Source organism: Sceloporus undulatus, chromosome 1, assembly GCF_019175285.1.
Source record: "Sceloporus undulatus isolate JIND9_A2432 ecotype Alabama chromosome 1, SceUnd_v1.1, whole genome shotgun sequence".
NCBI classification, from domain to species: Eukaryota; Metazoa; Chordata; class Lepidosauria; order Squamata; family Phrynosomatidae; genus Sceloporus; species Sceloporus undulatus.
Genome location: NC_056522.1, coordinates 61,785,624 through 61,853,908, shown reverse-complemented (window position 1 = coordinate 61,853,908; position 68,285 = coordinate 61,785,624). Strand labels below are relative to the sequence as shown.

General features: G+C 41.9%; 3 protein-coding genes across 7 annotated transcripts in view; 1 reads left to right on the top strand and 2 right to left on the bottom strand.

The window, feature by feature from the left end:
• Positions 1–13,379: 13,379 nt before the first annotated feature.
• Positions 13,380–41,391, bottom strand: MEMO1 (mediator of cell motility 1). Its single transcript, XM_042452390.1, has 9 exons — positions 41,013–41,391; positions 32,718–32,799; positions 31,567–31,635; positions 30,226–30,338; positions 22,839–22,950; positions 21,085–21,227; positions 16,698–16,774; positions 15,107–15,211; positions 13,380–14,022 (listed from the first exon to the last, which is right to left on the bottom strand). The coding sequence occupies exons 1-9, from the start codon at positions 41,071–41,073 to the stop codon at positions 13,891–13,893; spliced, it is 894 nt and encodes a 297-aa protein (XP_042308324.1). The 5' UTR covers positions 41,074–41,391; the 3' UTR covers positions 13,380–13,890.
• A 7,862-nt stretch (positions 41,392–49,253) lies between these two features.
• Positions 49,254–59,529, bottom strand: DPY30 (dpy-30 histone methyltransferase complex regulatory subunit). Of its 2 annotated transcripts, none has more exons than XM_042452427.1 (5): positions 59,383–59,529; positions 58,141–58,203; positions 58,003–58,050; positions 54,766–54,908; positions 49,254–49,544 (listed from the first exon to the last, which is right to left on the bottom strand). In XM_042452427.1, the coding sequence occupies exons 2-5, from the start codon at positions 58,174–58,176 to the stop codon at positions 49,472–49,474; spliced, it is 300 nt and encodes a 99-aa protein (XP_042308361.1). In that variant the 5' UTR covers positions 58,177–58,203; positions 59,383–59,529; the 3' UTR covers positions 49,254–49,471. The 2 variants fall into 2 exon arrangements, with proteins under 2 accessions (XP_042308361.1, XP_042308367.1); XM_042452433.1 differs by lacking the exon at positions 59,383–59,529 and adding an exon at positions 59,246–59,366.
• A 367-nt stretch (positions 59,530–59,896) lies between these two features.
• SPAST (spastin) overlaps positions 59,897–68,285 on the top strand; it is a 48,868-nt gene continuing 40,479 nt past the window's right edge. The window contains exons 1-3 of one of the 4 annotated variants that reach the window (XM_042452378.1): positions 59,897–60,505; positions 65,339–65,422; positions 68,098–68,181. In XM_042452378.1, the coding sequence (XP_042308312.1) occupies positions 60,055–60,505; positions 65,339–65,422; positions 68,098–68,181 (619 nt within the window). In that variant the 5' untranslated portion in view covers positions 59,897–60,054. Of the gene's footprint in view, positions 60,506–65,335; positions 65,423–68,097; positions 68,182–68,285 lie in introns of all 4 variants that reach the window. The other 3 variants (XM_042452372.1, XM_042452361.1, XM_042452352.1) reach the window with 3 other exon arrangements.

Genomic DNA, 68,285 nt, shown 5'->3' with positions numbered 1-68,285 from the left:
TTATTTATTTATATCCCACCTCTCCTATGAGATTGAGGTGGCATTACAACAATAAAAAGCCATGCAATACATTAAAATAAATCTCACTACCCCCCCACCCCCCGGTTAAAATAGAGCCACACAAAAAAATTCAACATTATAATAAAATACAATTCAAATCACTTAAAACAATCAGAGATAAGAAACAGTGGACACTAGAGTAGTCCATATCAGTGGGAGCAAATGTGTCAAATTACTCAGGAAAGGCCTGTCAGAAAACATCTGTCTTGAGGGTCTTTTTAAAGCCGTCAAGATTGGTGAGATGTCAGATCTCCTCCAACAGGCCGTTCCATAATTTGGGAGTGGCAGATGAAAAAGCCCTCTGGGTAACCATGGCCAACCTAGTCTTTACTGGTCACAGTAAGTTTTTCCCAGAGGACCTAAGTGTGCAGGGTGGATTGTATGGAAGAAGGGGATCCCTCAAGTAATCTCATGATAAATTCACTTTAGGATTGCCATACATTGGAAACTACTTGAAGGCATATATTCATAACAAGTGAGGGCTTCAGGGAAAAGGATATTGCCTCTCCCATTTCTTTATGGAGCCATTCCATTGTGGGGAGAGGATGTTGACTGTATATCAATCCTACATAGAGCAGCAGAACATCCTCAAAACTGGAATTAGAAAGTTTTCATCCAGATGTGTGTTGTGGTCATCCTAAAATGAGAAGAAATTTCAGACCTCATTGTGTGTGGGTTGAATTAACATGAAAAGTTAAAATAAAAATTAGATAATCTTGTTGCATGGAAGGTGGTAATATTTTGTAAAAGAAAATGGTTTTAGACTTCTAAAACGGTTAAAAAGAGAAATGACCTTGGTGAGAGAGAGAGAGAGAGAGAGAGAGAGAGAGAGAGACCAACACCATGTGAATGTGGCAGGCGACCAAAATGATGATGAACACTTTAGAAACCAAGTTCTGTGAGGAATGGCTTAGACAGGGTGACCTGATGTCATAACGGCAAAGGAAGCCAAGGCACTGTAAAGGTGGGATATTCGATAAAAACGTAGGACATTACAAAATAGAAACTAAAAGCACTAATATAAATATAAATTCATGCTTCTTAGACATGCCCAAAATGGAGTACATTTTGGAATTCCTTCTGGACAGAAGGTTGACATGTAGGACATGTCCTGGAAAAGGAGAATGTCTGGTTACCCTGTTGCTTAGAGAACAAGGGATGTCTAACTTAGAAAAAAGAAGACTGAGGGGTGACTGGTATCCATCTTTATATATTGAAAGAGATGCTGTATAAAAGGTGGCGTAAGCTTGTTTTCTGCTGCTCTAGAAACCAGGACATGAACTGATGGATTGAAATTGTAAGAAAAAAGATTCCACCTAAATATCAAGAAAAACTTCTTGATAGTAAGAACTGTTCGTAGAATAGACTGCCATGGAGGATGGTGGACGCTCTTACATTGGGGGCCTTTTAAACAGAGGTTTGATAACTATCTTTCAGGAATGCTTTAGAGAATATGTTCCTTCATGGCTGGGGGTTGGTCTTGATGACCACTGAGATTCCTTCCAGCTATGTTTGTGTGACTAGTCTAGAATAGGGATGGAAATCATGCTGCCCTCCAGATGACGTCAGTCTCCAACTCCCAGCAGCTTTTGTCAGCATAAGCAGTGATGGACAATGTTGGGCTTTGCAGTCCAACAATATGTGGAGGTAGTAAGACTCCTACCTCTGGTCTAGGACATGGTCAACCTTTCTCTTGTTGCATGGAAGAAGAAAGGAAGCATGTTTCCTTCTGGAGGCAAAACTTGGAGTTGCTGAAAATTCCTCAAATGTCACTTGGAGATAAATATGCTCGTAACGGCTAATTACAATGATAAATCTAGAAAGATTTCCCTCTTCTTAAAGTTCAGTGGACCATTTTCCTTCCTTTGAGTTGTCTAGTTGTATTTGGCACAATTTTTATTTATTTAAAGGAGTTTTTTAAACTTGCCTGTCAGGGCACATTGCCCTCACAAGGCAACTTTCAAGATAAACATATGAAATAAACATAATCGGAAGCTCCCCCAAGGTCTTCTCAGAGGTTGGCTGGTGGAAATTGTGGATCTTCTGTTGATCATCATCATGATAATGACTGGGAAGTTTGTAGTGAGTGTTGATAGCAGTAGTAGTAATCTTTCTTCTACTTATCTTGGATGAACCAGATACTGCAGTCAAAGTTGGCAGCTCTAAAGATCTCTTTAGTGGTGCAACCCTCGTGGTTCTGCAGAGTTTTGGGATTTTTTGCCAAAGGAAACTTGGGGCAGCAGTGGAAAAAATAAATACAGTGGGCCCTCCCCATTCACTGGGGTTGGAACACAAGATCTCCATGAAACGGGAAAAACTCCAAACAAACCAACAAAATTTTTTTTTACATGAGAGACCACTTCTCGAGGCATTTGTAAGTCTTCCAGTGCAACTTTAAAATCAACATCTCCTAGAAACTGACCATAGCATTGCACTGGAGGACCTACAAATGCCTAGAGATTTTCTCTCTAGGAATTTCTAGGCCTTCCAGAGTGATTTCTGCAGATGTTGCCCATAGAGTTGAGCTGAAGGTCCAAGAGATTCCTAGAGAGAACATATTAATCAAATCCATGAATAATCACAATTGCAAAAGTCAAAGCCACAAATGCAGAGGGCTGACTGTAATTCCTCCACTCCTGCTCCCACTGCAGTCCCTCAGAGGATGGCTGGTGTTCTTTCACGGCTGATGGAATGATTGTTGGAGGTAGTGACAGATGGAGGGTGGAGGAGCCTAATTATAGTGGTTTCTCAGCCAAATAATGGTAGCCCTGCTTCTCTTCACTGCTGCAGGTTAATATAATGCCTTTACATTGCTTCAAGGAGGCTTTCCCCCTCCCCATGGGGAACAGACAACTTCTGCACTATGACAATACTTCCATATCTCATGTATCTTTGAAGTTTATCGCATGTCCCTGAAACTCACCCATTATGTCCTAAAACGGGCGCGCACAGAATGGGATGGGGCTAGGGACCGCATTTTACTGCACAAGGGAACGTCGCTGCTGCTGCTGGGCATTCCAATCGCGTCCTCCCTCCATTCCAGAGGGCGTGATTTCTCAGAATGCTTTAGAACAGTTCTCAGACACCATGCCCTCTGGAATGGAGGGAGGATGTGATTGGAATGCTCAGCAGCAGCAACGGCGTTCCCTTGTGCAGTAAAATGCGGTCCCTTGCCCCATCCTGTTCCGTACGCGCCCCTGTGCGCATCCATTTTAGAACGCAATGGGCTTGTTTTAGGGCCCATGCGATAAACTTCCTTGTTTAGCAAGGTCTTTGCTGATAAAGTTATGCTGGATGTTTTCTGGTATTAATACCCTTACTATAATGCAGACAACTTTAGGAACTGGGTCTGCATATTTGAAGATGCATCTTCACTTGAGAAGTAATGCAATCACTAACTGCCATGGCTCCATCCTACAGAATCCTGGGATTTGTAATTTTGTAAGTCACCAGCACTCTTTGGCAGAGAAGGCCAAAGACCTTGTAAAACTACAAATCCAGGATTCCAGAGGACAGAACTACAGCACTTCAAGTTGTGTTAGTCTGTATTATTTCTGCAGTTTTGGCTGCACCTCTAACCTTATATTGTCCATTTGGAACAACTGGTGAACAGAGCATGGCGAATAGCAGTAAAGTCTGTGGGGATATCTTTGCCAGGGAGAGAATAAGTGGTTATGTTTGATCAACAACTGGGTCTCTTGAGTAGTTTGAACTACTCACCTTTGTATTGTCAGAACATGGAAAAGTTAGTCAATAGCAATGTTGTCTGGGAAATTTATTATTATTATTATTATTATTAACCTTTATTTATGAAGCGCTGTAAATTTACACAGCTCTGTACATGCAATCTTTTTAGTTAGACGGTTTCCTGCCCTCGGGCTTACAATCTAAAAAGACATGACACAGAAGGAGAAGAGAGTGGTGGAGGGAAAGGGTAAGAGGTCCAGCAGTTCCTCTCTACCTCCAAGGCCTGGACCAAGGCAGATGGACTGGAGGGAGGGCTTGGCTTCATAATGGATGATTAATCATTTTCCAGGGAAAATACATACTCTCAAGTAGGATAATGCATATACAGTACATAGCAATACAGGAAATGGTTTGATAAACAGGCACCAAAAGAACATCAAATAGTAAGCGACAATTATGCAATGCCTGGGAAGGCTTCTCTGAACAGGATGGTTTTCAACTCCGTTTTGAAGCTGGTTAAAGAAGTGATGGCTCTTGCTTGTGAGGGAAGAAGGTTCCAGGAGTGAGGGGCAGCAAGTGAAAAGGGGCGAATCCGAGATGGGGCGGAGGAAATCCTGGGCTGGGACAGCCGACCTTGACTACCAGAACGGAGGGCCCTAGTGGGAAGGTGAGGAGAAAGAAGGTCTGATAAGTAAGAAGGGGCCAGTCCATGGAGGGCTTTAAATGTCGACAGCAGGAGCTTATACTGAATACGGAAAGGGAGGGGGAGCCAGTGAAGGGATGCCAACACAGGAGAGATGTGGTCAGAGCGGTGGGCGGAAGTGATAATGCATGCAGCTGAATGCTGGACAGAGATTAAAGGACGGAGGTGAGAAAGAGGAAGCCCAGCCAGGAGGACATTACAGTAATCAAGTCGTGAGATCACTAGGGCATGGACCAGGATCTTGGCAGTAGAGGCGGAGAGATATGGTCGGATTTTGGCAATATTGTACAAAAAGAATCTACAAGACTTGGCTGTGGTCTGGATCTGAGGGATACACGACAGAGAAGAGTCAAAGATAAAACCAAGACTGCGGGCTTGCTGGACTGGTTGAATGGAAATGTTGTCCACAGAGACAGAAAAGGAGAGTTGAAGGGTTTTAATTTTAATTTAATTTTAAATTAGGAGTTTTAATTTTTTAAAAAAGTTTCAAGCTCTACATATCAGACACTTTTGAGATCAGTAAACATAATACAATATTTATAGGACCATAACCTGACCATATTCATGTCATTATATTTCCAGTGTCTATGTATGGCTGTGAAAGCTGGACAGTGTAGGAAGCTGATAGGAAGAAAACCAACTCATTTGAAATGTGAAAATAGAGAAGGGTTCTACAGATACCATGGACCACCAAAAAGATAGATACGTGCATATTAAAACAGACCAGGCCTGAAGTCTCCCTAGAAGTGAAGATGGCAAAACTGAAAGTGTTGTACTTTGGACATATCACAAAAAGGCAGGACTCATTAGAAAAGATAATAATGTTTGGCAAGGTAGAAGGTAGTAGAAAAAGAGAAAGTCTGCATTGCTTGTGGATGCACTCCAGTTAAGGAAGCCATGGCCTTGAGTTTGCAAGACCTGAGCAGGAGTGTTGACTTAGAGGACTCTCATTCATTGGGTCTTCTTAAGCTGAAGTCAGTTTGATGCCAATTAATAACAATAAACTTGACCTTCTATTTGTACACATATTCTTTTGGGGCTTCAGGATGTTTGTTTTGTTTTTTACCTGAAACTACTATATTTTTTATCTAATAACATGTTGTTTAAAAAGCCCCAGGAGAAAGTGTTGACTTTGAGAGGTCTGTAGGCCTTGCTAACATTTTAAAAGACTGAGAATATGGATGCACTGATGGCCCAAGACAAGTAACTGCCTCACCCTCAGTTTTTAGCCTCTAGATTGGAATGGTAATCACCTGCTCTCAAGTTTATTGTGAGATAAGTATTGTAAAGCAGTTTATTACATAAAATGTCCTGGAAATGAATCATGACAATAATTTATGTCCATTTGAAGAAAGGATGATATAACCAGTAAGAAGGACTTGTGCCAGAGTATCTTTCCTGGATTTCCACTATAGCATTTATAGCTTGGAAAGATTAATGCGAAAATACAAAATCAGTTACAGCGGTGCAGGCACATGTTACTTTTGCTGGATAAAGAATTTGACATTAGATAGTAAATCAATTAATAATCAGCAACTCTTGTTTTAAAACAGCTAGAGGCATACATACAGTGGTACCTCGGGATACGAAATGATCGGGTTACGAAATTTCCGGGATACGAAAAAGTTGGATTGGCAAAAACTGTTTCGGGTTACGAAATATTTTTCGGGTTACGAAATTCATTTCGGCACGAAATTCAAATGCTGCAAAGTGCAGCTATAGGCTTTCCAGTGCTAACGGAAAGCCTTTTCGGGTTACGAAATTTTCGGGTTACGAAAGGAATGGCGGAATGAATTAATTTCGTAACCCGAGGCACCACTGTAATCTTCAGACCTGTCAGTTACTCCCAACTAGAGTAGACACATGGAATCAATTGCTTAATGGTGAGTCAACGCAGAGATAAATCCAATTGATTCAGTGGCTGTACTTTACTCTGAGCTAACAATTAGGCTAGTGCATATTTAATCATTAATTGTGGTATAGCAGACTTTTTCTGGGCAACACCAACAAAATTAAAAGTACCGTATATATTCGACTGTAAGTTGACCTCATGTATAAGTGGAAGGCAGGTTTTGGGGCCAAAATCATAGATTTTGATATGAACCATGGATAAGTTGAGGGTGAAAATTAGGGGCATGTAAGAAAGGATGTAAAGGATGGAACAAAGGAAAACAATGTCAAAGAACTTACAAAATTTTAGCGGTTATAACTGTTTGTGGTTGTACTAAAGGCTGGCTGGATGAGAGAGAGTAGAGGGTGGTCGGTACTTCCAGGACAGATTATATTTTTGCCTTTCACCAGGGGACGGTTCCTTTTTTGATAAGAGTTACAGTACTTATATCGACCCGTAGATAAGTCGACTCAGGTTTTTGGGGTCAGTTTTTGACTAAAATTTCTAACTAATACATTAGTATATACAGTAGTTTAAATTATGATGATTACAATAAAACAGTATTGCAAAGAAAACATAGTTAGGGAGTCAAAATGACTACAAAAACACTAAGAGCAGAAGGATGCATCTTCACAAGATTAAGCAAATTAATAACGCAAAGCAAAAGGAATAAAATTTTCCTGAGCTAACATAGTACTAAACCACTAGATAAGAGCAATCCTGCTGAGTGAGACTAAAAGGCCTATCTAATTCCCACAGTGGCTAGCGACATGTTTCCAGGAATCCCATAAGGGAAACATCTTTCTCTAGTTTGTGCTGCACAATGACTGGTATTCAAATCAGGGGAAGCCAATATATTTGGAGCATAGCATTCTCCAAATCCACCACACTCCTATACCTGCAGCAATATATCAGTTATGCTGGTATCACAGTTCCTGCCATCAGTGGTCCAGTGAATACCACTTTCTTTTTTAATAATAATAATAATAGATTATTGTTATTATTATTGTTATTAGTAGTAGCAGCAGTAATTGCTTACCCTTCTCATGGAGTGAGGAAGGGAACAACAACAATGGATCCCCATTGATACCAGGAGTTGCTTACTCATAAGTGGGGTTTAGGGGACTTTCACTGTACCTATGTAGCCCCTAAGCTAGGGGCTGTGTAGGGATCATGAATACCTCATAGTTGTGAATGTGTAACTGTAGGTTATGGATCTGCAGTTGTCCAACAGCATTCTGACCATATTTTCTGTCTTTCATCTTCCATCAATTACTGGATTTTTAAATGGTTTTAATGTTAGATTGTTCAATTTCATTTAAATAATGCCTTTTTATATGCTTTTATTGTTTTGGATGTATAGTTGGCCCTTCTTATACACGGATTTCTTATACACGGATTCAAGCATCCACGGTTTGAAAATGTTCAAAAAAAGTATAAATTTCAAATATCAAACCTTGATTTTCCAATTTTTATAAGGGACACCATTTTGCTATGTCATTATATTTAATGGGACTTGAGTATGTATGTATATGTACATATGTGTGTATATGTGTGTATAGAAAGAGAGTATTTTCAAGCCATGGATGCTTGAATCCTTGGATACAGAGGACTGTCTGTAGTATAAAAAGGCTGTCTGCTTGCTGTGTGTGTGCTCCCACAGAACAGTATGCCAACTGTGTTTGGAAAAAAAAGGCCCAAATTTAGAATGATCAATAATGTGGCTTATCATGGTAGAAACCTGAAGAAGAAAGGCACCTATTGACACTAGGAAACTCTAATAGGCCAATCTGCTCCAATACACCAATCTGCAATAACACACATAGTCATGTGGATGAGGGGGGATATACTTATCCTGCTATTAGGGGATGAAACTATTCGAATCTGGGGAAAATACAAATCACAGACACTCAACAAAAGTCACTCTTTCAGGGGAATAAGTGTATAACCCCACGCTTTTGCAAGCTAAATCTGAAGCTACAATTCATTTGTTATGCCTTCAGTATCATTTCAAGCTCAAAGAATCCAACAGCTCCCTCTGTTGTGTGCAGACTGGTAAAGACATAATTAAAAAAAACAAAAGGAGTATCTTGAAAGTCAAAATCTACTCGATGGCAGTTGGCAACAAAGACCTATCTTGAAGATGGACAATAGAAGCTTCATGTGCTAAACTCCAGAAAATGTTATGCCATAATACGTTTTTCAGTGATCGTAGCTAGGGTTGATGGGTGATCCTTACACATTATTTCACATGGCAACCCTAGTAATAACTGGAGGGAGTGAGGATTGGGGATTGAGAAGGGGCTAATTTTGAATTTTTATTGTATTCTGTATTTTTATTGCTGTAACTCACCTGGGTTCCTTGTGATTGGGCAGGCTATAAATAAATAATTTGTTGTTGTTGTTGTTGTTATTAACCCAAGTCACAGAAGAGGGTGGAAATAGTGAAACCACATGAATTTGATTAAAATGCTTAAGTCCAGCAGGTAAATCCCAGTGGACAGAATGATGATGGTGAAAAAAGACATTTGTTTGCTTGGGAGAATGTCAAATTCAGGAGCTGAACAACTGATTGGGTTAAAAGGGGGGATCTAGGGTTACTGAAGGAACTGGAGATAACCAACAGGAGATGGGTAAGCAGAAATTCAAGGGAAGGATGTGAGGTAAGTAGATCCAAAGGGAAAACAAATCCCCCAGAGAAAAAGATGATCTAGTGAAAGCCCAATATAGGGCCCGAAGAAAGGCAGGGAACATGTTTTTAGTGAAGAAGGAAATAAACTTTGGAATAATTTGAAGTGCAAACTAAGGGCCAGGAGGGATGCTGTATGACAAGTGCATACTACAAGATCATGAAGAAATAAAAAATGTTGGATGCAATACACATGAGTTATATGAAAGGAAGATCTGCATAATTTCAACTTAGACAATGAGGAAATTAAAATAGTTAAGGGTTTCTTGTATCTTGGATCAAACATTGATCAGAATGAAAACTGCAGCCAAGAACTCAGAATAAGACTAGGAATGGAAAAGGAAGCTATAAAAGAACTACACAAAGACCCTCAAGTGTAATGACATATAACTGAACACTAAAGTTAGAATTGTCCAAGTCACTGTATTCCCCATTGCCACGTATGGATGTGAGAGCTGAGAATCATAAAATCATAGAGTTGGAAGAGACCGCATGGGCCATCCAGTCCAACCCCATTCTGCCATGCAGGAAATCCAAATCAAAGCATTCCCGACAGATGGACATCTAGCCTCTGTTTAAAGACCTCCAATGAAGGATACTCTACTACACTCTGAAAGAGTGTGTTCCACTGTCCAACTGCCTTTACTGTCAGGAAGTTCCTCCTAATGTTGAGGTGGAATCTCTTTTCCTGGAGCTTGCATCCATTGTTCCGGGTCCTGTTCTCTGGAGCAGCAGAAAACAAGCTTTCTCCCTCCTGAATATGACATCCCTTCAAATATTTAAACAAGGCTATCATATCACCTCTTAACCTTTTCTTATCCAAGCTAAATATGGAGTGGAGAAAGCATATAGAAAAATCAATTCTTTTGAGATATGGTGCTGGAGATCCGTGCTGGGATACAGTGGATAGCCAAAAAGACTAACAAATAGGTCCTTGAAAAGATCAAGCCTGAACTCTCCCTAGCAGCTGAGATGATCAAGATGTCATACTTTGGCCACATCACGAGAAAGCACAACTCATTTGGAAAGGCAATCATGTTAGGGAAGGTAGTAGAAGTGGAAAACTGCATGCCAGATGGATAGATTCATGCTAGGGAAGGTAGGAGAGGAAGGTGGATATATTCAACTGGGGAGTCATGGGCCTTAATTTATAGTAGAGCAGGACAGAGGGTCCTGGAGATGTCTCATTCACAGGGTCACCATGAGTTTGGATTAACTTGCAGTTAACATGATTTAAAATAAATACCTGAAAAACTCTAGTTCTGCCCAACTTAAACTTGCTCAGCAATCCTTTACATTGCATGACGCCATGTGATGAGAAAATACTTACACCAAGACAGGTTTTTAATGTTTTGAATCATAGTGAAAACCTCTGAGCATAGAACACTACCTGGCTGTTCTGCATGCTGGCATTAATGCTGAGGCTCATTCCATTCCTGATCTGCCAGAGGATATGATCTGCCAACATCTAGAGTGCCTGGTATACTACAGTATTCTGATTATTTCTGCTAGTTTGAAACCTGCTGCAGTACACTTTTAAGAGTATCTTTCTAGATTATTATGATACAGGTCCAATTGCTAAAAACAATGAAGTGTGATGTGACTTTAAAGACACTTTATAGACTGCAGATCCAGCTGAAGTCCTCAAAAGCGTATACTAAATAAAATCCACATCTTTAAATTGCCACAAGTTTTTCTTCTGGCTTGCTGTGGCAAACCAACTGCCTGAAAAGTGCTAGTACATTTATAAAAGAACCTTGCCTGCTAACTTTTTAAAATTTCTAGTCACTGAGGCATTGCTGCTGCTGCTTGAAAGGATGTGATCTTTATTTCCTTGTGCTTCAAATGTTGGCAGATTTGACAGCAAAGTAAAAGCATTTTATGCCAATGTCCAGTTGGCTTATGTATAGTGTCAGCTGCTATCTAATCAGCTCTTGGTAAAACTTCTTTTTCAAGAGCACTTATGTCATCCAGTAACAAACGCTGTGACAGGCAGGAATAAATAATCTGCAATGAAAGGGATATAGTTTTGTTTTTTAAAGAATCATAGAATCGTAGAGTTGGAAAAGACCACTAGGGCCATCCAGTCCAACCCCATTCTGCCATGCAGGAAATCCAAATCAAAGCATCCCTGACAGATGGCCATCCAGCCTCTGTTTAAAGAAATACAGAAGCTACAAAATTTAAACATTTTCTAGACCCCCATCAATGTACAGTACTTTGTTAAATTTAAAGTTCTATGATAAAACTATGCAAAGGTGTGTATTTAGACAGTGCCTTCTCAAACAAAAAAATTAAATGAAACATTTTAGAAACTGGTTCCATTATGCTTTAACCCTTGTTACCAAACTTACTCAACTTATATACTGCATCTTTCCAGTAGCCATATTTACACTGTTCAATAAAAAAATATTATTGAAAAATAAGCTGTATAAAGGTTCTCTGAACTTTCCACAGGAATCTATTTCTGCTAATGCAGATTGATTTATTCAGATTGCAAAAATTGTTTTACAGACAATTCTTCAAGAAGCCAGTATTAATACCAGAATAGTACTCCTGTAGAGTCTGAGAAACACACAATACAGTCTTTCTTATACACGGATTTTTTATCCACGGATTCAAGCATACACGGTTTGAAAATGTTCAAAAAAGTATAAATTTCAAATATCAAACCTTGATTTTCCATTTTTTATAAGGGACACCATTTTGCTATGTCATTATATTTAATGGGACTTGATCATAGAAGAATTTTGTTATACATGGGGGATCTTGGAACTAAACCCCAGCATATAACAAGGGCCCACTGTATAAGATTTAACAACAGGCTTAAGAGGAGAAATATGCACAAATGCAGTTAGATGTACTTTCAGTCAGGCTGAACCAGTAACAACTTAAGGCTAAACATCTAAGAGAGAAAAGAAATAAACGTGAAATTGACTATGTGGAAAAATCGCATTCTTTGAATTGTGGAAGCTCTTCCATAAGTTTCAAACACAGAATGAAATGAAGTTGTATATTTCATTATCAACCAGTTCTATTCTGTTTGCAGTTCCATGAAGTGCTAGCTTTAAACTACAGTACTGGATCAAAGAAAGATGTTCACATTATTGTTGTTGTGTGCCTTCAGGTCATTTCTGATTTATGGTGACCCTAAGGCAAACCTATCACAGGGTTTTCTTGGCAAGATTTGTTTAGAGTGGGCTGACATACCAAAATATATTTTTACAGGATTTTTTTTAAAATCAGACTGCTTGCGGAACAATATGTACTATCAGCACTACATTTATTAGAGGAGAATGGATATGTCACAGATGGAATTAAGAGCCTGTGTAAACGAAAATTGGATTATTTTTAGCTGTTATCTGAAAGGAGACAAAGCTAGATTGAGTAAAGTTGTTTCCATTAACAGTGAAACCAAACAGCAGCCAAGGCAAGTTAGATCAGGTCAAAGAAACTGGAATAGTATCTGGCCTTGGAGCTGAGGTATACCATACAATATTCACACGGTTTTGTTACTCTGAAAATAAAGAGCCATTATTTGAGCAAGATGCCTCCCATTATTTTGGTCAATACTTCCAAGGCTACTTGAATCACCAATTCAGACACCACAGAAAGCCACGTAAACAGGCAAAATATAACCAGGTACAAGCCAAGCGTGTTCTCAAGAGTGGTGTCCCCTGTAGGCCAGATGACACTGGGGATATGGCCATGCCCCTATCCCATGACAACCTTGGGATCTTAGCTGATGTGTTGAGCTGAATTTTTCCAACTGGTTCTTCAAGAAGGAACAAGGCTCTATTGCCCTGGCATTGTGGGGAAGTGACCCATTCCCAGATACTGCTTCCAGAAGCGTCTAGGTGCACTAAGTTCCCCACATCCCTTCTCCACTTGGAATGATGGACAAATGAAGCACTCTCAGATTCAGGAAGTGCTTACCATGTGAGAGAGGAAATCCCTGTGATTAGTGACTTGAGATCTAGGGAATCTTTTTCCTGGCTGGAAAGGGACAAGGTTTTGATGGATGCAGAACAAGAATCCAGATCTTTGATAAGTCAGATTGGATTAGAGCACCAGAAGTTTCCTTCCTTTGCATTCAAGAAAACAGGATTCATAATGGTTTATAAAGTAGAGATGGGGTTGGCCATCCTGTTTCAGAGTCAGCATCAAACACATCTAGCCAGAAAAGTGAACAGTGAGGGAAAGCATGAATTCCAGTCTAGTATTTGGAAGGATAAATTATTCACTTCTGCTTCAAAGAAATCACACATGGAAACTTCTTAAGAGAAATGAAGAGCTAAAAAAATGCATATAAAAAATTGCAAGCCAGCAAAAAAATCACCACAGAGCAATTTGGTTTGTGCAGCCCTTTATTAGCAACTAAAATAGAAGATATTTGTTGTACAACACGGGTAGTAATTGACTATACTGGGAGTTTTATTATATTCTAATACAGGATCTTTTATAAATGCATCTTTATTAAAAAGCTTCCACCCTTTTCTGTTTACAACTTGCAAAACTATTCTGAAAGCAGAGTACATGTGTGCTCAGGTCTGCAGAGTGCAAATCTGGGATGTGGTAAATGCTTTACATGTTGTATCTGCAAGGACCATCTGCCACCATACCTTTATAGCCATTGGATTTTAGAAGTCACATTTTGACACCAGCCTTCCTTCCCTTGTCCTAAACAAGAAAGCATTTTAAAATGAGTTGTAACTAAGGAAGGACTACACCTACTAGAAAAAAGAAGAGTTCTATTAGTTTGAGGTTTCAGTATACCCAAAGACCAGGAACTGCATCTTTGTAAGGGCAAAGCTGGGACCCCATTGAGTGTGCAGGTGTCATCCCTGAGCAGTCAGAGGTTCAGTGGACCATCAGTGCTCCTGCTGCGTAACTCACTGAGCTGTCTTGCCAGTTTCGACATTGGCTTGACTGAGCATAATTCAAAAATGAGAAACTCATATTCATTCCATTCTTCTGGAGCTCTGTGATAGCCTAGAGAGGTAAAAACAAGATTCACATTTTTATAAAGGGACTTTTAACAGCACTCTTGAGTTCTTTCATACATCCATAATGAGTACTGTCGAAGAGGCCATTAAAGCAATTCCTACCAGTTCCTAAAATGTGTCATCTCTTATAGAAAATATTTGCTTCCCTTTCACATTGTGAAAGATGATACATGCAAAGAAAAAATTAAGCCAAAAAGAAGGTCTTTTTGGAGCAGAGGAGGATATCTCTGGAGAATCAGAGGGTCATTTTTAACCCCCCCCCCCCACTCCTTGGTCTATGCCTGCTCTTTCTAGCAAAAGTGAAAGTGATCAGAAGACTACCTTTGGAGCAAGGGGAAGAAGATGTTGCTTTTTAAAGGGGAAGTGGGCTTGCTCTATAGGAGAAGTGTCCACTTGTGACTTCTAGAGGTGCAATTCTCTATTATTATTTTAAGGGTGTAAATAAATGACTATACAGATGGCCTGAAGATTCCCACTCATGTTACTGACAAGAGATGGTCAAAGGCAACTTCTGTAAAACTGTTACTTCTCACACAACTCATCAGAACTAATAGGAATAGCAATAGCAAGTACATTTCTATAATGCTTAACAGTAAACTAACACTCTCTAAGCAGTTTACAATGTGTAAATCAATTGCCCCCAACAAGCTGGGTACTCATACTGACCTAGAAAAGGCTGGAAGGCTGTATGTAAACCAAAAGCCCTAATCCAGCATTAAGTTTCAACCCCAAACTGTGCCCAAACCATCCAAATGAGGAAGAAGAAAAATGGGTGACAACAGAGCTTGGAAAGTTACTTTTATTAAGAGATACAATGCTGTGCCGAAACTAACCACAACTGAGCAATGGCAAGAAGATGGTCAGGCACTTTACCATGGCTCAGTTATAGATGACTTCTGCATGTCTTTATAGTCTTTCTTGTTAAATGTAACTTTCCAAGCTCCTTCAGGCTATGCCAAGCATATTTCTGTAGGCCTAAGTAATAAGAGACTTCAGCTTGTATATTACATCATGGTGTTCTGTATTTTCACAACTGCTGCATTTAAGCTTCATTTAACAACTATACTTACATTTAATAAAACCCCAATTGGATGTCTTCCACATATTGTATTATGGTATTTCTTCAAGTAATTGCTAAAGGACACAGGGTCAAGCTGTTCTATAATGCTCATACCCTAAAGAGAACATCAAGAAATGGTTAATTATTAGGGCTGCATTTATCAACCAGCATTTATATCATGTCAAGCATGATTTCTCATTAAGCATTTTTTTAAAAAGTCTTGAAAATGGAGGACGCTAACTTAGCTTTGATTTTCACAAGTCAATTTGACCTGAAAAATATTTCTTGTCTCTATAATGCTATGACTGTATTTAACCCATATCCATTTCTGTACTCTTGATAATCACAGTTCCCTCTCTGTGGACTCAAATACAGTATACCCAAGACATGAAAGTAAAATGCCTCTCAATTCCTGATGGTGTCATCAACATAGCTACTGCAATAGTTTGGAAAATGTGAAATAATTTGTGGAATCCACATTGCTTCTACCTCATCAGAGATTAGCATGACACAAATCATCTACTTTTGCAAAGTCCTCTGGCACACTGGGGACTTGAGTACACTTAATAGCTGCTGCGTATACTTAATGGCTGCAATTGAGATCAGGACAAGTATAGCATCTAAAAATGTAACAGTATCAGTACCATATTACAGCGGAGGATACCGTTTTAGTTAAGACCCTAAAAAAAGCTGAATCCTCAAAGCTTCAAGTTCCTTTTAAAGCCCCCCAAAATAATCACAAGGCGTTTCTGGAATCTCCGAAAAGCTCTGCAGCAGCATTTTTGCTCTCTAGTAGGAAGCTGAGCTGGCACTTTCAGCAAGTAAGGTTTATTTGTTCTTTAAATTGAGTAAGCTAAATGATCTCTAGCCTACATAGATGTAAATGAAATACATAAGATAAACCCATGTTGTCCTGAAAGAAGCTTGGATTCTATTAATAATTTAGTCATAAATCAGAAAAGGTGAGGAGAAGGAGAACAGAAGTGCATTGATGTAGCTGCCTCATGACCTTATGGCATCTACATAGCAGAACACATTTATCCTCACTAGAGAGCAATAAAGCTTACAACTATTACATGAAAGTGAAATTATTCTAACAGAAAAGCATTTATTTATTTTAAAAATTATTAATTTACAATGTGCCTCTGCTCCAATATTTTCTTAATGGGAGTTTTCCATCCCTTCCCCCACTTGCCTTTAGCCTCTAGATGGATTTCTAGATGTTTGAAACAAAGCCTTTTCTGCGGGAAGTATTTGAAATCACCTTTCCCCCATCCTACTCAACCCAAACTTTTAAAAAAATCCACTGTACAGCACTTTTCACCTGAACAGAACAGCTACTTTCTTGCCCCTTTAAACAACAAGTTGTCCTATCAACTGGATGGCACCAATTTGTGCTCACTGCAATTACCTATTCTTTGAAATCTCATGAATTAATTTACAACTTACATTAACTCCCTATGGTAAGCCTGGTAACATTATGTTTAGAGCTAACTGTATATTGCAGTACATGGGAAGGCACTTAACAGAGAATGTTACAATGCAGTAAAAGTGTTGGTGAAAGGCTAATTAATACTCAGATGCTATGAAATAATACTTACCATTTTATCTAAGTGTTCAATAGACCTATAGATCTCTCCTTGAGACTCATCGTAGTAACTGTATCTGAACCTCTGGCCTTTAATAGAAAAAAAAAAACACCAGCAAATTAAAGAGTGAATAACTAAGTATCAAATACACTGTTATGAAACAATCAAGTAAAAAAGTATTTTTCCTGGTACAATTGAAAGGTCTGGTCATAATATATAAAGGCCTATACAAGATTGGTCCAGACTACCTGTAGGATCATATTTCATTGAAACTTGGACAGGCTTTGAAATCTTCGGGGGAAGATCATGTGATGCTAAATGATTATGAACATCTAAAAGGTTTGTGCTCTTATTATGTGGTAAGCATGGAGCCTGTACAGACAGGTCAAAATAAAGCTGCTTCAGGTCACTTTGGAGGTATGCTGTTTAAATGACACACCCATCTTAAGAAGCCAGAAGCTGTGCTCCAGTCCTTAGGATTGGAGTGTGGTTTGGCATGGCTTCTGGCATCTTAGGACACATACATCATTTAAACCAGGGGTAGGCAACCTTTTTGAGCCGGGGGCCGGGTTGCTGACCCTCAGACAACTGGGGGGCTGAAGCCGGGGGTGGAGCTTCCACCCTCCGGGGGCAAGGCCGTGTGCCGGGGGCGGAGCTTCCACCCCCGGGGGCCAGGCCTCCCCCTCTTTGCTGGCCCCTGATGGGGCCCCAAGCCCTGTCAGAGGCCGGCAAAAAAGCCGGCGGGGGCCGCCAGCGCTGGAGGCCTCCTCCTCTTTGCCGGCCCTTTTGCCATCGCTGGGGCCCTCCAAGAGGGCTCCGGCGACGGGCCTCCCAGAGGGTCGCTGCCGCTGCCGGAGGCCTCTTGGAGGGCCCCAGCGACGGCAAGAGGCCTCCTGGAGGGCCACAGCGGCGGCAACGGGCCTCTTGGAGGGCCCCAGCGAAGGCAACGGGCCTCCCAGAGGCCTGCCGCCGCCGTTGGAGCCCTGTTCAAGGGCTCCAGTGCCTGCAACGGGCCTCGGCGAAGTCTCACGTGACATTTCTTGTGGTCGCGCGAGACTTCGCCTCTAGGCCGCCGCCATTTTGTTTTACAAAATGGCGGGGAAGGTCGCGCGAGACTTCGCCGCCCCCGGGGGTTGCCGACCCCTGATTTAAACAGTATACAGTGGTGCCTCGGGTTACGAAATTAATTCGTAACGCGGCCGCTTTCGTAACCCGAAAAGCCTTCGTAAGCCGAATTGCCATAGGCGCTAATGGGGAAAAGCCGCGATTCCATGCGAAAAAGCCGAAAAAAGCACCAAAAGTTTTTTCGTAACCCGAAAAAACATTCGTAACCCGAAACAATAATTCCCTATGGGATTTTTTCGTATCCCGAAAATTTCGTAACCTGGGTATTTCGTATCCCGAGGTACCACTGTACCTCCAAAGTGACCCAAAGCAGCTTTATTTTGGCCTGTCTGTACAGGCTCATGGTTAGGAAATGTATGAAGACTGTGAAAAAAAGTTGGATGAAATGAACTACCGTACACTAATGTGTACGTCTAGAAATTTTAGTCCAAAAACTGACCCAAAAAACCTTAGTTGCCTTAATCACAGGTCAATGTAACTCAAATAATTCTTATTTTTTTTAAAAAAGGAACTCTTTCCTGGTGAAAAGCAAGAGTGTAATCTGTCATGGAATCACTGAGCCCCCACTCTCTCATCCATCTAGCCTTTAATGTGAACACAAACAGTTATGCCTGCTGTAATTTTGTAAGTTCTTTGCCATTGTTTTCCTTTGCTTCCTCCTTTAGATCCTTTGTTACATGTCCCTAAGGTTTACCCTCGACTTGTTCATATCAAAATCCATAATTTTGGCCCCCAAACCTGCACTAGATTTATATGTGAGGTGAACGTATAGTAGAGTATATATGGTAACTAAAAGAGCAACACTAGGAGGTTAATTATTGGTGAGAGTGAGGAAAATGCCAGATAAAGTTAGGATTTGGATGAATATAGAAGAAGGGAAGGTATGAGTTCTAAAGAGGGAGAGAGAAGATGAGAAAGATATCTCTGTCATGTTTTAAACCACTTTGTGAGCAGTGCATTATACAATAAAACTGTAATTACACATGTTTATATGGTGGAAAATAGAGTGAAATAAGTTGTATTTAATAAAATTATATTAATTGCTAATATAACCATGCTGACAACCTGGTCACTCTATCTATGTTATGAACCTAAATGCTAATAAGAACAGCTTTACACAAAACCCTAGTGGTAGTGGATCCAGTGGGGTTCACTGGTGGCAACCTCAACCTAGGAAAACTGTAGGTAGATGGAAGATGGGATTGCTACAGGTGCTAGTATGCATTGTGATCACCATGGTGGGATCGTAACAATGGATGTCTCAGTACAACCACCTTTTAACCTATGTTTGGTGGGAATGCAAAACATGTTATTCTTGTTAGTTATTGTTGTTGTTTGTCTTCAAATTGTTTCCGACTTATGGTGACCCTAAGACAAATCTATCATAGGGTTTTCTTGTCAAGATTTGTTCAGAGGAGGTTTGCCATTGCCTTTCCCTGTGGCTGGGAGCGCGTGACTTGCCCAGATCACCCAGTGGGTTTCATCGGCAAGTGGGAAATTGAACCCTGGTCTCTAGAGTCTCATGTTGGTTACTCCCCTTCCCCCAGTTTTCAAAATCCCTAGCAAGGAAGCCTAAACTGCACCTGACCCAAATTATCCTTCTGCCAGCAAATAAAAACTTTTTATTCAACCACGTTTTGGCAGCTATTGAGGATGGGGCTTGTTATCCAGCTGGCTGTTGTATCTTTCTTAAGGACGTAAGGACGTAATTTTAAATTAAATTAAACTGGACCTTAAATTCAGTTTGAAAAAGTTTATCTTGCTTTGATTTAACTGTATTGTTGTATTTAATACTGAAACAGATATGGCTCCCCATTAGACTGAGGGATTGTGGGTTCTTTGCCATTGTTAGCTAGCCTTTATGTTTGGAGCTTCCTCTCATCACCTTCTGATTACCTGTGCTCCAAACTTGTGAAGATGAACGTATTCTATATAGCCTATTTAATATTTAGGGATTAGGTTCTCTCCCCCCTCTCATACAAGCATTTGAAAGACATTTATACCCATGAACAGTATCAGCAGCATATAAGTTAGGTGTAAGTTGTTATTTTCGAACAGTGATCAAAAGTTCTCTGATCTCTTATCATTGAAATACCCACCGCAGAACTCAAGTGCACTTTGCTGTCATCCAAGCTGTTGCATGAAACTAACCTGTGCTTTGCAGCCTGGAAAGTTGTTGCAAAGTACTTGCTCCTGAGTAGACATGCATATACTTGAATTATGTTTGGTAGGAAAAGGTCAAAATTGGCAAGAATGATATTTGGCCCTGCACCGAACCTTTAGCTCCAGCCACTGCTGGGTCAGAACACATGAGACTCTTTCCAAATTGGAATTTGGCCTCTAGGCTTCCTAGAAGCTCCAACTCTACACTACAAACGTTATTTTTTTTAAAGGAACTGTTTATTTTAAATTTGCAAAAGAGATATTATTTATTTCTCTTATCTGCAGAAGTACTATGTACAAGGTAGAAAGACAGTGATTTTTTTCCAAACTGTTTGTAGCCCCTGACATTTAAAAAAAATGTTCCCACCCTGCTTTACCCCATGGCAGCATTGATAAGAGGAGCCTATAGTAAGAATCTGGGAAAGAATCCAGAAAAAAAACTAGTTCACAGGTGCATGACCTTTTGCTGACTTTGCAATTCTAATCTGAGTAGAGAATGACAAATATGGACAAGAATTCTCCAATATAGATCTGTGATGCAAAATTTGGAAAAAAAAACCTTTATGAATCTTTAACACTCTTAATAGCAATAGCCAGTACATTTCTATACTGTCTATCAGTGCACTTAAGCACTCCCTAAGCAGTTTACAATGTGTAAGCTAACTGCCCCTAAAAAGCTGGGTACTTATTTTAGCAGCCTATGGAAGGCTCGAAGACTGAATGGACCTTGGAGCCCTGCCTGGGGTCGAATTCATAATCTTGTGGCTGTGAATGGCTGCAGTACCGGCATTTAACTACTGCGCCATCAAGGTTCCTCTTAAATAATTGGTTGTATAGAAAAAATATATCATCATACTGACAGCACATTCCCTTTGGACAACAACTTTAGTTCTTAAGACCCAATGGGCTAATTTACTCTCTTAAATGTTGCAATCTTATCTTTGTCACTACTGACACACTACACAAATGTATGAAACTATCTAACTTGGCTTCAATTTTTCTGAACAGGTTTGTCAAACATACAGTATTCTAATATTAAGTGATATTTCTGTGAATATGTGCAGACATATATATAATTGGGGGTCACAACTATTAACATGATTTAACTTACCCCAATGGCAGAAGTCAGATGAAACCACAAAGAGATTACAAGGATCTGCTAAATATTTGCTGAAGAGTTTTCCAAATTCCTGTTCTTTTGTCTCACTCAGTGCTCCAACCAATACAGGAACAATGGTAAACTCATCCTTATGGCTTAGGAAGGGGAAAAAAGAAGCTGCTATTTATAAAGATCCAGGACATATTTAGTGCCCTGCTAAATGTTATCCTTGCCCTTCTATTTGCGTTCTTCCCATATGCCAAATTTCACTCCTGTAGACCTCCCATCAGTTGGCAATTCAGAATTTCTACCTTTTTACAAACAAAACAAAATTCAAGTGATATTTTATAAAACAGTAGTTTGATTGGTCATTATGCTCCCCACCAAACATTTTTTTAAAGTTTGTGGTAGTATGAATGTTAGCTTTAAAAAACCAAAACTTATGAAATACATGACCAAGCCAGGTTATTTTCTGAATACAACACACTTATACTATCAATTATGTCTCAGTGAAAGGAAATACTTTAATTAATAACTTCATTATTCTATATTAGGAAAACAGTGTGTGTTATTATCTAAGAGCTTAATAAGAATACTTGTTTGTTGTTACCCACCTCAATCCAATACAGGGAGAGGTGGGATACAAATAATAATAATAATCATTATTATTATTATTATTACTTCAATTACTGAGGCAGTACAAGACTACAAGGCAATACACTGCAGGCAGAAACACAGTCAAAACGTTTAGTATCAGGACTAGAATGATCTGTATTTAATAGATTACTTTTCCCAAAAGCCCTTTTGTACCAAGCAGAATACTTTTATTTAAAGCCCTCCCCCCGCCCCTGGTCTCATTCACACACACTGTAACCGCTACTTGGGAAGATAAAAGGTTTAGCAAGATTTGTGTTCCTTACAATAAAATAAGATTTGTGAAATAGAACAAGGTGCCATCTTGATTTCTGTCTACTGCTCAAACCGTTGAAGGATATGGAATTCCCATGAGGAAAATGATGGGTGGCATGATAGGGTGTGATCTAAAGAGCTCTGCTGTTTTTATCTTCTATTGAGATTTATGTGGAGAGTTTTTAATCTGATTTATTTTGCCTATCCTTTTCAAATCCTGCTTCATTTGTTTTGTTTTAAAATATATCCAGTTGGTGGAATTTTTACTGAGTTTGTTTATACATACCTATCCCTCTAAATTGTACAGCGAAGGAGAAAGAGCTACAGGTAGACTAATCAGCTGAAAGAAAGTCAAGTAGACTATGGCCGCATACAGACAGGCCAAAATAAAGCTGCTTCAGATCTGCTTCAGGTCACTTTGGAGGTATGCTATTTAAATGATGCATGCGTCCTAAGAGTCTGGAAGCTGCACCAAAGCCACAATCCAATCCTAAGGACTGGAGTGCAGCTTTGGCGCAGCTTCTGGACTCATAGGATGCATGCATCATTTAAACAGCATACCTGCAAAGTGACCTAAAGCAGCTTTATTTTGGCCTGTCTGTATGGGGCCTATAAAGCTCCATATTCTACCAGAAATTCTGCACTTCTCATTTCTATTTTTTAACCTCTACCTCTCCTTAAGTCACAGCCTTAACTCCTTTTATTGAGGTTTTTATGCATTCAAATCTCAAAGATACTGATCCAACATATTCTGAATGAGAGGGGGACATACATACAGAATCCAGTGCTCAAAATTATACAGATATTATAATCAAGAGATCCAAATTCTACAAAAGATGCAGCTTTCTAATAAATACCTTTCCATGGCTTTAGCAGTATAAGGCAAATGCATTTCGATACTGTGTTCATCTTCATCTGTTTGCAGAGACATGCGTTCAAACATTCCAGTCTTCCACAGTTCTGCATAAACTGAGAAGTTTCAAATACATTAGCTTAAGAACAGTAGATACAAAATCAGAATGGCAATTTTTCTAATGCTTTGTTACACAGCATTTTACCCAATTCAGTGTATCAAAACAACTGAATGTTGCATATATTGAGCTGTATCTTTTATTTGAGAAACAAATAAATTTACATATGGAGACCAATATTAACATTATACAGAGGCTTACTCCCAAAATAATAAGCCTACTGAAGAATACTTGCTTATGGCAAGAACTCCTACTAATATGTCCACATCGTAGAAAAACATTCCCTCTATACTACTTAAACTACAAAGATGCATCTGTCTTTCAGGTAAAATATTATAAAAAGGTATCTGTTGTTGTTGTGTGATTTCACGTCATTTCTGATTTATGGTGACCCAAAGGCAAACCTATCATGGGGTTTTCTCAGCAAGATTTGTTCAGAAAGGATCTGCCTTTGTCTTCCTCTGAGCCTGAGAGAGTGTGACTTGCCGAAGGTCACTCAGTGAGTTTACTTGGCCAAGCAGGGATTCAAACCCTGGCCTCCAGATTTGTAGTCCACTGCTCAAACCACCAAACCATGCTTGCTCTCCTCAAAAAAGACACCTACTGCAACTAAAACACCAGAACACCCATTTTTCTTTCAATAATTTCTTTCAGTTAGTCACAAATGGTAGTGTTTTACAGATCAGACTTTGAGTTCTTGTCGGTTTTGATAGTGTAACTGCTGAAAACGATAAACCCACAGAGGCTACAGAAACCTTGATATAATTGTGAGCAGTGGTTGCTAGCATCACCAAGTTTCACTGCCCTCGGTTAGCAATCAAGCCCCTTTACTTCCCAGAGTGGTAAGATGCCAAACCATGATGAAAACATGCAAATGAATGTTTTTACTCAGATAAAAGCTAGGCCCCTACACAGTGTCTAGGCTTTCAGAAGTTGGTGAAAGCCCAACAAACTAACAGAAGCATTCCAATTAACTTCTTCACTACTAAAATGCTAAACAGTGCTCTTAATAGTGTGAACTACAAACTCTTTTGGAAAACGATGCAAGAGGTGTTTTTCATTCATTTGTGGAACTTACTCTTCTGGACTAATTCAGCTATGCAGAATTTGAAAAACTGCAGCTCCCAAGCTGATTGCTCAAATGGAAACCAAGAATTCAAAGTGGCATCCATCTGGAGTCTTGAACTAATGCTTCATATTTTTTCTGGTTGTATAGGACAGAATTTTGTTGATGGATACCTACAAAACCCATCAAGTACCTACAAAACCAACACACACATACACATACGCACAATGAATTTGAATAGTAATGACAACAAGAGGATTAAAGGTATTGGAGTGCACATGATTAGTTGGATCTACCTCTGAGGGGATTCAGACTATAGATCTGAGGCTGAGGGAAGGTGATGAAGAATAATTTCAGAAGGTTTTCACACCAAACATCTTACAAAATGAGCAGACTGCCTGCATACATTTCTACAGCTGATGTCACAAGTTTCATTTAAGGATACAAACTGCTCTCCATAGCCACAAAGAACAGACAAGGATCTCCATATCCTCAGCGAACAAGACATGTGCTCCTTTGAATGTGTTAAAGGCAATGCTGCACCATACCTTTAGACATAAGTTACAGCATATTATTATATGGGGAGGATCAAAGATGATAATGATGACTGGTAATGATGATGTCAGTGCCTCATCTGTGAACCCTTTCTTACTTATGAGTAAAACAACACTGTTTTATCTATAGTTTAAGACTATGCATCAAGCATTGTGAAATACAGTGGTACCTCGGGATACGAAATACCCAGGTTACGAAATTTCCGGGATACGAAAAAATCCCATTGGAAATAATTGTTCCGGGTTACGAATTTATTTCGGGTTACGAAAAAAAATTTGGTGCTTTTCGGCGCTTTTTCGCACGAAACGCGGCTTTTCCCCATTAGCGCCTATGACAATTCGTCTTACGAAGGCTTTTCGGGTTACGAAAGCGGCCGCGGAACGAATTAATTTCGTAACCCGAGGGAGCAGTGTATGTCAAAGTTTCCTCTGTATGGACTAGCAGGACACTATCTATTCTGGGTAAGCTAACATGAGCTAACACACCTGAAGATTGTACAAATATTTTAAATCAGTAATTGCAACACACATTACTAAGAACAAAAATGTCCCTCTCACAAAAAAAAAAAAAAGTATTGTCTGGGAATACCACAGATATTCCCTGAGCTTTTTAAAAATCTTCTCATCTTACATTTGAATGAAAGTCCTGATGTTATTACTGCAGAATCTGAAGATGAAAGGCAGGCAGTGCCAAATGATCTGTCTACTGATATAGCACAACTGTAGGTATCACATAAAGAAGCAGACAGGAGAGCTGCAGTGCATGCAGTTAAGAACTATGCTGACACCATTTATAATTCCATCTTGACACACAGACATATTTCTTCTGCTGATGCACCATTTTAAGAAAACAAAATACCCTAACATGTGGCTGATAGTTCACACTGCAGCATACAGAAAGCTAGTTCTAGCCTACATTTTCTGCAACCAGCTCTCACCATTTCAAGAAGACCAATATATCCATGCTGTTAACAATTACAGCATCAAATATCATCTCATAACTGCAACTGTAAGAATAGCACACAGCATGGAAAACATATGCACGTCAGGCTCTATCTAATTTGCTACCATGCTGCTCACAGGAATGGCCACTAGACTGACCAAGGAATTTGTCATGAAGATGTAAATAGTGAGCTAGATTTAGCATCCTATAAATATTTATTTTTATGCCAACAGTTGGGAACTGACCTAAATGTTACATTCTTGTGTCTTGTTCCTCTTTAGGTGGAGTCATATATCAGAATCACAGATGCTACCAGACATATGCTATTTCATAAACTGAGGGAATAAAAAATCCTACTCACACCTTGCTGCTACCTACAGAATACTATATGAGAGAGTGCCCATCCTGTGGGTATACAGTTAGTCTTTGAGCTGTGGCTACAAAGAGAGGAGCTATGGTTACAAAGTGATGATCTTTCACCCTTTAATCTGATTCCATTTCTCAGGCTTGTCTTGGATAAAAAAGGTCCAAGCAGTTGGATAAACTCAAGAAAGCATAGCATTCAGATACAAGTATACAGGGATAGATTGGGGATTCTGTTAGTGTATTATCTACCCTACTCCCTAATAGACCCCCAGCCAAGCTCATGAAAATGGTCTCAGAACTGGTGCTGAAATTGCCCAGTTTGATGTTGGACGATTTAAACATCCAACTTGAGACCAGTCTGTCAGGTGCAGCTTGGGAGCTCATGGCATCCATGATAATGGTGGGCCTAACCCAAATGGTTTCAGAACCCAGAAATGCAACAGGTCACACTTTTAATGCTGTTTTCAGCTTGGAGCAAACAGGTCTGTCAGTGGAAGTGATTAACACCTCAGAGTTGTCATGAACAGATCATTTTCTGTTCAGAGCTAATGTCACGACTACTATCTGCTTCTGTATGGGTGGTAGACCTATTAAGATGGTCTGCCCTCGAAAGCTAATGGGTCCTTTGGGATTCTAGAAAGCCTAGAGGGTTTAGGGCTGGCAGCACAGATGATCCTGCTGGTCAATAGATGGAACCAAGCTCTGACTAGGGCTCCCAAATGTACTCTCCTTGATATACAGTGGACCTTGAGGAGCTGAAACAAAAAGGACAATTGCAGCACAGTGGGTGGAAAACTCAAGACATGATATAAGGAATATCTTTGTTCCTATAAAGTGGCAATATGTGCAGTGAAAAAAACCTTCTTCTCTGCACCTATTTCATTAGCGAATTCCCATCCAGCTGGACTATTCAGGGTGGTGAGAGATTTTTCAAGCACCCTCCCTCTTTAATAAAATTCTACCGCCTTCAGCAGTTTACTGTGATGGTTTTAACAATCACTTCACAGATAAAATCACTCAGATAAGAGATGACTTAGATGCCATCATTATAGCAGGAATTGACAATAGCGTGTCCAGCGACTCTGTGAGTAGAATTACACTGGATCAGTTTCAACAGGTGAGTACCACTGATGTGAACAAACTGCTGGGGCAAGTAAGGAAGTCAATTTGCCCTCTCAATCCCTGACCTCCTTGGCTGGCTAGCTGTCCAGGGACAAGATGCAATTAGATCTCAATTACAATATATTACTAACATCTCAGAGAGGCAAGTCTCCCATCTTGTTTAAAAGAAGCGATGGTACAGCCACTTCTTTAAAAAAGACCTTCCTGGACTCCCTGGAATTAAACAACTATCGACCAGTATCAAGTCTCCTTTTTCTGGACAAGGTTATCAAGAGGGCAGATACCTCCCAGGTCCAGGCAGCCTTGGATGATTCAAGTTACCTAGACCCATTTCAAACTGGCTTTAGAGAATGAGTTAAGACTGCTATGGTCACCTTAGTGGATGATCTTTCCTGAGTGTTAACCTCTTTTGGACCTCTCAGTCGCATTTACCATATATCCATGACTATAAGTCATCTAGAAGTGGAGGGTAGGTTTTTGGGCCAAAATTATGGATTGAGGGTAAAACTTGTAGGCTCCTTCGGTGTGTGTATGTGCGCATGTGGCAAGAGAGCCTCTAACAGGTTTTTTGCTTCAGCGTTTCAGCTTTTGTTTCATCCTTTACTCCCCAGACAGTGGGCGGAGGAAGGACTATGTTTGTTTGTTTAAAAGCAATCAGTCTCCCAGGACTCTTTTTGCTTGGTGAAAGAGAAATAAACAGGTATATAGACTGCATGGGGAAATCTGAAAGATCTGCTATCACATTATTATACTTCCCCCTAAATAAGTCAACCTGGGATTTTGGGGTCAATTTTTGGACATAATTTACTCAATTTATAGACAAGCATATACATAATGCCATTGACCATGGTAACTTTCTCGAACACCTGGGGAACTAAGGAATCGGAAGCACTATGCTTCAGTGCTTCTGGTCCTATCTCTCAGGCAGGTTCCAGATGGTGGTGCTTGGGGATAGATGCTCCTCAAAAAAGGAGCTATCATATGGCATACCACAGGGTATCATTCTATTCCCAATGCTATTCAACATCTACATAAAACCGCTGGGAGGAATCAGCCGGAGTCATGGGGAGGGTGCTATTGGTATGTTGATGACACCAAATATATTTCGCCATGTCTCTAAAACCAGCCTCTGCTAAGGATAATGTGTCTCTTCTAAATGAATGCCTAGAGGAGGTAATGGGTTGGATGAGGAAAATGAACTGAAGCCTAATTCAGACAAGACAGAGGTGCTTATTGTCAAGAGTTCTAACCTAGTTTTGGGGGTTTGTCAACCAGTCCTGGATAGTGTTATACTCCTCCTGAAAGACTGTGTTTGCAGCGTGGGAGCGTTTTTGGATTCATCACTCCAAATGACAACTCAGAAAGATGTTACAGACAGGACTGCTTATTATCAGCTCCACCTGTTATGCCAGCTGTGCCTCTTCCTAGAGCTGGGAGAACTAAAGATGGTAAGGCATGTGTTGGTAACCTCAAGGCTGGACTTTTGCAATGTGCTATACATTGAGCCAATCTGTACCACGTTTGGAAACCTCAATTAGTTCAAAACACAGCACCCACATTGGTTAATGGTATATCCAGGAGTGATCATAAACCAGTATTAAAATCACTCAATTGGCTGTTGATTAGTTTCTTGTCAAGGTACAAAATGTTGGTTAATACCTTTAAAGCACCACATGGTTTGAGTCCAGATTACCCACAGAATCACCTCCACCTGTATAATCTGCCCCATACAGGTCCACTTTGAGACATTTACCTCAGTTAGCCCTGACTAAGGCCTGTTACAGACCGCCCAAAAGGGGCAGTCTCAGGCCGCTGTCGGTTGCAGCATGGAGGAGCCACAGCAGCCAAACCGCACGACTCCTCTGCGCTGCAAAAAAGGAGTGCGAAAATCGCGCTCCTTCCGGCAACCCGGAAGAGACGTCGCAAGTGCCAAAGCACGCACTCGCGACGTCTCTTCTGGGTTGGGACGTGCGGACGCAGAGTGTCCGCTACGTCAAGATGGCGGCGCCCATCTGTATAGGGCGCCGCTATCTTGACGTATCGGTTACGCGCGAGGGGCAAGGCGCGTCCGGAAGCGCCGCCCCTCATGCGTAATCGCGGCGCAAGGACGGCACCTCTTAGGACCATCTGCAACGTGCCTTAGTTAGCAACTGTCACCCGAAGGACTTCCTCTGCAGCTGCCCCTAGACTGAAGAATGCCCTGCTGAAAAAAATTTCAATCTAGCATCTATAACAGAAGCATATGTACAATGGGCCCTTGGTATCTAATGGTGTTTGGTTCCAGGACCACCCCTCCCCCATCAACCTGGATATCAAAATCTGTGGATGTTCATCCCATTAAATACAATGGTATACTAAAATGGTATCCCTTTTATAAAATGGAAAAATCAAGATTCGTCCACATAACTGCGGATGTTTGAATATGTGGACAAAGATACGGAGAACCAACTGTACAAAAACATTTTCCCTTATAATAAACTAAACATCTTTATAAATCAATCATTTATTGTATATTTACTTTAAACAAAGGCAACCTGCCATGCCAACCAGACAAAAATGAACTCACACATTTAAAAATATAAACAAGCTGACAGCCCTATGCTTTCAGCCATCATAAAACCAGTAATAAAATTTAGCCAACATAAAGTACCAGAATAAATGCCCAGAATAAACTCATTGCTGTGTGTTTCTAGTATGGTAAAAGTCATACCATGAAATTCCAACACCTTACAGAATTAGACAACTCCAAAGAACTGCTAACACAACAGGCTGCATCTGACATTGTTGGACATTTTTCATATCTATTCTACAAATTTTGTAGATAATTAAAACTCCAAGTCATTTTTGGATTGTTTCTATCAAGCTCCTATAAAGACTCAAAGAGAAACCCGCTTGAAAACCAATTTAAATTCTAGACTTCTGAATCAGAAAATGGTGTAACAGTGATTTTCAGATCCAACATGTGCAAACTAATCTAGAATAACTGGTTCCCAAAATTAATGAAAAACACCTCTTGCATTCTATTTTTGGAGACATTAGCCTATGTTAACAGTACTTGCATCTGCATCACAGCCTACATAAATACAGTGAAGATTTTTATGTGAAACATTCAGTGGTAAGTCGGCCAAAATGCAAAGCCACAAAGGTAGTAATGAATTAAAAGCTTCCTAAGATTTTGTTTTGTTTTGTACCGCAAGAGTTGTATTCTTTATATACAATTACCCTTTTGATCAATTCGCAGATCATATAGGGGTGTTCTATATATATCCACACTGGAAAGTGCACATCGGGAGAGGGGCACATGATGGGAAGGCCCAAGGATGAAGATTCGCCGTCTAAAAATGATTCATATAAAAGGTGCAATATTAGCTATTGTCTACTCCACAGAAATTTTTTTTCCATTTTTCTAAATAGAGGAGAAAAGCTCTACTATAAGCGTGAATGTTCTTGTGTACAGACACACACCCTTGCCTATGTATTGAGTAAGGACATTTCATACTGAAGGGCAGGGGTGGGAGGGAGAGAAAGGATCAAAGTAGGATGACTTTGAAATATCCCTCATCTTTTTTCATTTTACCTTATACAGTAGTGTGATTGGCAGCCATGTACTGAATCATATGGAAAGCCAAGTATGTGAATGAAGATGGCTGAACACAGTTCAAAGCAATTCTGGACACATTCACACAACAAGAGCAACAGCATCTATATGGTTAAAATCACCTAGTTTTCACAGGAATGACTTTATATAAGTGTTTATTTGTCTGATATGGATCCCATAAGGTTTCATAACCTGTTGGTAAGAACAATGCTGAAGGTGATATAAGAATGAGAAACGAAGCAGGGAGAGAAAAAGGGAATATAAGTGTTACATGTTTTGCTTTTGACACTGAAGATGCATAAAGCATTAAACTGTGGATTGGGAAACTTAAGGGCCCTCCAGAAGTTGTTGGATATCAATTCCCATAATTCCTGACAACTGGACATACCAGCTGGGGCCGATGAAGTTATACACATAAAGTTCAAAATCTGGAAGGCCACAGATTCCCCAAACCTACATTAGCCCATGTGCATATTTAGCCCATGTGCATATTATCTAAAAAGTATACTTTCCTTAAAATAATCCACCACATTGTTTCAAAATTTGCTCACCATACTAAGGACTAGAGAAAAGTCATACACTATTTCCTATGGGCTGATTTTTAATTTAGCCTTCCTATGGAGTTTCTTTTTCTGTCAAAGGAGATTTCTTTGCAGCTTATCATCCAGAGCCATTTCACATGCTGTTCAAGAAAGGACTCAACTATTAAAAGTTTTTTGGAAGGTTGAAGAGGAAAGAAAGAAATGACAAGAACTGTTGCACTGTCCCTTCTCTGTATCAAACCCATTTTTCTTCTGACAAGTGCTGAACCCTTTTCTGAGAAATCCAGTTTGGTCTCTGCCTGTAAAATAACACCTTTTAGTCTTAAAGCAGATGGGGAATGTGTTGACTACTGGATCTGGTATAGCACCTGTAGAGATCAATATCTGTGGCACTAACTGTAACATTTTTCTCATGCTACTTACGTGATTGAAGGATCCACTTGTTTGTAAGCATGAGCTGCACAAGATCCACAGTAAGTATAACCTGCATGTCTACCAAAAACAGACAGAACAACAGAATTAATTTCAGTGTATAGAGACCATCACTTCATTACTGCCTATACAGACAGATTTATTTGTTGACATTAGAAAGAAACTGACAACAGTATACATATAAACCAAACTTGAAAAATGTGACAGCAGAAGGGAAGAGCAACATGCTCAGTTGGTACAGTGAAAACAATGGAACAGCTCAATGTACTTGTGTAACTTTTAGATAGAAGATACATGCACAATCCTGGTGAGGAACCCTGGCCTATAGGCCTGATCCAACCCACCAAGCCTCTCCATCAAGGCACTTCCTCCTTCTAAAAACCATGAGTAAAGGAAAAATCCTTCAAAAAAAGCAAGAGGGTAGGAGAAGCTTGTTCATTCAGGCATCAGTGTCCTAAATCAATCCCATTACATTTTTGCACCTCTTAGCTCTTTGCTAAGCAGAGAAGTCATGGACACCACAGAACACCACAGAAAAAACTAAGCAACAGTAAGATGAAAGCCACTCTGCCTGTTCTGTCAGCTAGATGGACTGGGAAAGAAAAGTTTACTATTCTTGCTTCATCAACTGGCATGCTAAGTGCCTCACAGCTCAGCATCTACCTGAACAGTGGACATGTGTGTGAAAGAGTTATAGAAAGTTTAATCCTCTATTCTTTTCTCCACCTTCCACAGAGACACTGTTCAGGAAAAAGCTCACCAGATATTGTATGCATATGAACAAATGAATGTTTACAGGAAGAGGTCCTGTGTTTTTTGTTATCCATTCATGCAAATGTTTGAACTTAAATCCCACTGATTTCAATGGAAGTAAATGTAAGGTATTAAAGTATCCAACATATGTAGATTAAAGATTTAAAGTAATGACACCCAAAATACCAGTTGATGAGAGAAACTAAGAGAGATAATATATACCCCAAAAACAAATAAACAAACAAAACAAAAAACCTGGGCTAGAGAAGATTTCAGCCCATTTCCCCTGCAAACATCCAAATGTTTGGGTGTGAATTCTCAACACAACCCTTTTTAAAATACTCAACATGTGTTGATGCTAGAGAAGGGGAGAGAGAGAGAGAACTTACGGTGCAATAATGGCTCTAGCAGGTCTTTTCGTAGACTGTACTTGGGAAAGCCAACCTTCTAGTTGTGCACTCAGCTGAGGTCCTAAACAAAGAGAATTTTTTTTAAATACCCCCAACAAACCACATTCAGGATTGCTTCTGTGTCATTTTACTTCTTCATTTTAGCTTGAAAAGCAGCACTCTAAATGGGGCTACATACATCCTTCATCATATATGGAGGGGGCATATCTCCCCCACACTCTTAGCTTTAAGAAAAAATTAACTTTAAATGATCCCTGTACCCTCTTGGGGCCACTGGGGGATTTTGTGACATTCTTGGCCTGTTAAGGGCCAAGGAGAGGTTTCTATTCCCCAGCAAGACAGTGTACAGAAACCACTCCTGTTTATGAAAAGATGCCCCATAATCCTAAAACACCTCTAGATGGTGGAGGGTATAATCTGATTTGTATGGGCTCTACTTTGCCCACTCTGCTCTGAACAGTACAAATTACTCACAAGACAAACATGTCATGACAGAAAAAACAGGTAATTTTTTAAACTGAAAAGTAAATAATTATACAGCAACTTCTATTACACACTGAAGAACAAGAATATCATTGGTCTCACACTCTGACTGACTCCTCACTTGTTCCATCCATTATAGTTCCTGTAATTTTGATTAGCCAAGAAGCATAACCATAAGAGACAAACATCTGGTACAGATATGTTACCCAGCATGTAAAGGACATCAGGAGCACCAGCTGAGCTTGCATGTTGTTCAGCATACTCAGCATTACTGCGAACTAGGGCTTGGAGTTAACACAATACTAAGCAGGCTTAGAAGGGATGGGCAGTGGCTTCCCTTCTCAGGACATTGGCAGTTTTTATACCAGGGTTAAGAACAAAAGATCAAGCAAAGTCATAGATGGGTTTCTCCATATTTCAGAGTGGGTTTGAGTGTAGTTTCCAGTTGGCTTACACGAAGGAAGTTTTCTATCTGCACTGTAATCAGGAGAAATTCCTATCTTCCAACTGATCCCTGCAATATTTCAACTTTCTCAAAAGAGTTTCTCCTTAAAAAGATTCAGTGCTACAAACTTTAACAGCACTCTCTTAGAGAGAATTTGCATTCCAGTCGGTACCCTCTCCAATGCTTTCACAACACTGTGATGTGTTGCCTGGTACAACTAGTTTCTGTCCAGAGATACTGCTGCCAAGACATTTGGAAAAGGATTGCTTCATTAGCAAACTACTTTAAACTCTATATACATATGAAAGCACACTGCACATAAGGATAATACTGAAAAAAAGAAGCAGATGAGTATTGTAAGAAGTGTGAGGGTCCATCAAGAAATATTAACAAGCAAAGTTAAATATGAATTGTTGGAAGCTGTATAAATTATTTGTTAATGGCCCAACCATGACTAATTTATAGATTTATGAATTCAATTAATAAAAATTATCTATATAAATAAAGCATTAATGTCCATCCAAGATTTTATCTGATTTGCCAATCCTTTCTAACCAAGATCTCAGTTCTTTCCCTGCTGTCATAATTCTTGGATCTGGTTTCTAGAAGGGCAGGGGGATTCTCAGACGTTGTTAGTTTATAACATCTATCACATTATGTTTGGTATGTTCTTTTGTAGACAGAAGCATATAGTATACAGTTGCTTATAAAATGTTCATCACCATAAACACATTGTTCCTTATATTGTCAAGAGGATTTTGTGGCAAAGACAGACTAACACAAAATGCACAATCCTATGCAGTTTTCTTAGAAGTACCCCCACTATGTTCTATACAGTTTACTCATTAGCAATTGCTTCCAGGATTACAGTAAAAGCCATTTGTTGAGCAGAGCAATCAGGGGAAATGATGTGGCAGAAGGAATTAATGGTGGGCTACCTGTGACTTATTGGACACAAGGTAAGGTATGATCTCCCCACTCATGTAGGATTCTCTGGCGATTTTCCAATCTAATTCTTCTACCTGTCCCTATCTGTTTCAGTGGGGAGGAAACTACAGTACCTATTCCATTTTCAATGAACAGAGGGGCTTTGGATCTAAGACCACCAGTAATCTCTCCAGAATGTCCTGTTTTAGCGTCCACCTAAAATCTGCAGCCAAAAATCAGTGAGATTGTGTTTTATTTCAGATCATAATCCAATCAATTTATTCCATACTGCACAAATACAGAAGCCTCTATAGAGGAGTATCATACTGTTTATTGTATTTATTTTAATAAATTGTATACCACACAATAGTTTCTAAGATGCATGGTAAATACCTTTACGAAAGCTATGGCACATTCCCAGGCCTAATAACAGAAGGAATTGTTATGGAGGCTTGACTATAACCTCTGGCCTATTTGTGATGAATAAGAACCACTCCCAGGGATCCAGATTGCAAGGCTGCACATTCAAAGGAACTTCCCATGAGGCCCCTGCTGTGTAACAAATGACTAATATAGGTATGTATGGACAGGCAAGCTAGCAAAAAATAGAGGACTCAACTGTACAGCAGTTATTCCTGGACTAGGCAAATGCAGTCCAGAATTACACAAATGAAAGTCCTGAGATTTCATTACCATGCCCTCAACAGAGACATTTCATACCCATATATTTGATGGAGCAGTTCCTTCTTTGTATACTTAATAGCATATGGTGACATTTCTGCAAACTAGAGACTATTAGCAGTAAGACTGGGGGTAAAAGATTAGCAATGAACTAGCACACTGTGAAAAGATTCAGCTTTTGGGGTTGGGGATGAGATTCAGAGCACACTATTATGACTGTAAAAAAAATGAAGTCATTCAAGATGCTGCATTTTTACAACCTGATAAAAACTTGTCTGAAAAGGTTCTTATTTCAGTAAATTAACTCAAGTCTCTTCCAATTTCAGTACAAAATGCACAGTGTGCTAGTTCATTTTTACAATACTGTACTATACAAACCTGAAAGGAAAAATTCAGCTCAAATTTTAAGCAGTTCAAAATGTAATTCCAGCCAAGAACCATTTACCTCTGCTATTCCACATGGTCCAACCATTTTAATTTTTAGATATAAATTTGATAATTTAACTGTATGCTGGCCTGCCTTCCATCTATTTCACAGAAAATGTACTTTCGTAGTAGTCAGTTTTACTGTGTACAGTATTTTATTATCCTTGTATGCTTGCTGGAATGTTTCCAATCTAAATTGTTTAAACAAATCCATAAAATACTATTTTGAGGTTCTGGTATATTAGTCAAAACATCCAACGAAGTAGGGCTTGTTCAAATGAAGAAAACTTAGTTATCATTGTCATCATCATCAACATTTAGAGCTGTTGTGAGTCGAGTGATCACTGCATTTACATTGTATATCTTTAAGCTATATATTGTCATGAATTCAATATTTTGCTTCCTGTGGACCCCTGGTTTATATCTGAATTTCATTCACCTAATGAACTGGTATCTAGTTTATGAAAGCACAGGCCACAACAAATGTGAAACTCTCCAAGCAAACACAAGACTCTCCTGTCAGAACAATATTTGACCTTTCATGTTGTTTTATAGTATGACAGGTAATAAGCAGTTGCTTCACTAAAACTGTCTTGCAAATGAGTTTTCTTGTAAGATCATGTAAGGTTTTTCTGTAAAGTAAGCAGGCAGGTCTAACAAACCTGTTTAGCCAGACTGTTCAGTCTTTCTGTTTCTTTTTTGGTCTTGCTGCCAACTCCCAGGAGTAGGGAATGTTTTATTCTGTAATATATCCAACAAATTTGGTAATTTAATAGTACATTGAAGGACTGAACAAATTTTAAATCAATTCCTTTACCAAGCAAAGGCTGTGATTTGTGACACTAGCACTCAAGCAGTTTGCTCAGCACCCTGATTTTATGATGCCATACTATGGAGAGGGAAACAGTATAACTTTCCATTGCTTCAACTATTTGTACCCCTTCTCTCTTGTTCCACATCCAGCAGCTAGCCCAGGACATATGGAAAGCATCTGTATGCTTCACTAATGTGCAGACTCTGTTTTATCCAATTTGGCTTCTGCTTTCAGAAAAAAGACATTTCTGTGGGGGTTTCGGACTATGTGGCCATATTCTGGAAGAGTTTATTCCTGATGTTTCACCAGCATTTGTGACTGACATCTTGTGAAATCTTCAACTTCACAAAAAAGACATTTGCTTTCTACTATGAGGAAATTATCATTTTAATTTAGTCACAGAATTTTAATCTGACTGAGTAGCCACCCATTACTTGTAACTGCCCATCTTCACAACCTCTGAAATTCCCCTGCAAGACATCTGATATGCACAAAGAACTTGGAGATGAGACTAATGTGCTCCATTCATTTCATGTTGCTGTAATAAGATTTCTCCTTTTCCAACTCCCCAACTCTAAGCTTGTCCATGTACTGGGAAGCTTAATCCTGCTTCTAGTGGAAATGACCCCAACTTTATTAGTAAACCACTGAAAATGCAAAACATGTAACTGCATGAAGGAAGAGAGCCAGCTATAGGGTTTTTTTTTTAAAAAAGAAGAAAAACACACTACTCTGTTATAGGTTTCTCAGATCTATTGAAGACAGAGAAGTAGCAGCCCAGACCTCTTTCCTCTTGTTCTCATAGCTGACAGGATTCTGGAGTGTTGTCTTTCCTATTTTTCAGAGAATCATAGAGTTGGAAGAGACCACAAGGGCCATCCAGTCCAACCCCCTGCCATGCAGGAAATCCAAATCAAAGCATCCCCAACAGATAGCCATCTAGCCTCTGCTTAAAGACCTCCAAGGAGACTCCACTACACTCCGAGGAAGTGTGTTCCACTGTTGAACAGCCCTTACTGTCAGGAAGTTCTTCCTAATGTTGAGGTGGAATCTCTTTTCCTGTAGCTTGCATCCATTGTTCTGGGTCCTGTTCTCTGGAGCAGCAGAAAACAAGCTTGCTCCCTCCTCAATTTTTCCCAACACATCCAAGGAATCTGCCACCAGGAAAATTCCAGGCTGAAAATATGCTGCAGGGATTTGAGTTCCTTGGACTAGGCTCAGGGTACATGGTATTCTTTTACAACAATACGATGCAAAAGGCTGCAACTCCTATTTTAAATGTATTATATTGCTTTGGAACATATCCTAAAAGGCACCCAGTCCTATCTGTTCTTTGAAGCTAAGCAGGATCAGCCCAGGTTAGTACTTGGATGAGATAGCCAATGAAAACCAGGTGCTATAGGCTATACTTCAGAGAAAAGAACTGCCAAAACCACCTCTGAATATTCCTTGCCTAAGAAAACTCTATGAGAAATTCATGGGATCACTGTATCTTGACAGGCAACCTGAAGGCACATACACACACATTGTTTTAAACTACCTTAAATTGTTGTTTTACTATCTGTATGCAAACACACTTCTGATACAGGGTAGAATATAAACATTTTAATAAAGAATGTGTTGAAAGAAAGATGCTAGCTGCAATGCCCTGAGAAGTCAGCAGACAGGATCTTTGTGCTGCTGGGAAGAATGAATGTTTGCACCTGGTGAGAGGATTTGTGGAATCTCCTAAATCAATGGGCTTTGAATGTTTAGAGATTTCTTCTCATTACTTAATGGACAGGGCAAAGTGCAGTACAGGTGGCCCAAAAGAAATTAAGCCAAGCATCCAGGGGTCTACACAATTCCTATTAGGTGCCTAGTAAGTACCCATCACAAGAAACAACTCCATCACAACTCCTGAATCATGTAGGTTAGCATTCTAGGTTCTAAATATACATAGTACAAATAGCCAATAGCCACTGCAAGATTTATATGCTTATCAAGCTTTCTGCTATACATTCTTTCTATATATGGTATTTGTAAAATTAAGAGTGAAATTCCTAAGCCTACTGACATTCAATCAGAGTTGGAGGAGACCACAAGGGCCATCCAGTCCAACCCCCCTGCCATGCAGAAACCCACAATCAAACCATCCCTGAGAGATGGTCATCCAGTATCCGTTTAAAGACCTCCAAAGAATGAGGCTCCACCACACTTCAAGGGAGTATGTGTTTCTCTGTTGAACAGCTCTGTCAGGAAGCTCTTCCTAATGTTTTGATGGAATCTCTTTTCCTGTAATTTAAATCCACTGTTCTGGCTCCTGTTCTCTGGAGCAGCAGAAAACAAGCTTGCTCCAGCCTTAATATGACATCCCATAAAATATTTAAACAGGGCTATCATATCACCTCTTAATTTTTTCTTCTCCAGGAAAAACATACCTAGCTCCCCAAGTCGCTCCTCATAAGGCAAGGTTTCCAGACCCTTCACCATTATGGTCATCCTTCTCTGGACATGCTCCAGCTTCTCAACATCCATTTTGAATTGTGGTGCCCAGAACTGGACACAGTATTCCAGGTGAGGTCTGACCAAGGCAGAATGGAGTAGCACTATTACGTCCCTTGATCTAGACACTATACTTCTACTGATGTGTTGGTTTCATGTCTTTGCTCCTCCTTCGTTAAGTTCTTTTGTTAGTTGTTTGGAGGCAGAGAAAAACTATGGTTGCTGCATGAGGTACACACAGGAAAAAAATTGTTTTTGAGAATGTACCCATCCCATCCTGCAGAGGGCACTTCTGCACACACTACTATTTCCTCAGTGGGCTAGAAGACACACAAGGGGAGAAACACTGACAACTGTTCCAGCCTTATCTGTTCTTATTTTAGATGGCACTGGAGAGCAACTGACTTATACTGTACACTCACTGCACAGCTAAAAGCATAACTCTCCTCCACATTTCCTACGTCCGTATGGCTTTAAAAAGCAAACGATGGTTCAGAAAAGCTCTTTCCCCCAATGGCCACACAACCACTAAGTCCTTGAGTTTTTATCTCAGAGCATTATTTTGGGTGTGTGTTTGTTTGTTTGTTTGTTTTTTAAACCTTTTCATGATAAAACTGCTCCTTGGGGCTGCGAGATGACGACAGGCGAGAAGATGCCTACTAGCTGGATCCGGAGCTACAACTGCTGCTTTCCCATCATCCCTTTCTTCCACCCCACCCTCCCTGGCATTACCCTAAATGACCCCCACTCATTCACATCTCCCTCCGTTCCTTAACTCTGCGTGAAACCATTTTTTCCCTGGCTCCCCCTTTCCCCCCCCTTTTTGAGAGGCACCTTGCGGGAAAGGGGCTGCCAGGCTGCGCAAGGGGGGGGTAAGGGGGGGGGGGGGGGGGAGAGGAGAGATTTCCCCGGATGCAGCAGGATTTCTTTCTCAAATCCCCTGGAGCCTAGCTGGGGATCCAGCTTCAGCAGGCAGAGCATGGTGGGGGCGAGAGAGAGAGGGAAAGGGGCAAAGGAAGAGGCCTCCACATGAAGCACTGGTCCAGATCAAAGATGAAGGGAGGGCGAAGCAGGCTCCCTTCTCTCTCTCTCTCTCAGGGTGACCAGACGTCCTCACCGCAAAGGAGGACCAGGCACCCATCATGCGGAGGACACTCAAGAGAACAAGTAGCACCTGACCAAATAAAGGGTAAAGGCACACAGAAATATAAATGCATGCTCAAAACAGAGGGCATTTGGGAATCCTTCCTGGGCAGAAGGTGGGCATGGAGGACCTCTGATGGAAAAGGAGGACATGTCTGGGCACCTGCCTAGCAATATAAACCCAGGCTTCTCAGTCGTGCTCAAAATGGAGAGCATTTTGCAATCCCTCCTGGAAAGAGGACTGACATGTAGGGCATGGCTGGGAAAGAAGGGGAAGACCCGCTCATCCTGATCATATAAATATCAGCCCATGCTTCTGGATTGTGCTCAAAATGGAGGGCGTTTGGGGCAGAAGGTTGAAATGTAGGCCGTGCCCTGGGGGAAAGGAGGAGGCCTGGTCTCCCTGGCCTTGTGTTGCCCCTCAGGCGTTCGCCTTCGGGGGGCGGTTCTTGGCAAGGCTCCTCCATGAACCCTAACGGTGTGGAGATCTGTCTGTGCCCACAATAGAAGCAGGAAGCTGAGCCGGGCACAGAGGGCCTGGGCACCGTTTGAAACTTGGGCTGAAAGGTACTGAGCCGCTCTCTCTTTCTCCCACTCCCCCCCCCAGAGCCCCCCATTCTGGGGCCACACAACCTCCCCTTCCTCCCTTTCGCCGCCCAGAGCTTCCTCTTGAAGGGAACAGGAAGGCTTCGGCCTCCATTTCCCCTCTCCAAGAGCAACACGCATTCCCTCTTCCTTCCTCGCTCCCTGCCTCAGCCACACTGGGGAAACAATCCAGTCTCTCAAACCGGGTTTTCCTTCAGTGCGGCCGCAGCCTGAGCCCCCTCCGCTCCCGGGCGAGGGAAGGCTGCGACGGGGCTCCTCCCATTACCTGAGGCCGTGTACCAGCTGCCGGCGTGGCTGGCCTCCCGGCAGAGCACTCGGTTGGACATCTTGGCGCCTGAGCCGCCTATGGTGTTGGGGAGCGGGAGAGGAAGGAAGGAAGGGCGGGCGGACGGACGGGCGGCGTCGCTGCTGCTGCTGCTGCTGCTTAATCCGGCTCCCCGTCGCCCTCCCCCGCCTCCTCCTCCGGCAGAGGCAAAGCCCCCGCGAGGGGGGGACGGCGCCGCCGTAGGCACCGCCAGGCCGAGCACAAGGCGGCGGCGGCGGGGACACAAAGGCCTCTGCGCCTTCCTCCTCCTCTGCCCCGGTGGGAACCTGAACAACGGCGGCCGCCGCCGGGTCTGGCCTAACTCGGCTCTTGTGGCACAAGCCCTAGAGCAGCGTGGCTCCCCATTGGTCGGCGAGAAGGAAAATCCGGCCGGCCATTGGGCGAGCCTTCTCCATTCGGCGCCGTCGCGGCTTCCCATTGGACAGCGCTCTGAATAGGAGCCTGGCTATTGGCTAAGTGAGGAAGGAGGGCGGGTTCGTTGGCGATTGGTCGGGTTGAGTTGCCGTGGCGATGGCTTCTGGCTCCGGTGATTGGCGGGGCTGGGTTTCCGAGGGGAAGTGGCGATTGGAGGGAATGTCGAAAGGGGCGGGGTCTACGGGTGATGTTGGGAGAGGGCGGGGCTTAGCTGTGGAGGTGGTGGGCGGGGCGTCGTGGGAGATGATGGCAACCCGGAAGGGGCCCTGAGGGAGTCTTTGTGGTTCTATCACCTCAGAGGAGACCCTGAGGAGGGTGGCTCCAGTGGCCCTCTTCGCCGCAGAAGAGGGCCAGGCACCACAAAATGGAGGACGCGATGCAACCAAAGCTAAAAACACTCCCATGAATGTAAACCCAGGCTGTTTGGTCATACTCAAAATGGAGGGCATTCAAGAAAAGTGGAGGACATGGCCAAGCAAACGCTAAAAAACACGTCTATGAATATGAAATCCATCCTCAAAGTGAACGACTATAACAATACAGTTTAGTCATACGCCCTTTTCACCAAAGTCCAGTGCATTAGAATATGCGCAGCCAAGCACAATAAAACACAACAAAGCTAAAAACATGACTATAAATATAAATTCATGCTCAAAATGAATAATGATGACAAAAAAGTCCTCTTCACCAATGTCTGGCGCATTAGAACACATACAATAAAACACAACGAAGCTAAAAACACTATAATATAAACAAATTCTACAATTTTAAACAATTATAAAATCAATTTAAACAATACAGTTCTACCAAAGTATTGTTTAAACGGAAATAAATTCATACTCTTTATGTAACATACAAGAATGAGGGAAAGGTACGTTATCTTTTATTATTTGAACTACTAGTATCATTCCACTACGAAGAGTATGATAACAGAAGGTTTGCAGACAGTTTCCTTGGCTGCTACAGGGCCATTTCAGAACAGTCATAATGCACAACAGCATGCAAAGAAGAGTGGGGCATATATGTGTGTGTGCGCACAGAGAGAGAGCATGATAAAGCTTGGGCTCTTCGTCAGCCTTTTGCTCGTCACTACTTCTTCCTCTAGAGCAGACCTGCACAACTTGGCAGTAGGAAGGGGCCAAAATTAAAATAGGCTAAACTTCTTTGGGCCACAGATGGGGTTTAATTAAATACTAATTAATTAATTAATATTAATTATTAGTAATTAATAATAATAATGCATGTGGTTAATATTAATTCAATCCTTATCCTTCTCTGCCTGGCCCTCTCCTCAGGAGAAAGCAGAGCAGTGGAGGAGCCTTGAAGAGCAAGTGTTTGCCCTTCCTCCTCCTCCTCCAAGTGTCCCTCTCCTCAGGAGAAGGCCAAGCAGCAGAGGAGCCTTGAAGTCGTTCCGTATCTTAACAGACTGACCCAAATCCTTTGGTGGGCCACATGCAGCCCCTGGGCCATATGTTGTGCAGGCCTGCTCTGCAGTTTCAGTGGGTTGTAACTTTTCTTTGCCTCTTGACTGCAGGGCTGTGTGGATATAGCAAAGCCACTGTGAGGAGATTGCCACCACCGTTTCTCACATTATGGCTGACCCCCAAAGCACAAGGAATGTAAGGAATCTTGGCGGTGGGACACCAGGAAAGCAGCTATGTGCAACCCAACAGCTGCTGCTAAATATTCTGCAACATTGCGAGACATTATATTTTTGCAACTTCTTGGAATGGCTAAACTGACTGAGTTGGCCCCAAACCAAATTGACCATAGGCACAGGGTTATAAAAGGGAAGGTTGAGCTAGAAGCTCATCTTGCATCCAAAATGGAAAGGCAGGAGACAATTGTCAACTGTAGCCAAGTCCAAGTGTTCACTTATGAAAACAGTATGAACTCTTAGTTTGAAATCCTGCAAGTGTATAAACATATATTTAATTTTTCAGAGTTCAATATTCCATCATTGGATTATTGGACTGAAGTTGAAAATGTTATAAGTTTTACAGCCAGATGTTCTGTTCCACTTTCATAAGATGAATCAGGATCATGGTGGTGGGCTATACAAACACAGCCATTTAATCTATTTCAGCTCTTTGCCCACCCCATTTGTTATATAGTATATTACAGTATTGAACCACTGCTATTGAAATACCAACAACTTTCAAAGTCCTCTGGCTGATAAGACTGAACTGAGAAGAGGTGGGGAAATTAGCTGCTGTGTTATTAGAGAGAGGGCAGGAAAAGGAGTTGAATGGCAAGAAATGAGATGGATGGCCTGTAGTTAGCTGTGCCTTGCTAGGGAATCCATCTCATCATGACAGGTACAAGTTCAAACAGGCATCCAACTGCAAAACACACATATCTTTTTAATGTTGATGCAGTAGCCCAATAAAAGTTTTTTTGTTCAACTTGTTTCTCAGTTACGGTGACCCTAAAATTCACCTATCATGGGGTTTTCTTGGCAAGATTCGTTCAGAGGGGGTTTGCCTTTGCCTTTCTCTGAGGTGGAGACAATGTCACTTGCCCTGGATCATCCAATGGGGATTCGAACCCTGGCCTTCAGAGTTGTACAGTAGTCCAGCGTTCAAACCACTATACCAAATGGGCTCAATAAAAAGTTACCAGTGCTAAAAGAGGCTCATTGTTCCTAGGAAGAAGCAAATCTGACTGGATCTTATAGGACTTACTCTTTTTAATATTTCCAGTAACTATTGAATAATACATTAAAGTATTATAGTGAATTGTGTTATAATGCAGGACTCAATATTTCTTTCAAATGAAGCCTTCCAAGTACGCTTTAACACAAGGTAATAAAATGCTAAGCAAATGTTAATTAGGAATTGAAACTGAAAAACCTGCTCAGACACAGAAACCTTTGTGGTTTACCCTAAGGCTCAACAACAAGCCACTCCAGACAAGAAAAAGTCTCTGAAAGTCCCAGGTTTTGCTCCTATGTAAATTGAATTTACAATTCGTTTTGGAGATCTGCAAGATGTTTTCCCTGTCCCAAAGTATTCCCTGGGAACCCCTAGTATTGCCAGGGACTTTTAATTCCCACTTCCCACATCAGTTTAAATCAAACCAGTATTTTCCAAAATGAAATGTACCTCTGCTCTATATGGCTGTTTGTGCTGCACTGGAACTTGCTAAAATGATCACTTTAAGGAAATACAACAATGGTTTCCAAGACCCAGATTCAACAGAGATAAATTGAGGGAAAGAGAAATGCTAACAATGAAATAAAATTATTCTAATGCTTAACTAATGTAATATTGTTAAAGCACTCTTAACACTAACTATAATTTTTGAATAATAAATAAAAAGGGTTCAATGGAAAATTGGTTACTGAACGTTTGTCTGAGGCTGCATCCACATTGCAGAAATAATCTGATTTGACACCACTTTAAATTCCATGGCTCAGTGCTATGGAATTCTGGGAACTGGAGCTCTGATGTCACAACAAACTATAATTCCCAGAATTCCATAGCATTGTGCCATGGCAGTTAAAGTGGTGTCAAACTGGATTATTTCTGTAGTGCAAATACAGCCACATTTTGGATATGAGAGCAAAAAGAACACAAGGGAGAACACAAAGGATGGGGAGAGGGAAATCAGGAATATTTCTAAGGGTTTGGATGTAAAACCATTAATATGCAGATAAAATCAAAACAAAAGAAGTGTAAACTCAGTGATTTCAGAAACTGTCTTCACTTGTGGATGAGCCATCTAATATTTTAAAAACATCTGAGAAAGCAGGATAGTACAGGATTAACTAGGGATGTTGTCCAGGCCAAACCAGGAGAGCTGAAGTGTATACAGCTCTGTCTATAGCTTTCTCCCTATTCTTTCTTGGCTCCTTTGGGCTTCTTCACTTCAGCTGTCTGGCAGATATTCCTGTTCTACATGCTGAAGATGCAATGCATTTTGCTGTGTTTCTGTCTGGTATTCCTTCAGATATCCTGGTAGGGGCAGGACTGACCACATATTGTCCCCACTGTGATGTGTCTGTCTCAGCTAAATGTAGCCTGCTATTCCAAAAAGGTCAGACTGTTTTAAAATGCTTTATAGAACATGCAATATGCTTTCTTCCTTGTCTTGTCTTTTTTGTGTATGTACATGCAAGATAGATGAGCCAGCATGGCATAGTGGTTTGAGTGCTCGACTATGACTGGAGACCAAGGTTTGATTCCCATCTTAGCCATGAAACCCACTGGGTAAACTTGGGCAAGTCACATGCTCTCAGCCTCAAGGGAAAACAATGATAAACCTCCTCCGAACAAATCTTGCCAAAAATAACCACCCCAACACCACCATAATAGCTTTTTCTTGGGGTCACCATTGAAAATGACTTGAAAGCACACAAGAATAACAATGTGCATAGACAGAAGAAGTGATGGGAAAACAACAGTCTGGAATGTTAGGTTTTAAGATTAATTGGATAACATTAAACATTAGAAACTGGGATATTAATACACTACCATAAACACTAACAATCAAGATTGTGTAATTCTTATCATAAATTTGCTATTTAATATGCTAGGTCCAGGACATGGTGAGGGCTTTTAGAGTGTGGCATGGAGGTTGTCACTGCTGAATTTAAGGTGGAAAATTTTGTTATTAGCACCTTCAAAAGGTTTTGCCCTTTTAAAGGTACCTTCCTCTTATCTTGACACTCTCCCCCCCCCCCCCATGGACCACAAAGCTCATAACTGAATTGTTAACTGGGAATGCTAAGAGTCAAACACATCTAGGGATTGTCAGGGTAGAACAAAGGGCATCAGATGGATTCCCACACTCTCAGTAAAATTGTTATAATTATTTTATACGACACAACTCTCACTTTTATATAGGCTGTGTAGTTTATTTAGTATAGGTACTTCTGAACAGTTATCTGGCTGTCTCTTCTCCTTGCTTAACCTGCACACACTGTGAACCTCCACTGTGGATATTCCTCCACTTGCATGGTTCTTCAAACTCCATCTCCCTGTTATTGCTGGTATTATTTCTGAGTCATATATATCATTGCCATAGTAGTGAGACACAAAAAATTGCCCAATACTCACCTAAAAGCATCCTCTGGGTTTATTTTCACTAAATAATGGGTGCAGGATCACAGTGAGAGAGGAGCGACCTGAAGCTTGAATGAGAGGAGGAGAAATCTGTCATAGCAATGGTTGGAGCCTTCTTCTCTGCAGAAGCAATGTGTAGGAGTTCCTCAACTGCTGTTTAAGAATGTGCTTTGCTTGTGTATTAGCAAATGGAAATATACATATATATTACAAAACAGCAAAATTAGCCAGAGCTCTTTCATCTCAAATAAATGTACTCTGCCTTTGATTTGGGAATCACTTAACAATTTGAAGATACTATATATGAGAAAAGTGAGAAAAACAACTTATTTCTAAAACAACCATGGATGAGCATCACAAGTATGATAAAGTGGTCTGCTTTGCCATTCCTCCATGGAGGGGGCAAGAAAGATAAAGGCAGATGTTATGCTTTTGAATATATTGTACCCAGTGGGATAAGGCACTATTTAGGCTTAATTTCATGGAGCAGTATGTCTGCAGAGCTCAGAAGATATGCCTGTAACTACATACATCTAAATTCTGTTGTAAGTTACACTGTGACAGAGTGAACACTGGCATGCCTTTTCAGGATATTCTAAGTATGAACCCTAACACAACCTCTTTGACTCATTCTTAAGGAACTGGAACAAGGAAAGCATTTTATGAATTGTACTTAATTTTTGTCAAGTACTACAAGAATTCCTTATACTCCCTCATGCTGAAAACCACACTAGAACAACAGAAAGGCAGCTACACAATATTAATTGTATGTATCAGAAAAGCAAACCCCATTCAGTGTTGTTTGGCTTTCTTGTTTCCATGACAGTAAGAAACAGAGTTTGTCTTCTTGCTTCAAGTTTCTCTATGAAGATGTGTGTATCAAATTCTTTCTCAATGTACAACTGGTGATTCAGTTTTTCTTCAACCTGTCCTTTCAGGGTATCAGGTGACATACCATATTCTAAGCAATGTTGATATGAATGACAGATGAATTTTGGGGATGATGATAGCACAGTATTTACTCCCAAGACAGTGTATATGTGAATTAAATGTAACTGTCACACTGAACTCACTTTGTATATATAAAACAGTGTATATTAAGACAGACAGAATGGGTGTCAACTGTCATCTAATCCATCTGTGTCTCCTTTGACTGGCAAGTAGCTCTTCAGGGCCTTATGCAGAGATCCTGGTTAATCTGGCTACAAGATCGTCTTGAACAAACATCAGAGCCAGACCTAGGATATATGAGCATGCAGAATATTGCTTTATTATTGAGCAGTGGTCTCCTTCTGAAGTCATCAGAAGCTATAGGAAGATCAAGTTAGCCAGCAATGTGTGCTCTCCCATTAACTCAAGTGCCTATTTAAAATGTTCTTTATCTCAATGCAAGCAACAAGATGAAATAGCTAAATCCAAAGATGTCAGTTTAAAAATGGGGGTGGTGGGTGGTTGAGGATTATTACTAAAACCACAGTTAGAAATTAGTCTCCCATTTAACACTTCTTATATATTATTAGGAATAGGTATGATTAAATCACACTAGTAACTATAGCAATCTGTCAAATTCACAATGCAAAATTAATTTCCAAGACATAATCTGTAGGCAGTATATGTTTATATGACTAGATATAAGCCCTGCACCATTTCAGTAGAATCGGAATAGCTTAATAAACAATATTCTTCCAAGAGGCTTGAGAATTCTGAAAACCTCACTCTCTGAGGAATCTTCTTTAGAGAAAGGCCTAGAGCTCTACAATCTGAGCATCTTGGAAATACTTTTCAGGAGGCTGGATGACAGACCAGATTGCTCCTGGGCCCTCAGTAGAGACAGTATTATTTCAAGATTCAGATGCCAATTTTTGACATAGTGGCTAAAGCATTGTTACCTTCTAGTTAGATGGAACACAGATGTCTAAGAATGGAGCAGCCCTTGGATTAAGCAGGGCCTCCGCCTATAAATAATTCTTCATGATGAAAGGGTTATTTAAGAATAAGACCCATTCCAAGATCTTTCCTTGGATAACTAGCCTTCAGCTGTATCCTGGGTGGAGCTGTGAAATCTCTAGCTTAAAAGCCTTCAATTCCAGCTTCAGAATTGTCTGTACAGTGGTACCCCGGGATACGAAATACCCAGGTTACGAAATTTCCGGGATACGAAAAAATCCCATAGGAAATAATTGTTCCAGGTTACGAATGTTTTTTCGGGTTACGAAAAAAATTTTGGTGCTTTTTTCAGCTTTTTCGCACGAAATCGCGGCTTTTCCCCATTAGCGCCTATGGCATTTCGGCTTGCGAATGCTTTTCGGGTTACGAAAGCGGCGGCGGAACGAATTAATTTCGTAACCCGAGGCACCACTGTATGTTCTCCAGCTCCATGACTCATGTTACGATTCTCAGCTGCCTTGCTTTCTGTCAGACCCTGTGCAATAAGAACACCAAGCTCTTTTTTGCATCTTGCTCTTGGAATTAGATTTACCAGGATTTTAATTTTCCCATCTCTGTGTTGGCATTGCCTTAATCAAGATGCTTTTATTTCATACAAGCTGAAAAGGCTACATCTAAATATGTGATATACTCTGGTGACTATCTTATGCAGAGCAATCCCATGTACAGTACTTGTAAGGCCCAAAGAAGCCAAAGAGATTTAAGCACTTGTGTATAGGACTATGACCATGAAATAATTAAACTACTCACCTAATTGAAATGTCATGACTTTATTTTGGACGCTTTTGTTTAAATGCTAGCTTAAAACAAGGAAGGATATAAAACGCAAGGTATGTTTTTTAAATAATACAAGAAAAGGTTTAAGAAATGTGTAAATTAGGATTTTGGTTTTGTCAGATTTATACACCAGTCAATGATTCATGTTTATTTAACATATATGCTGAGCAATCAGATGGTCCTCTTTGGATGAAATTAATTTCGGTCCTCATACTGTGCCTTATTTTTTAAAAGATATGCTGCCAGATATTCAATAGGATTTGGTGGTCTGAAAAGGAAAAAAGAGAAGTAATTTCTGACGTAGCTAGTTCTTAACTTGAGGTATGTGTTTTATTTCAAGATATAATGGCCTGTTACAGACAGCCAAAATAAAGCTGCTTCGAGTCACAATGGAGGTATGGTGTTTCAATGATGCATGCATCTTAAGAGTCCAGAAGCCACATCAAAGCCACGCTCCAGTCTGGAGTGTGGCTTTGGTGCGACTTCTGGACTCTTAGGACGCATGCATCATTGAAACACCATAACTCCACTGTGACTCGAAGCAGCTTTATTTTGGCTGTCTGTAACAGGCCAATGTAACCAACACTTGGCACACCTAGACAAGATAGTGTGTAAATCAAATCACCTACTAGCATATACATCTCAGTCAGAAGATCATTTTTATATGTTATCTCTCGTATTTTACAGAGAGAGGGACCTTATTGTTGACACAGACTATAGTCTAGCGGTGGTGCTGTGTGAAGCCAGAGAGAAAACTCACCCCCCCAAATTCTTCCTATCTTTCATTGTGTAGTATCATGTTTTGTCCTCACATCCCATGACTTCTTACCATACCCTTTGTCTGAGATAATTTAGGTTCCCTGTTCCCCATTAACACACCCTGCATTTTATTCAGATTAATAGCATCCTGTTTAATGCTGCATGCCCTCTGCTGCTAGCTTGCTTGGTTTTTTTTTTTTTTTTTTTTTGCTGACTAAGGAGGAAAGGGTTTCTCTTAATGGTCAGCATGGAAAATGGGGATTGCGGGAGGAAAGACAAGCTACTTTGACCCCTCAATTGGCATCTCATTCTGCCTCTGTGCCAGCTGCAAAGGAAAAGAAGACCCTCCTTGTGATCCCTCCTGGTTCAGCCAACTTAGAAAGAGAAGGACAGAGTAGTCCATTAGTCTTGTGACAGTCCCCTGTGTTTTTTCTGCTAAACACATAAAGGAGAGGGCAGGAGTAGGAAAGACTGCGGGTTAGATAGAAAGGCAACAACTGGCAGCTTCTCCTGGGCCAATGGTTTCCCATCCTTATACAGGCTAAATTTTAAAACTGTAAAGAATGGCAGATCTGTTTCAGTTATTTGGTCTGCTTATTTTTAACTTGCATAAAGTGAATTTCTAATGAGACATTAATTTCTTAGTAGTCCAGTCAATAGTGCTTTAATTTCCACAGTCAGATTGTCTATTCCAGCCCTTTTCTGCTTTGGGAAGGGAGAAAGAGAAAACTTCTTAGCTCTTCTCTGGACATAAAGTAAAATGAAGGAAAGATCTACAGTGAGATGCAAATACTTGACTCTTAGAACTTCCACATTAAGGCTACCCCCTTCCTTTCCTTAAAAATTCTCTCAGTAAAGGGAAGAGGAGAAATTGGGATCCAGTAACAGTACTCTACCACTAAGAAAAACAAGGATAAAAGAATCCTATGGACTTAACTGGTTTTAAAATCAGACTGTATTTTTCTGTTTACTGTGACTGTTATGGTCACTGAGGGACAAAGGCAAGAGGAAAGATGTAGCTTAAGGCCAGAGTGGGTGGCTGAATGGTGGAGAGAATTTTGGTATGTGGTGTGTGCTGGCTTGGAGCCAGAAAGGAGATATGATAAACAGGGTAAGAGTGTCCACGCTACATCTATTATAATATTGGTTAACACTCCAACCTCAGCCACTCTTATACAGTTTATCATGTCTTCCCACCCACCCTGGCCTTAGGTGACATCTTCCCTCCTGCCTTTGTCCCTCAATGACCAATTAAAACTGAAGTTACCTCATTACCATACCCACAAGTTTTGCATTTGTAGGCTATTCATACAGTCTGATTATAAAGGTCTTTCCTGGGGACCAGTTCATTCCATATATCTGAGGAAGTAAACCAAGTCTAGGAACACTTCTAGGAACACTTGAGAGGGAGCCATCAGGCAGACCCAGCAACATCAAGGTCTGCCTGAAGGAAGAGGCCCCTCCCTCCTCAACTGTCATCTCGGCCTCAGAGGGAGCCATCAGGCAGACCCAGCAACATCAAGGTCTGCCTGAAGGAAGAGGCCCCTCCCTCCTCAAAACTGTCATCTCGGCCTCAGAGGGAGCCATCAGGCAGACCCAGCAACATCAAGGTCTGCCTGAAGGAAGAGGCCCCTCCCTCCTCAACTGTCATCTCGGCCTCAGAGGGAGCCATCAGGCAGACCCAGCAACATCAGGTCTGCCTGAAGGAAGAGGCCCCCCTCCTCAACTGTCATCTCGGGCCTCAGAGGGAGCCATCAGGCAGACCCAGCAACATAAAGGTCTGCCTGAAGGAAGAGGCCACTTCCCGAACCTCCTCAACTGTCATCTCGGCCTCAGAGGGAGCCATCAGGCAGACCCAGCAACATCAAGGTCTGCCTGAGGAAAGGCCTCTCCCTCCTCAACTGTCATCTCGGCCTCAGAGGGAGCCATCAGGCAGACCCAGCAACATCAAGGTTGCCTGAAGGAAGAGGCCCCTCCCTCCTCAACTGTCATCTCGGCCTCAGAGAGCCATCAGGCAGACCCAGCAACATCAAGGTCTGCCTGAAGGAAGAGCCCCTCCCTCCTCAACTGTCATCTCGGCCTCAGAGGGAGCCATCAGGCAGACCCAGCAACATCAAGGTCTGCCTGAAGGAAGAGGCCCCTCCCTCCTCAACTGTCATCCTCGGCCTCAGAGGGAGCCATCAGGCAGACCCAGCAACATCGGGACAGCCTGAAGGAAGAGGCCCCCCTCCTCTTCAACTGTCATCTCGGCCTCAGAGGGAGCCATCAGGCAGACCCAGCAACATCGAGGACTGCCTGAAGGAAGAGGCCCTCCCTCTCAACAACTGTCATCTCGGCCTCAGAGGGAGCCATCAGGCAGACCCAGCAACATCGAGGATGCCTGAAGGAAGAGGCCCCTCCCTCCTCAACTGTCATCTCGGCCCAGAGGCCATCAGGCAGACCCAGCAACATCAAGGTCTGCTGAAGGAAGAGGCCCCTCCCTCCCAACTGTTCATCCTCGGCCTCAGAGGAGCCATCAGGCAGACCCAGCCAACATCAGGTCTGCCTGAAGGAAGAGCCCCTCCCTCCAAACTGTCATCTCGGCCTCAGAGGGAGCCATCAGGCAGACCCAGCAACATCAAGGTCGCCTGAAGGAAGAGGCCCTCCCTCCTCAACTGTCATCTCGGCCTCAGAGGGAGCATCAGGCAGACCCAGCAACATCAAGGTCTGCCTGAAGGAAGAGGCCCCTCCCTCCTCAACTGTCATCTCGGCCTCAGAGGGAGCCATCAGGCAGACCCAGCAACATCAGGGTCTGCCGAAGGAAGAGGCCCCTCCCTCCTCAACTGTCATCTCGGCCTCAGAGGGAGCCATCAGGCAGACCCAGCAACAGCGAGGTCTGCCTGAAGGAAGAGGCCCCTCCCTCCTCAACTGTAATCTCCGCCTCAGAGGGAGCCATCAGGCAGACCCAACAACATCGAGATGCCTGAAGGAAGAGGCCCCCTCCCTCCCAACTGTCATCGCCGGCTCAGAGGGAGCAATCAGGCAGACCCAGCAACATCAAGTCTGCCTGAAGGAAAGAGGCCCCTCCCTCCTCAACTGTCATCTCGGCCTCAGAGGAGCCATCAGGCAGACCCAGCAACATCAAGGTCTGCCTGAAGGAAGAGGCCCCCCTCCCTCCTAACTGTCATCTCGGCCTCTGAGGGAGCCATCAGGCAGACCCACAGCAACATCAAGGTCTGCCTGAAGGAAGAGGCCCCTCCCTCCCTCTACTGTCATCTCGGCCATAGAGGGAGCCATCAGGCAGACCCACAACATCAAGGTCTGCCTGAAGGAAGAGGCCCCTCCCCTCAACTGTCATCTCGGCCTCAGAGGGAGCCATCAGGCAGACCCAGAAACATAAGGTCTGCCTGAAGGAAGAGGCCCCTCCCTCCTCAACTGTCATCTCGGCCTCAGAGGGAGCCATCAGGCAGACACAGCAACATCACAGGTCGGCCTGAAGGAAGAGGCCCCTCCCTCCTCAACTGTCATCTCGGCCTCAGAGGGAGCCCATCAGGCAGACCAGCAACATCAAGGTCTGCCTGAAGGAAGAGGCCCCTCCCTCCTCACTGTCCATCTCGGCCCTCAGAGGGAGCCATCAGGCAGACCCAGCAACATCAGGGACTGCCTGAAGGACGAGACTTCTCCCTCCTTTAACTGTATTTTGTATTATATTACGATTTTACTGTACACCGCTATGATCATCGCGGAATAGCGGTCTATAAATAAAACGTATTATTATTATTATTATTATTATTCTGCTACAATTTCTTTCACACAGTTAAGTTAGTCTCAAAGAGGCCAGAAGATCCTTTGCATACTCATATTCCAGACTAATACAGCTTTGTCTCAATTCTATGTCAGTTATAGTGTTCAATTAATGAAGGCTATTGTCATACTAAACTGCTCCCACATAGGTAAAATAAAGTCTCTGAAAACTTATCCTCTTCGCATTTCAAGTCATCCATTGTATTCTTCCAAAAAAAAAAAAAATCAGATGAAGTGGTAAAGTTGCATTTGGACTACACTATTTTAAAATGTGGGGAGGAGCTCACATGAAAAAGCCTTCCATACTCCCCACTCAAATCCTTTAACATAGGTAACTAGCACAGTCAAAGAGGTTTGGTGTTTTGTATGAAGGAGATAGAGAGAGAGAGAGAGAGAGAGAGAGAGAGAGAGAGAGTGTATATGGGGAGAGGGGGAGAGAGAGCCCCAGGCTACAGTTAGAAAAAATCATAGAATCATAGAGTTGGAAGAGACCACAAAGGCCATCCTGTCCAACCCCCTGCCATGCAGGAAATCTAAATCAAAGCATCCCCGACAGATGGCCATCCAGCCTCTGTTTAAAGACCTCTAAGTTGCTGTGGCATTAATACAGAATGATTTCTTTCCATTATGTTTCTGTTAATGAAGTCCAGAGCTCAGAAAGTGGCTAATTCATTACAGTTCAAACATACCCACCCAAATTAGTTCATTACCATTCGTGTTGCAGTTTTTAACAGTAATTCTTTGTTTTTACATTAATCAAAAATAACTAAAATTGTCATCTTTTAATTCCTTTGAAAAGTGCATCCATCTGAATGCTACAAGCTGCTGGCCAATGAAAAAAGTTTATCCAGACAGAAATTTGCCACTCTATTTGGTTTATATAAGAGCTAGGTGTAACATATCCAAGTATATGTGACATTTGTAAAAGCATTAACATATCACCATACCTTTCCTTTGCAAGCACCGCAAGTCCTTGTAGTAAGATAGGCACTACCGTCTGATCCAGATAAGCACGTGTAGGCAATGACTGAAGATCTACTTTCTGCTTTGATGTTTTCTCTGCATTTGCTTTCTCATTTTCCACTATTCGCTTAAAAATATAAAACATGCACTTTATTAAGATAACACAAATGTTTTAGTTGAAAGTATCAAGTCATGCATTTTAAGTAAACTGGCCCTAAAATCATAGAATCATAGAGTTGGACGGGGCCTCAAGGTCCATCTGCCTACAGGATTGCCTTCACCTGTATAATCATCCCTGTACACTCAGGTCCTCTAGGAAACATTTGCTCCAATCAGCCAAGACAAACCTGGCAACAGTTTCCCAAAGGACTTTTTCTTCTCCTACCCCCCCCCCCCCCCCCCACAATTGTGGAATGCCTGTCAGAAGAGATTTACCGTTGAGTGATTTATCATTGAAGATTTACCATTAAGTGATTTACCACTGAGTAAAACTCTTAGAGAGTGCCTCCACATGGCTTGCTTTTAAAGCTCTACAGCAGGTATTTCTAAGTGGGATTTCTAGTTCCCAAGGTAAAGTTCTGTTGTATCCAAAAGTACACAAAAATATGCAAAGCAAATAATAAAATAACATCAGCCTGAGTGTCTATATTTTTGTACACAACACAGCATTGTTTTGTAAACCCATGCCTGAATAACTGCACTTATTTTTTTTAGAACAGATAACACAAAACTCATTTATGGAGTGGTTTACATTTAGTGACACATGTGCACATACGTCTCTCTCTTTGGATGGGATACAAAGAGATAGTCTCTGGCTCCCAGTGTTCCTCTAACCCACCCAACCCCTGCAATGGCAGTCAAGCACCAGGAAGGTCTGTTGCTGCTCTGCAGCCTAATGGTGGGGAAGAGAGGAAAGCAGTTCAGACAATGAAGATGTGGATGCTCTGAGGCCCCCAAGTCAGAGAAAAGGGGGTGCATTCTAACTAGCATAACCCTGTTCCTTTCGCCCCTCTGAGCTGACACCAGCTGCTTCCTGATCTGAACTACCTCCCCCTCCCTCTTTCCCCAGCAGTAAGCAGCAGCAGCAGGGCCCTTCCACAGTCTGAAAGCCATCAGGGTGAGCAGGACATGCAAGTATGCAGTTAGAACCTTATTCTCTGCCTGCTCAATGCAGGATCTTAGCTTCATTAACACCGTTTAATTAATTTCCCCCACAATGAATCCTAGAGAACATGTCAACACTGGACGATATCACATGACTGAAATTGGAAGTATAATCCAGTGTCATCCTGAATGCAATCATGTGTATTCACGTTATTGTGCGAAAGGTTATCAGACGCATTCGCTCGCATTCCGAACACAATCACGCATCAATCCACACTTAAGTAAATTCGGTGAACTAGGGAATTCACAAATCCTATTCCCAGGCTATTTCGCATTCAATGTGGTGTTGTTTGGTGTGATATGCATGTCTGCTGTGGCCCGGGTATTCCCCCTGCATCAATTCCCATGATCCTCTGTTTTGTTTTGGCTTCCAGGGCTCCTAGGTCTTCCCTGGCAGCTGGGAGGAAAAGCAGCTGTTTTTGACAGGAAAGAGTGGGGGGGGAGGCTCTCCATGAGGCGCCCTGCAAGCTCTCTCTCTGCCCAAAATGGTGGGCTTGGGGCTTGCCCTGCTCCTGGCTCCTTGTGCCCCTCAGGGACCTTTTTGCCTTCCTTCCTTTCTCCCTCCAGGGCCAGGGGGCTTCAAAAAGAGGGGGAAATTCTCCCCTTTTTTATTAGTCCAAAGAGTTGTTCTCCTTCCCTCATTCCTCTTCCTTTGGGGGGTGATGGAGTGGGGCAGCCTAGGGAATGGGGGTCTGTTTTCCTCCCCTCAGGGGCATCGCTCTGGGCTCACAACAAACTCCAACTCCCAGAATTCCATAGTCATGAGCCACAAAGAGTTAAAGCGGTACCACACTGGGTTATTTCTCCAGTATGGATGTAGCCTTAATCACCAGCTTTGATTCCTGCACAGCTTCCCCCCCCCCCCCCCCCGACAGCACCATTACCTTCAACGGGACTACCAAAGGGCCAGGTTAGAACCAAGGAGGATCCAGGCCCCCCACAACATGGCTGCAGAAAAGCTCTGCCTAATGGAAGGGACTCTGTCTCCCCCCTCCCCCAGCCAATAGCTGGAGACTTGAAGGCACAGACACAGTGTCTCTCTCATACACACAACCATCTGGAGAACCCCCCACCCTGCTTTTTGGGTTTTCTTGGCAGGTTTATTCAGGTGGGATTTTCCATTGCCATTTTCTGAGGAGGCTGAGAGAGCGTGACTTCCATCCCTGCCTTCTAGAGCCATAGTCCAATGCTCAAACCAAGCACAAGGTTGCTTTGGACTGATTTTGAATTGGTGAATTGCCTAAATAACATGAAATGAGAGGTAATGAATGCACAAATAAAGTGCATTGCCTAAATAACCTGAAATAAAGGATTATGAATGACTAAATAATGTGAATTGCCTAAATAACGTGAAATAAGGGGTAATGAATGAACACGTAATGTGAATTGTATAATAATGTGAAATAAAGGGTAATGAATGAACAAATAATGTGAAACAAGGCAAAACTACGGGAACCGGAGGCAAGCAGGAAGTGTAAAAAGGTCATGATCCAATTCTGCTCTCACTGCGCCTGTGCAGGGATACTAATTTGAACTCTAGACTAGGAAGGATACGTACTCATATGATAACTTCTTTTGCATTCGCACTACTTTGGCTTTAGGGTGGGCGCTGTGTTCTTCTATGTGTTTGACAACCATTCGTGTCCCTACTTTCTTTTTTTTTTTGAATTTGGGAGACATTCCTCCCGTGTGATATCGTCCACTAGCAACCTACCATAAGTCATTATGTTCCCTCCCCTCATCAACATAGAGGGAATATAATGACTTATGACAGGTTGTCATATGTGTATGTACCCACATGCCTTCAGGTCGCCTGTTGACTTATGGTGACCTCATGAATTTCACAGGATTTTCTTAGGCAAGGAATATGTAAGAGATGGTTTTGCCGGATGGTTCCTTCCTCTAAAATATAGCCCACAGCACCTGAGATTCATTGGCAGTCTCCCAGTAAAGTAATAACCAGGGCTGACTGTTGTACATTTAAGCAAATTATGCAGGACAGTGGCCTAATAGGTCCAGCTTTAACTAAGAATAATTCTAAGGATGATATTAGTTACCTCTACGTTTTCTGTTAGGCCATACTCTGCATGAGGATTTTCAGGAGCCTGGAAAACAACACACACAATTTAAAAATGAAAAACAAGTATTAAAAAAATAATAATAATATGGGTAACTGTTTATGCTTTTAGCATCACCTGTGGCTGGGCCTCCATGATCTGTTCCGTGTCCATGATGTGTAGACTTTACCAAAGGTAGCCCTGGAAGGAAAAACACAGAAAACATATTGCCATTTACATTGCCGTATATTTTAAAAGCCGATACGTAAAATATCTCCAATGGTCCAAATGCTGTGAACAACTCCTAACAGCATGAATCTTACAAAGAGCAAGAAAATTACACCGTTTCAAAGTCCATAAAAGAGACTCATGCACACTTACTCTAAGCAAGCTTGGTTTATTCCAAAGGGTCTCATTCCCAAGTAAGCAGGATGGTAGCCTTCTGCGTGTATCCTAGGCTGCATCCACACTGTAGAAACAACCCAGTTTGACAGACACCACTTTAACTGCCAGAGCTCAATGCCATGGAATCCTGGGATTTGTTGTCTGTGGTGGCACCAGAGCTCTCTGGCAAAACATCCTATCAAACCACAAATCCCAGGATTCCATAGCATTGAGCCCTGGCAGTTAAAGCGGTGTCAAACAGCATTATTTCTGCAGTGCGGATGCGTCCCCTTACAAAATCTCTTACTTTTATTACACTGCTTTTAAGAGCAACCCCAAAGAGTCTCTGTTGGGGAGAAAGCAAAGAAAAGGAGATGACCCTGGTCCAAAACACACTGCAGGAATAATCCAGTTTGAGACCGCTTTAACTGCCCTGGCTCAATGCTGGGGCACTTTGGGAATTGTATTTTATTGTGGAACTAGATTTTTGTGACAGAGAAGGCTAAATGTCTCACAAAACTACAGTTCCCATGATTCCCTAGCACTCAGCCTGGGCAGTTAAAGCGGTCTCAAACTGGGATTATTCCTGTTTCAGACCAAAGCCCGTCCACCTTCTCAGCCAACCCTGAAAAGCGTTATATACCACGCCACACTGCTATAGCGGTATGAAACCACTTTAACTGCGACGACTGCCTCCTGTGGAATTATGGGCTTTGTAGTTTAAGCAGGCCTAAGGGCTCTCTGGTCGAGAATTCTAAACGGCCCTGTCCAAACTACAAATCCCAGGATGCCTCAGGAGGCAGCCGCAGCTGTGAAAGCGGGACAAGAGCGCTATAACAGTGTAGTGTGCGATATTCACCTGAGGCTCCTGGGCTGGAAAGGGATGAGAGGCGAGGGCAAGGGTCCCAGGGGTGTCTCCCTCCTCTCTCTCTCTCCTTGGAGGCTTCCAAGCGACAGCCGGGCCTCCTTCTGTCCAGGCTCCACCCAAACTCTTACCTCGCTTCGAAGCCGAATCCAGGAGAGAGAGCGTCGCGAAGCAACGAGAGAAACAACCGTCGCTCTAAGCAGCAGAAGCAGCCTCGGACGTCGTGAAAGGCCGTAAATGAAGGAAGGGAACTGTCGCGGCGGTTGAGGGGAATCTACGTAACAATGGAAGGGGCGGGGCTTATGGGGAAACGGCGGTTGGTCTAGGCCTGAGCTTAGCTAAGCATTGCAAAGCAGTCGAGGGACGCACCCTCAAGTGTGTAGGAACGTTCCGCTTTAACTGCCTCGGTTCCATGCTGTGGAACTCTGGGAAGTGTAGCTTGCCGTGTCACCATTACTATTATTATCACTAATAATAATAATAAGCGTGTGGAGATATTTCGATGCGCGAAATGAAAACCAAGGAAACCTAATAGTTCCCCTTCGGCAAGGCTTTCTCCGCCGACTACATTACCCAGAGCGCACCGCTTCTAGTAAAAAAAAGAGGCGCGTTCTTGAGCGTCCTTTACCGCGCGAAGGGCATGACGGGAGCTGTAGTTTCCCCGCGCGAAGGGCCCGTGTGCGCAGGCGCAGACCGATGACAAAAGGCCTGCTCCGCGCTCGGGAGGGAGACCGTTAGGGCTGGAGGGGGCGATGGCAGGGCGGCGGTGGCTGTTGTTGTTGTTGTTATTATGGCGGCGGTGAATGAATTCCCCGGGCGGGAGAGGAGGGAAGAAGAAGCAGCAGCAGCAGCAGGGCTCGGCAGCCGCCTCCAGCTCCCAGGCTCCTTCCTCCGTCCCTCAGGCGGCGGCTGCTCCGCCTCCTGCTTCTCCGGCTTCTCCCCACAAGCGGAACCTCTTCTACTTCTCCTACCCGCTCTTCGCCGCCTTCGCGCTGCTCCGCTTCCTGGCCTTCCAGCTGGGGCTGCTCTTCGCCTGGATCTGCGAGAGGCTCTCCCGCGGCGGCGGCGGCGGCGGTGGCCGGGCTCCCCTCTCCATGGCCGCCTCCAAGGGCAACCCAGGCAGCAGCAGGAGAGCCGCCGCCGCCGCCGCCACCGCCGCCGGCCTGGGAGACGCTCCGGAGGCGGTCAGGGCCTGCCACAAGCACGCCTTCGAGTGCATCTCCACCGCCCTCCGCATCGACGAGGACGAGGCCGGTAAGAACGGGCAGGAAGGACTGGAGGAATAACCCGCTTTGGCACCGCTTTAACCCTTTGTTTGGCTTTCTGCTATGGAATTCTGGGAGTTGGACTGGATGGCCCTGGAGGGCTCCTCCTCCTCCTCCTCTAGGGTTCTAGGAACCTGGGTTCTTTCTGCAGTGCGGACGCAGCCTTCAAGTCTTCAAAGGGGTCTTGAAGCACCTTAGAGACGACAGCAATAGAAAGAAAGAGGCAGGCAGCCTGAGCTTCTGTAGCCTTAAGACATGCGCCCGAGGTCCCAGGCTCCAGTCTAGAAAAGCTTCTTTCTTCCCTTTGCAGAGTGACATGGCTATGTCTTTGGATGCCCTCAGTCTTGTGCTTGTTCTGTGTTAGGGATAAGAGTACAGAGAGCTGCGTTCCTATTAGCCTCTGGCTGCCATTACAAAGGACTAGAAGGAGGGGAGATGTGTTGGGCTTCATCATCACCCCCCCCCCCCCAGGAAGGAAGGAAGGACTGGGGGTGTTGTGTGCAGAAGGACTTGTGACATGAAGGACTAGTGGGCGGAGTCCCTTTGAGGGTGGCTTCGCTGTGAAGCTGAAAGAGACTTTGTCTGCCACCCAATCAGCCTCTTTGTTCTCAGCTTTCAGCTCCTACTTCTGGGGTTTCATCTCAGCTTTCTTCTTGCCTGTCAGACTCCAGCTTCTGAGATGCTGAGTAGCTGGCAATGCCAAGGAAATAGGGGACCTTTAGAATGCAGATGGTGATGGGGAATAGGATGGTTTAGAGATGGTTCTCACCTTAGTGTTCGGAGTTATATCTTTAGCATGAGTCCTGACAATACTGTGGATGGCCAAGAAGACAAACAAACGGGTCCTAGGACAGATCAAGCCTGAACTCTCCCTGGAAGCCAGGATGACTAAGTTGAGGCCACATTGTGAGAAGGAAAGAATCATTAGGAAAGGTAGAAGGTAGTAGAAAGAGAGCCAGATGCATTTGATTAGAGAGACCAAAGGGCCTGAGCAGAGGATGTTGACAGGAGGCCCTGGAGATGTCTCATCCATAGGGTTGCTATTAGTCGAGGTCGATTTGAGGGTAGTTAACAACAACAAGAATGATGGTGGCAAAGCTTTCAAGATGATTTGTTTTTCTTACTGTTGGATGGTACTTCCTCAGCAGGATCTGCTAGTCTGGTGTGAGAACATAAAGGCATGTTCAGAAGTACACGTTGCAACTTGTTACTTGCACTGTCAGGTGAATAATTCCTTTCTTCCTGATGCTGGAAGTTTGGAACAAAGATAAAATATTGATATGTTTACAAAACATGTTGTCATGTAGGATCTTTATGGTGTATGTGCATAGATATTTCAGTGAGGGTAATTGCTAGTAGTCTACCAGTGTTCTTAAGACATTTTGGGGACGTTCCCACTTGGCAGATAAAACGGATTATATTGGCGCAATTCTGATTCGGATTATGTTCCGGGAATAATTCGAATTTTTTCCATCGTTTCCATTACCAAAAGGGGTAAATTGCCTCAATTCATTTAGACCTTGTTTTCGTTCCCATTTATTTTAAATCGCTTTATTTTAAAGCGGATTAACTTGCTCCTCATTCCCATTTGTGTCCGCAAGCTGTCAATCAAGCACCTAGGCTTCAGACGTCACAAGTCTAGGGTTTTTTTTATTTTTAGGGCAGCCAATGAAAATTGGCTGCATCCAAGGCTCTTCTGTTGTGTCTCCCCAGACTAGAAGGAGGCTTGGCAAATCAGATCAAGGAGGAGAAGGCAGTGGGCTTCATTATTGGGGAGAGAATCTTTGGGGAAGAGAGAAGATAAGGCTCGACCCCCCCCCCTCAGATCCCTGGGCGTCCAGGCTCTCCATTCCCCAAAATCGCTTTGCCTCCCCCATTGCTGTTTGGGGGGCGATCAAGCAGGCATGTCCTGCAAAGCCTATCCCATAGTTCTTCTGGAATGAGCCTCCATTCCCCCAAATCCCTTTGCCTCCCCCATTGCTTCCTGGGCTGTCTGGGGGGCGATCAAGCAGGCATGTACTGCAAAGCCCATCTGCTGGTCAGGTGCTCAGGCAGAGGTGAAAAAAGAAAAAAGAATAGTTAAAAATGGTGTTCAATGGCTCTCCTCACTCATCAGTCTATGAATGTGGAGCAGAGGGGAGGTTGCAATCCACTGGGGGAAAGGCTATGCAAATGGAAGAAAGAAAATGGTGCAGGCGATGCAGAAAGAGAACAAAGAGGGTGACACCCCCAGGCCAGCCCCTTGAGCGCTGCTCCTCCCATCTCCAGGTTCCCGCATCAGACACCCTTTCGTTCCCATTCGGATACCGCGAATCGTTCCCCGCTTTCAAAAATAACCTGCGTTATAACCAACTATTTTTTAAACCGGTTTATAGGCGTCTAATTCGAATTATACGATATAATTCGATTTTGAATCGAATCGCAGTGGAAACAATTCCGGGGCATTGAGGAACTAATTCAGGCATCGGAACTAATTCGGTCATCAGTGGGAATGACACCTCTTAATTCGCTTCGTGATCCGCTTTATAGGCAAGTGGGAACGCCCCCAAGTGTAATGTATAATCCTGGTCACCACAGTTTGATAATGTGGTAACTGCCAACACTTGCCCAGTACAGACTGGTGCTTTGTGCCAGTCTGGGGCCGAAAGTAGGGCTTGGGAGAGCGGAGCATCTGTACGCTCCCACGCTGCATCACACATTGTGGGCGCCATCTTGGAGCGCCACCCTTTACATGGAGGCGTGTGCCGATGATATCTGCCATGCGTGGCACCCAAATGGTGTGGCGCATCAGGGGCGTCATCATGGCGTGTGGGCATGCTAGTGGCACCTGTTCTGTGGCACAAAAAGAAGCTCCTTTCTTCCCATCTGTCGAACCCCTAAGTAACTGAATCTGCATTCTCCCTTAGGACACTGAGTCTAAATTGCAAACCTTGTGGTTTAATTTGGGGTTTTTCTGTTCATTAAGAGCTGCAATTTTGCATGCTTTTGTGACATTATGGTTAGTCTGAATAAAGTTACTGCCCCATTGTGGATTTTGAGTGTTTAGGTTGAGTTGGATCAGATCAGACTACCTTTTGGGGGTTGAATGGATGGCCCTTGTCTCTTCCAGCTCTATGCGTCTATGATTCCACAAAATGAATTGTGGTTAAAACTACATAATTTAGGACTTGCTAGTAAATTTGAACCTTGTAGACAAAAGTGTTTTGTTTTTTGCTCTAACAAACAAGTAATGTGGCATCACCTGGAACTTACTACCTCTTTCCTCTGTAACACAATTTTTACTTGAGTTAGGTATATGGAATTGACTGTCCCTTATCAGAAAGTCCAAAAACTGAAATATTCCGAATCCAATTTTTTCCATGGATGGCTGAGATAAGGACATCTTTGTTTTCTGATAGTTCAGTGTACACAAACTTTGTTTCATGCACAAAACTAATAAAAATATTGTAGAAAATTACCTTGGGTTGTGTGTATCAGGTGTATACGAAAAATAAATTAATTTTGTGTTTAAACTCGGGTCCTGTCTCCAAGGTACCTTATTATGTACATATGCAAATATAGGTATGCCAAAATCCAAAACAGTTCTGGCCTCAAGCATTTCAGTTAAGAGAGACTCATCCTTTAAGTGTAAGTTATATATTTTTTATCCTGGCCTGGTTTCTAAGAAACTTGCTTTATATTCTGTCTGTTTCCCTGTTAGCTGAAAGTAGTTGGCCCTATTTTTCCCAGTAAGCTTTTTGGCTGATTGGTCTTCTAATGTTATCATGTAACATGGTATGGTTTTACCCCTCTACAAATCTGAGGTATGAGCCTAAAGTTCTCCCTGCTTCCTCATTCTCCACCTTGAGTAGGGAATATTCCCTGCCCTCCCAAATCTCACATTTTAGCATGGAAGATAATGTTCAGACACATGAATCCTGCTGTTGTCTCCAATTTGAGTGGAAGGATTCCACCCTGCCCCTTGCTCTCATTCTTAATCAGACTACAAAGAGGGTGTGTAGTGGGATTACTGCCATCATTTCAGACTAAAGGCAATACAGTAGTTGGATTTGTCTTGCTCTCCTTGCATTTCCTCATGGAGTGGGGTGGGGAAGCAATGCTCCTTTATCTCCAATTTCACACCAGAGACAGTTGGGTAAAAGGAAATGGACAGATGGGAGCCGGCGGGAAATAGATAATTTCAGGGAAGAATGGAGTCTGTTGACAGGGCCTTTCTACTTTTAACATCATGACCCCCCCCCCCCGCCATGCGCACATACGTATGTAGTGAGTTTCTCTTATGAAGAATCAAATATTATGACTTGCTCAGTTCAAACTCTGGCTGATTGCTTGGAAGGATTTTTTGTATATTTGATTGCCTTGCTTAATTGCATTTTTTCTCTCTTGCACATGGTTTTGTCTGCTAGCTGTCATGAACTGTCTGGAGCTATTTGCTGTACATGTGCTTTTATATGATATATCTGATCAAGGTTCATGACCCAAGTTGAGGCTGACCTGTGAGCATCTGTGTAGAAGATCTGATAGTCTGCTCTGGTGTGGGATGCATATCTTTATAGCTGGGTTTCTTGCATATATTTTTACATTGTTTATGAATGATCTTTAATATTAGGAGAAAAGATTTCTAACATTTTTAAAGGGTAATAAAGTGATACTGTGGTGCCACAACCCTTTTTTGGTCAAAGTACCTAGGAGGAGTCTTTGACTAGATTGTTTAGATTTTGTATTCTGCAGCATCGTTACATAGCTACTGAACAGTATGTGGAGCTTGAAGGACTTGTTCTTATAATAAAAAGAATAAAACAACCCTTTTTTCCCCCAGCAGGACAAAAGGAACAAGCTGTTGAATGGTACAGAAAGGGGATTGAAGAACTGGAGAAAGGAATAGCGGTAGTAGTTACAGGTCAAGGTAAGCCAATCTTGTGAGTGCAGTTTAAAAATATATATGGATATATATAACTATTTTGGATAGGGAAATGGAATCATTGAGTAGAACTATTTCATTGTAGTATTAAAATTAATTGTTCTTGTATAATTAAAATAACAATTGTATATTTTCATCTATAACTCAAAAAATGTATGCCCAAAAATTGACCCCAAAAACCCAGATCAACTTATTTACAGGTTGCTTTGGAAATGTGATAGGAGCTCTTTCAAATTTCCCCATGCGGTGTGGAGAGGAGTTTGTCAAGAAAGGGCAAGCAGAAAGAGTCCTGGATGATTGATTGATATTGCTGTTTGTTCAAGAGTCCCCTTCCTGCCTGCTTGTCGGGCTGAAATGAAAGCTGAAACAATGAAGAAAAGCCTCAATGAGAGACTCTCTTGCCATATATACACATACACACACTGAAGGAGCCTCCAAGTTTTACCCTCGACCTATCCACAGGTCACGACAAAATTTTGGCCCCCAAACCTGACCTTGACTTATACATGAGGTCGACTTTTTGTTGAGTATATATGGTTGTTCTTTCAATATAAATTTCTCCTCTATCCCACTGTCATATTGTTATTTCTATGGATCGATTAAACTACTTTGAAACTACTTTATTCTCTACTTGAAATTCATTTGAAGCAGTATTAATAGGAGATGCAGAAAGCAGGTCTAATCTGCTTTTGTGCCGCTATACCAGCAGCTTGATGTGCAGAAATTAGCATGCAGTGTTTCCACATCATGAAGGTTAGTTTGTCTCCTTTTGTTGCCTAATAATAGCGTAGTGTGCAAACAACGAACTACAGTAAGAGGTTCAAAACCTGTTATTCATTCATTCATTTGTTCATTCAGTTTATACCCTGCTTTTCTCCTGGCAGGGGAGAATAAATTTGGAAGTAATTTGTTTATCTTCTAGTTAAGGTTGGGTTGTAACTTAAATTGTACAGGATTAGTTCTGTTTCAGCCTATTAAAATCTTGACTGTCTGATTGGCACACTGGATCCAAAATAGATTTTGTTCCTATCTGTTGAATGATGTTGGTTTCCAAAGTGGAGCCACACAATTTTTTTACTGATGGTCTAGATGTCAATTATATAATGAATTATACTAATTTTAGACCATTGTTTTGAACAGCACCCACCCAGACCAGTAGTGGAAATTTTGCAGCTTCCAAGACACTAAACTCCTAACATTCCTCACATTTCACTATGCTGCCAAGGGATGATGAGATTTGCAGATCCAAAATATTTGGAGGTCTACATGATATTCATCCCTGATTTAAACCATGTTTAGATAAGATCTGGAAATCATGTGGGTCTTGCAGATTTAATTACATCTTCTATTGCCATGACTAGCATGAGCAATAGTCAAGGCTCATGGGAGCTGAATTCCAACAATATCGAGAGAGACACTGATTTCCTATTCCTGTTTTTTATTATCATGATTGCAGTCTTAGTCCTGCAATCTGTTGCATTTTACTGTCTAACATGTTGCATGTCACAACCTCAAGTACACCCTGTGCGTAAAAGAACTGATTTGTTAATAGCCAGACTGATATGTACTGTATATGTAGGGCTTCACATCAGAGCTCATAAATAAGAAATGAAGTGTGGGAGAAAGGCTTTGCAATGCACAGGTGTCTTTTTCCACTGTATCTACTAGGCCTTCATTGCATGTTTCATCTGTTTACTGTCCAAAATAACAAAATGCAGAAGTTTGGGAAATAGGAAATGAATAAATATTCTCTTATATATTAGATTCTTATGCCATGATCCATTTACTTGAATTATTATTTTGAATGGATAATAAGTCTGTATATATCACTTAGTTATGGTTACTTTTTATCTGATGATGACCTGCTTTCCTTTGTGGATAACAGGAGTGTGTGTCAAAAGGCAGTGAGCTGTTTTCCTCAGGTTTATTTTGAGTCCTCATACTGTATTAGCATTTTTTTTCTTTTCTCTTCAAAGCAAGATTAAAATTTTAAACATATGTGTAATTTTGATGTCAGAAGGCACCAAATGTATGTTTAATTAGCAAAACCAATATATCAAAATATAGTATAAAGTGGAGATGGCTGATAGATTAACATTCATTAATATCTTACTAGATTTTTAAAAAATTAATGACTTTGGGGATTAAGATCCAGCCAAATATATCGACTTTGAAGTACCATTGATTTCTGCTGGGTAGAGTCTTCACTGTCTTCATTGAAATATATTGGACTTAAAAACATCTTTTGCTTTTGCCATAATTTATGAATCTCTAATTTGAGCTATTATTTTTCAGAAAGAGTCCTAATGTTGTCACTGACTCCATTCTAAATATAAAGAAGGAATAAAACTATAAATATGGAACTGACTAATTATGAATAAAGTGATGACATATAACTGATCTCTACATGTTGTTTTTAACTGTGCTCATTTGCAACCCTTTCCCATGTGTGTCACTGTACCTAAAGAGAAAAAAGCATGTATAGACTTGTAATGTTAAGTAAGCATGTAAAACATGGAAGCTTTTTGCTGTGGTAGTCACCTCTAGACACATTTCTATTTTGTAATGTCGTTTGAATATTTTGTTCACATTCTTGTGGTAGAATATAGAAGCAACATTGCTGTTGTAACTGTGCCTGAATATTTGACTTTCTTTTAAAGGAGATCATTATGAACGAGCTCGCCGTCTCCAGTCTAAAATGAAGACAAATTTGGCAATGGCCAAGGACCGTTTGCAACTGTTAGGTACTACTTAATATTATTGTTTTAGAAAACTCCACAAATTACAGTTATGCAATGCATATATTTCAGAAATGTGTATTGATACTGGAGAGGAACTGGAAATTTTG

What these genes read in the sequence shown, in the direction of transcription:
- MEMO1 (XM_042452390.1), bottom strand. Translation starts at nt 41,073, where the DNA reads ATGTCCAACCGAGTGCTCTGCCGGGAGGCCAGCCACGCCGGCAGCTGG. An exon ending in ATCTGACTTCTGCCATTGGG is followed by an intron (nt 16,775 to 21,084) that starts GTAAGTTAAATC and finishes TTTCTATTAAAG; the next exon opens with GCCAGAGGTTCAGATACAGT. An exon ending in CAATTGGGGTTTTATTAAAT is followed by an intron (nt 14,023 to 15,106) that starts GTAAGTATAGTT and finishes TTACCTCTCTAG; the next exon opens with GCTATCACAGAGCTCCAGAA.
- DPY30 (XM_042452427.1), bottom strand. Translation starts at nt 58,176, where the DNA reads ATGGACACGGAACAGATCATGGAGGCCCAGCCACAG. An exon ending in TCATGGAGGCCCAGCCACAG is followed by an intron (nt 58,051 to 58,140) that starts GTGATGCTAAAA and finishes GTTGTTTTCCAG; the next exon opens with GCTCCTGAAAATCCTCATGC. An exon ending in GCCTAACAGAAAACGTAGAG is followed by an intron (nt 54,909 to 58,002) that starts GTAACTAATATC and finishes TATATTTTTAAG; the next exon opens with CGAATAGTGGAAAATGAGAA.